This window comes from Hordeum vulgare, chromosome 3H, assembly GCF_904849725.1.
Source record: "Hordeum vulgare subsp. vulgare chromosome 3H, MorexV3_pseudomolecules_assembly, whole genome shotgun sequence".
Classification (NCBI taxonomy): Eukaryota; Viridiplantae; Streptophyta; class Magnoliopsida; order Poales; family Poaceae; genus Hordeum; species Hordeum vulgare.
Genome location: NC_058520.1, coordinates 610391404 through 610452351, shown reverse-complemented (window position 1 = coordinate 610452351; position 60948 = coordinate 610391404). Strand labels below are relative to the sequence as shown.

Below are 60948 nucleotides of genomic sequence, written 5' to 3'. Positions count from 1 at the left end.
GGACTGATCTGTGTGTATGCATGTATTAAAAAAAGCTACAAGCGGTGTGCAAAAAGCTTCAAACGGCATAAAAAAAAGCTTCAACCGTTGATAAAAGAAGTTACAACCACGTCCATGAGAGTTGCAACCAAACTTCGCCGGAGTTTTGTAGGCGGAGTTGCAACCATGATGAAAAAATGCTGCAACCATTATAGAAATTTGATACATCAGTCATTCTTTTTGTTGCAACCGTATTGTTTTTTTGCTACAACCGTTGACATGGGCGAGTTGCAACCATGATGAAAAATGCTGCAATCATTATACAAATTTGCTACATCAGTCATTTTTTGTTGTTGCAACCGTATTGTGTTTTTGCTACAACCGTTGACATGGGCGAGCTGCAACCATTATGCATTTTTGCTACATTTGTCATTCTGTTTTGTTGCAATTGTATTGTTGTTTACAAGGGGTTGCAACCATGAGCGCACGCTGCTACATCCATGGAGGTTAGAAACGCACAGAAAGGCGACATAGGCGAGGGTGGCGAGGGCGGCGACCGGCGGCGAGGGCGGCGACCGACGGTGGAGGGCGGCCAGCGGTGAGGAGGTGAGGCGAGGCGGTCGGCGCGTGCTGGGGCGTCGGCGCGGGCTAGGCGCGTGAGGGGACGGCGGCGCGTGCGAGGATGGCGGGGTAGTGGGGCGCGCGCGACCAGATCTGACGGCAGGGGGCCCTAATCTAACGGCTGATGTACGACCGGCGCGAGCCCTCGGGCCGGCGCGACGGCGCCTAGCACTGCCCTTTCCAATATTCTTAAAAAAAATACCCTTCAAATTGTGTGAATGAAAAAAGAAATTCGTTTCGACAAGCAAAAAGGAACCGACATTGGCGGTAAGCGTGTAATAATTAAATAAACCGACAGAAGGGCAGGGGGCTTCCCGCAAAACATAACCCCCGCTCCTCCTCCTCAGACAAGCCCTCCCCGTCTACGCCGCCGCCGCCGCCGCCCCCGCAGGTAACGGCGGCTCCCGGACCTTCACCCCCGCGCGCCACGAAAACATCGGTTAACTATCCCGCACCTTCCGATCTGTGACGGGCCGCCCCCGAGTAGCCGCTGAAATCTAGGGTTCCTCCTCCCCCTCCCCCTCCCCCGCGGGCAGTTTACCTGTTCTAGACGAGGGGGCTGCCACAGTTCGCCCGGTCACCCCGGGCTCTTGCTGTGCGGGTATCGCCAAGAGAGAGTTAGGGTTGCTGCTGATTTGGTTTGTTTCCCTTCCGCAGGTCACCGGCTTCGATTCGCGCCGATGGCGGAAGAAGCAGCTGCCAATGTAAGCATCTTGCAACAGAAATTTCATCTTACTTTTATCTCTGGGGGGCAGGCCTTCACGCCTCTGCTAGCTCTTGTGTACGGATGCCTAACTAGTGACTGACATGGTTCTGTTTGCGGCGGCAGGTGAAGAAGGAGGAGGAGGAGTTCAGCACCGGGCCCCTGTCCCTGCTCATGATGAGCGTCAAGAACAATACCCAGGTGGGTGGGCCTCCTACTTGTCTTCAAATTTGAGATACCATGGCCCGAATTCCCTTTTTAATGCCCTGTCTTTCTGTCTGTCTGCATCTCTGTTTGAAGTGAACACCCCCTTCTTTGAAAATTGAGATACCATGGGCTGGAATTTACCTTTTAACTATCTGTCTGTCTGTCTGTCTGCGTCTATGTTTGAATTGAACATCCGCAGGTATCATTCTTGTGTGGTGCGCTGGCTGAAAATCCGATTGACTTTGTTGCTCGTGATCAATCCTGCTACGCAAGTGAACAGTGTTTCCGTCACCTATGTTTGCAAATAGTGTAGTGATGTGGAAGTTAAATTGGTCTGGTTTGTAGTATGCGAGTAATCAGCATAGTTCATGCACATCGCTTGTCCTAGTGTTATTGTTGCATATGATAGGCTCTATATATTGACTGAAAAACCAATGTAACCCTGTAACCTGAAAGTTAACCCCATTCAGTTCGGGTGAACCATAGTTTCTGTAACCTGAAAGTTCATGGAGCTCTGTACATGTTGAAAATGAACTGTTGGTTCAGGAATTGCCTTTGGTAACAATGTGTGCTCTTTTCCCTGCAAAGGAATCAGCATGGTTTCCGTGCAGCGTCTGTCCTAGAGCTATTGATGCGTATATATGTTATGCCCTTTTTATCATGTGAAACAAATGCAACTAGTTAAACTGGAAGTGGTTCCGTCGATTGCTGCCCACTTAGTACTGTGAAGTTAAATTGGTTTGGTGTGTAATATGCGAGTAATCAACATAGTCCTGTGCAGCATTTGTCCGAGTGTTATTCTTGGATATGAGAGGGTTTTCTTATTGACTGACCAAAGGCTACTCTGTAACCTGACAGTTAGTTCCATTTAGTTTGGGTTAAGGGGTAGTTTCTATAACCTGGAAGTTAGCGCAACTGTGTACATATTTTTGCAACTGAATAGTAGTTTCTTGAATTGGCTTTGGTAGTAATGATATGTTCTATGTTGCAAAGTTAAATTCCCCAGCACGTAATATGTGAGTAATCAACATGGTTTCTGTCCTGCATTTCTCCTAGTGCTATTGATGCACATATAATATGGCCTTTTATGACGTGAAACAAATGCAGCTCTTTAAACTGAAAGTTTTCTTTGTCAAATCTGTTTATGTCTTTTGGCTGAAATTTTAAGGAGGTGATGCAGTGGTCTCACTGGATAGTATCACATCGCATTTTGACAAGTGCAAGTATGTACTAGTGATATGGTTGTATGTCTTCACTTGACTACCGCCGCGCTAATCATATGGTTCCTAAATTGAAATTTTCTGGAATTGTAAATTTTATTGTTGGCCTACCCCAACTTGTTTGGGACTGAAAGGCTTGGTTGTTGGTTGGTTGGTTGTAAATTTTATTGTTGGTTAGGTATGTAAATACTCCACGTCATTTTGTGTACCTGTTTAGTAACTATGGCTAATTTGGCTGCCAGATTAGTTACTGGCTATTTAATGAACCCTTGGGTGACCCCAATGCTCCGTCAGCCTTGATTAGTGTTTGACTATTTGTATGGACGGGGAAAACTGAGTATTTATTATAATCTATGTTTGCTTGATGTGCGCCTGTAGGCAGTTTGGATGTAAATTTTGCATGTGTGTAACCTTAAACCTTTGCTTTCCACAAATAAATGCATTAATATACTTGTACCTGGTATAATAGATAATGAAGCAGTAGATCTCGAGGTGACTGCTTGTCTGCACTTGCACTTGCTATTACAGATGATCTCCACTTTAGCCCTTGTTCTGATAATATATTCTCTCTTCTGCCTCAGGTACTTATCAACTGCCGGAACAACAAGAAGCTACTTGGTCGCATGAGAGCATTTGACCGTCATTGCAACATGGTTCTCGAGAACGTTAGGGAGATGTGGACTGAGGTATACGGCACATTACGCCAACTGCTGCACTGTTTCCTTTATCTTGTAGTTTACCGGTGTGACTGTTCACTAACATATACCCTTCTCTGGTTACAGGTTCCAAAGACTGGCAAAGGCAAGAAGAAGGCCCTTCCAGTGAACAAGGACAGGTTCATCAGCAAGATGTTCCTCCGCGGCGACTCGGTCATCATTGTTCTAAGGAACCCCAAATGATTTAGACGATGACGACACCTCGTATGCCCCAGAAGAGTCTCTTTGCTATGCAGTCGCTGTTAAGTTTGTAATACTGAATGCTCTAAAACAGTGAGTGTTTAACAGATGATATCAAGTCGAGATTTAGCAGTGTCGACTACTGGTCCAGTGTTGTAGTTTGGATGTTACGAGTTTTGCCTGTCCTGTATCTAACTTGCACTCATAGTTTCTATTCAGATCATCAATATGTCGGCAGAAGACGATTTAAGTTTGAGAAATGTTTGATTTGCCGTTGATTCCGGGTTCTGCAAATTTGTAGTTGCCCATCTGAACTTGCACCGGTGATTTCTATATGGATCATCTATACCCAAAAAGGAAATTGGTTCACAAAGCGAAAGTAGAGAGAAAAGGATTAGTAAATTGCTGGTTCTGATTATGCATCACAGGGGTCCATAGCTCAGTGGTAGAGCAATTGACTGCAGATCAATAGGTCACCGGTTCGAACCCGGTTGGGCCCTCGCTTGCTTGTTTCTTTTTTTATTTTTGCTTCAGCTATGTGCAATACATTCCTCCTTACTATTAGTTACTACCTCTTCAGTTTTTATCCCAGGGCTTTTAAAAATAATTAAAACTAAGACAATTTAGAGACAAGTGAATTCATAATAGTGAGCCAGGAGCGTGAGACTACCATAAGACAATTTAGGTAAAATCAACTGTTCTTCACGCTTTTATTTTGCAATTTAGGTGAAATCAATTTAGGAAAGATTTCACGAAATCGTTTAATTTTTTTTAATCAAGAATCAAAATGGTTGTTCCATTTTATTCCCTCTCTCCCAATTCCGGCCCGGAAAGGGCATTACCCTGGTTGTTAAAGTTGGTGGTATGATGCATCTAACACAACTCTAACAGAACTTGTACAAACTCTTATTCCACCAGTGCATTGAAATGCAAGGTATTTCCATTGTGTCAAAGAAAAATCTCTCGTAACAGGACCGAAATCATAGTGATAACAAAACTCACACATTGCACATGCTCTTACATCAGTTGATTCTATCTACTGCAGATTATTTAAAGCCAGTTCAAATTCCATCATTTTTAAGGAGAAAAATTCGAGTTTTCATCTGTTTGACTGATTCCTTTTTATGGGGACCCAATATTTTCCGTCCAGTAACATGGGGAGGCCCCCTCCCCCCTCACACTGTGCGATTCATTTGCCACGGGGGCAACTCCCAGCGGTCGTTTTCGATTTTTCGTTGGGTGGCACGCCAAGGCGACCCTGATCGACCTACAACGGCCAGCTAAGTTTTTTTAATATTAAAAATTGACATGAACCCCAAAACATTCTTTTATAAAAACATAGAGAAAATCTAAAAATTGAAATTGAATCTAATATTTTTTATGGAAAATGTTGTCCTCTAATATCTTAAATCAATCATGGATGTTAAAATATATATTTAAACTTGTCGTGGTCCTATAATTTGAGTTGCCATGTGAAATAAATAGAAAGCATCCATGATAAAAGATGGCATCTCTTAGAAAACAAAAAACACCATATAAAAACAACATTGCCATCTCCTAATACAGAAAATGTCATCTCTTAAGAATAAAAAATGACATCTCTAAATAACAAAATTGCCCTCTATTAATAATAAAAATGCCATCTGTTAAATAATAATATGTCATCTATTAAATAATAGAAATGCCAATTCTTAATAACAAAAATGACATGTAAAAATAAAAAAATGACATCATTTAATAGAAAAATGCCACGCACAAAAGCAAGCTTGACTTGTGAAAAGAAATAAAAAAAAGTAGACATAGTTCAAAAATTAATAAAAGTGCCATGTTTATTTTTTAGAGAAATTGCCATCAGTTGAATAAAATGGTAGACTAGTATTCAAACCCAAGTGTCCTAGGTGCAGGGTCACACTGCTAGCCAGCGCGGTGGCTGTAGTGTTTTGAAAATAGTTTGCTGGCTTTTTTCTTATAGCGAACTGGTTTAAAAATTCGTCCTGCGATAGGATTCGTGCAAACGAATCCGACAGGGCAGAGAGCGTTCGCTGGAACCACGCCCCCTGGCTGACGTTCTCCAAATAGCATCCATGAGGCGTTAGAATCGTCTGGGCCTGGAGCCCGGTAAGTATGCAGACATAGACCCCCCCCCCCCCCACCCCACCCCACACACACACCCCGTCTGGATTGGATGTAAGCATTCATAGTGCCAGCAGGCCAATTGGAAAGAAAAGAAAAACCAAGTGCAAATTCATTAGTTTGACTAGCAAAAGGGCCCGTGCGTTGCAACGGCAGAAAAAATACCACGCACTTTTAATCTTTTTCTAACCCTTTTGATTTATTAAAATAATAAGCTAACTAACTAATGTAGTCAGTCCTATCCTATTTTGTTAAAAAATCAATCCGTCCATTGTTAATTCCATCATGATGAGAAATTGAGCGGGACAAGCAAAGCAAAACAAAGAGGCTACGTGAATTGATCAATGGACTGTTATCTTATTTCAGGGGTAGAGAATGTGGGATCAGATGACAAACTGAAGGTGGTGTTCCATTCTCTCTCTCTACAACCATACAATCTTACATTCAATACATTCATTCATCAGCAAACAAATTCTCACAAAACAAAATTTCTTGTCGGTGCTTGGCACACGGTTGGAGGCATGGGGAGGGGATTTCACCAGATGATGAGTTCTTGCCGGAGGTGGGGATACGATGAGGGGGGCAAGGGTTAGGCGCCTCTATCTGGCCATAAGGAGTCGCCGTTGCCGCGCCATAACCTCGGAGTTCCCCATGTGAGCCATGGAGGCCCGCCTTCACCTGCAAGTACTTCGCTCCGCCGCGCCTTATCCGCGCGCCGCCGTCGTTCTGCATCGAGCAGACACATCATTCAAAGTCGTTGTAGCTGTTGCGTTCATTTGATCCAGAAGCTGTGCTCGAGCGCCGAAACAGGGGAAGCAAGCAGGCAGAGGTACGACCGCGGAGGCGGGTGGGTTGAGATCGCCAACAGTGGTGGCTGAGGTCGGCCTCGGCGGCGAGTGGTGTGGCAGCGGCCTAGGCACATGCCATGGTGGACCAGGGGTCGAAGCGATGCGCTCGAGCGCCGCAATGGGGCAGTGAGCGGGGAGAGGTACAGTCGCGGAGGCGGGTGGGTTGAGATCGGCAGCGGTAGCGGTTGAGGTCGGTCGCGGCGGCGAGTGGTGTGGCGGCGGCCTGGGCACAGGCCAGGGTGGCCCAGGGTCGACGGGAGGAGGCGATGCGTACGGGTATAATTTTTGCAGCGAATCGTTTTTTTCCTTTTGCGTTGCAGATAAATGATGGAGCGCGGGTTGAATAACAAAAATTACAAGGGCTTTTTTATAAAAATACCGTGGTGGGTTTTCCGACGAAAGCAATAGCCGTTTTATTATTAGGTATAGATTCGGCAGTCTTGTACTTCAAGCCGGGCCGGCTGTATTAATTATTTTGGCGTGGTATTTTTTCATACCAAATCCGAAACACAATTTCTGTTTATTAGCCTCGATGTCTGGGTTAATTTCAGAGTGCCATTTGTGCCTGCATGCTTTATCTCAAGATAATTGATGTCATGTCAATTCTAAATTTACTGCTGAGGTATTAGTTTTATGTGCCAGAGCCACACACCCACTATATAGTCTGATAGTGTGTACCGGATTGAACCATACAACAGATACTACTCAACTTCGGGAAATGTAAATCTGTATTGTCTGTATCAGTTCATCTATCTGATTTCCATGTTCGTTCGCCTGCGTTGGGAGTCCGATGAGCTTCAAGACAATGGGTACGCAATTGGAGATACAAGGCTTCCACTCATTAGGCTGCTCATAGTGGAGAGTAACATATAGTAGTATCATACATATGTTGCTATTGTATGATACTACCTTCATAGTACATAGTATCATAAACTAGTATCATAGATGATCTCATTTATTGACATGCATGACACATAGCATAACATTTAAAATGTTACGGTATCTACCTATGTTAGTTTAATCCCCTCTCTCTTCTTTAATTACTTGCCACATCACCATGTTTTCTAGTCCCAAGACTATGTTACTAGCTATGATACCCCCACTATGACCAGCCTTAGCATATTTCAACGCCTCCTGTATTTTTCCATATATGTTCCATGTATATTACATATATGTTCCATGTATATTAATTAACTACGTCCCTTTATTTTCCCACTGGACAGATGCATGATCGATTTTGCTGGCTTCAGACTTATAATTGTAATATGCCGCATATATACTAATACTACTACGAAACGAGCAAAACAATGGTGCGGCATGTCAAGGAGCAAGCAACATCTTACTGGGCAGATAAGCAACCCAACATTTGAGGTGAGATCGCCCAACAACAGCTGCACTACTACTCAACCAGTCCCCTATGTTGACAGATGTACATAAACATTACACAGTGTCGACCCCCCAGATGAACGTGGCGGTTCCCCCAGCTTCACAACAAGGTTTGTGGTTTTTGTTGCTCGAGTGTTCACCAAAGCTGGCTACCACCATTCTTTGCTGAGTGTTTGGGCATTGAAACCTTAGTTACGCAAGAATTCCGTGAGTTGAGAAAGATGCTCCAAGCCAGAAAACTGAAATGAAGATACACTGGGGCAGTTGACCTTGAACAGCTCAAGGTTTTTCATTGCTTTGCATCCAAAAGTCACTTGAAAGCTGCTGGAGCTGGAGCTGCAAGCAATCTCCAGGACCTTGACCTTTTCATAACAGTCATGTTCTTCTCCATTCACAAGGGCACGGAAATGGAGTTCGGGATCTTGAAGCTGCCTGATGCGAAGAATACATAGTTGTGGTAGCTTGCCAAGGAACTCTATGTCACTTTCCATTAAAGTGGCCATCTCTAAATCCAATTTTATGAGCTTGCTAAGTTGGTCACTTCCCCAGTCTGGCAATTTCTCATTAAGCCCGTGCAGTTTAAGGCTCCGCAGGTTCTTCAAAGGTAGGGGAATGCCATCCAAGCAACAACCTTGATTGTTGTTGTCCTTGTTGAGGCGCACAGACAAGGATTCAAAATGGCCATGATATGAGATTGCAGCGAAAAAGTGCTTGCTGTTATGCTTGTTGATGCCGGACACTCCAAGCTTGCGCAACTGGGTGAGCTTCTTGAGCTCTGGCAAGAAGGCCTTTGCCCCTGAAGCGGCGACGTTAATGACACCGAGCGTGTGCAATGCAGTCAGTTTCCCAATCTCTTCGGGCACCTGAACACCGACTAGGCGATGGCGTCTGCATACATCAGGCAACCAAGAGGAAACATGTGGTGGTGTTGATGCTTCTGAATCAACGGTGATGCCGGCACGAATATACTGCAACTTGTGTAGATTGATGATGCTTTCTGGCATGGTAACAATGGATGTTCCCCTGACGTCCAGAGTCTGCAGCTGCCTCAGCTTACCAACCGAATCGGGCAGGAATGTGATGTGGATGCACCTTCGTAGCGAGAGGAACTTAAGGCGAGGTGGTAGCTTCCCAATCTTGTATAGGTCATCATCTGTTAGATTTGTGGTGTCCTCAAGATCAAGCGCCCGCAGCAGTCTCATATTGCTGCCGGAAGAAGAGATTAAGAATGACCTCCACTCCCCAAACACTGTCAAAGACCGTAGCCGCGACAAGTCCATGCTCTTGAACACAGCCTCATCTCTGTCCCAGCTGTTGCCTATGGTGAGGTGTTGTCCAGTGCGATGCGAGTTGAGGCTGCAATGCCCTTCAAGTGCAAACACAAGGTTATCCTCCATTGGCCGTGAGATGATGTACTCGCGGAAGAAACCATTGACTTGGCGTGTGCTGATGAGCTTGGTGCTTATAATCGGTGACTCCTGCTGAATTACACTCAACTCCATGAGCTCTGAGAATAGCCTTTCCCCGTTCTCCTCTGCCGTAATATCTGCAGATGCGTCCCTAGAGTAACCTTCTGCGATCCACCGCCTGAGTAAACGCCTCTTCCTAACGTTGTAATCTGCAGGGAAGACCGCCAGATAGAAGATGCATGGCTTGACTGAATCTGAGCAATCATCAAAGTAGGAGTGCATCCAAGAAAATAGACCCTTCAAGGTATGAAATTCCGGGCTGGTCTCCAGAATGTGCATGAAGTCGTTGCTGAAACCCTCCAAATCACTGGTGGTGCTTTCACCTATAGCAGCTATTACTTTGGGAAGCCCACCGCACTTGGCAATGGTACGCTTCATCATCTCATCATCAAATTGCTGCATGCCATTGCTACCACCATGAGCGATCTGCACAAACAAATAATGGCCGAACAAATTAATTAATTAATTATGAGATATACACAAACAAAATGCTGCTAACTAGCTAGCTAGCTTGCCTGAACTGGATAGATCGATCATATCATATGCATGCATTTCATTTGAATGGCCGACTAATCAATAAATATGCATGGATTTGACAGCATTTAGTGTTTACCTTTGTGAATAGATGTTAGGCAGTGTCAGATTCCAGACCTTTGACGTTGAGCACTCGGTCATCTTTATTTTCTACACAATGTCTGGCGACACTTCCTTCAGTTGTAATGACAACGATACAGCCTGTAGTAGGCTTGGAAAACAATGCGGCTCTTATCAAATCCCAGTCATCCTTGGATCGCAAACTTACAACACTCTTCAATGAGCTCTACTTCTCCCATCACTGTAGCTGCATGGATTTCCTCAACTTGATTTTCAGAATAAAAACTGGTAAGTAAGCTTCTGGCGAAAACCAGCATATAGAATTGATTGGGTACATCAATCCAGATATGATGTCCGAATTCCACCTCCTTGAATTCTTTCGACTTGCTCCTTATTCCCTTGTACACTCTATCCATAAGAACTGATTTTCCTCTTCCTTCACCCCACACGGAGATCGTACCACGACATCTTAACTGCCAGTTCAGTTCGCCCATGCTGTTACGGCGCTCACAACCCTACAAATAAGAAGTATGATTAGAGGTGGGTCAACCAATATCTCCAGCGGATGGAGAAGATCGAGATGTAATGCCTTTTATGACCATTTCATCCTTGCATTGTTTCACTTCCCCTACTAGGATAGTACTTCCCCCGTTTCATTATGTAAGGTGTATTATTTTTGACACGGTGACCATGGCACATAATTATAGTCAATCTAGGACGAAATGGCCCTTGGCTAATTAGTTAATTATAGGCAATTAAATCATTTAGCCTAGAAAAGAAAGAGCTATATGCAATCGGGAGGAAGATACTTTCCTTTTTTTTTTCTCTACGAGGAGAAATATATGCACTCAGGGAGAGATACTTTCCTTTTTTCTGGAGGGTTATAAATGGAATTACGAGAAATCAAAAGAAATGCACCTTGCATTGTGAAATTTTATCAAAAAACAAATACACCTTATCTAAAGGAATGTAGGGAGTATCATTCATCTCTAGCATGAACAATACATAGTGGAGAGGTTATATACGGTGCATAAGATGGGAGCTTTTTTCATGTGAAAATGGCTATCGTTTGGAATATGAAAATGTTGTGGAAGGACCACAAACACAAGCTTTCTAATGGCTACCAGGGATACGGTGATGTATACCATGTCAAATTTAAGGTTGAAAGAATGGGCAACATCTGGGTTCATCGATCTTTTGTAACTTGGCAAAATTCGTCTTTTCAAGGTGTGAACAATCTCTGGATGAAATAATACATTGATCAAGACACGTATGCTAAGTTACAAGGACAATTCTCTTGTACATGTATCTTTTCATATATCGTTTTTTGAACTTATAAATACATCTTTTTGCCAAGTTACCAAATGTGGATTCACACATATAGCCAGGTTCTAGATATCCGCTCTAGCACATCTACCCGGATTTACGCTGGTTTTAAAAATCATGGTCAAATTATTCACATATGTATTCACAATTCCTGTCAAAAAAGATTTATAAACATGGTATGTAACTCGTTGGAAGCACCTTCTGGTTGCAAGTTTGAAGGACCATAGGAGGGATGAATGGGGAATTTTCAACTTCTAATCTTAAACTTGTTTAATTTGCTTGGCACTAGAGCAACCCTAAGCATGGAAGAACAACATGATGAATTTTTTGCAAGAGTATAGTACTGAAGGAAAACAACGAGTTCTGGAGACAACTTGAGGGTTATTCTCAAAGTTCTGATAGTTGGCATGATCCTACCCACCTGTCTGACTAGCAGATAGTATCGGTGGTTTTGGCTGACTGCTGCAGTGCACACCTTTGAGTGCAGCTTGTGTATGAGTTTAATTAATTATATAGAGGTTTTTAAATATAATTTTGGGACCAATTATATAAAATGTTTTTTTTGCAACTGCATGTCTCAAGAGTTTGCAACTTGATTGACTTAAATTGAGATAACAATTATTCAACTTAGAAATAACAAATCTAAAAATCAAATAGACTAGTACGAGCGCTCCCCTTTACCCCTATGAGGCTATGATTAGCTAGCTAGCAAACAGTTTTTCATGAAATATATGTGTGTAAATAGTAGTACTAGTTCATCCTGTTCCAACCGGACGTGCATTTGAAGAAGAGGGAGGGGGGGAGACCTTCTTGAAAATGGCACAAATATGTTGATCATCAGTGAAGCGTCTGAGATCCGATACTTTGTACGGCTCCCCTGTGCACAAAGTTGCAAGCCCTAGCTGCTTTGTAGAGATGACGATGCGGCTGCCGTTTTTGCAATCTGGCAGATACATTCTGATGGCATCCCACTCTACTGTAGTGGAAACTTGTTCCACAATGACGAGATACTTCTGCTTCTTCACTTGCTGGATGAGCTCGGCCTCCATGCCATGGTATTCTGTATGCACCGCTGCTTTCATCCCGTAGAACTGAAAGAGCAAGCTCCTGATGAAATCTTGGGGGTTGAAGAGACCATGGTTCAGCTTTACCCAGGCGTGGCTTTTGAATTCTTTGCAAATTTCTGGGTCACCGTATGCCTTCCTGATGATGCTTGTCGTCCCGTCACTGCTAGTGCTACCACTACCTCCTGACCATAGCGAGACGACTTGAAGGTCATTGCCTTCACTCGTGATGAGCTTTTGGAGGTCCGCGATGCCTCCGCATCTCCTCCCCGCCGCTTCCCACACCTCGTTTAGGATGTGGAATGCTGTTGACGATTCAGCGGCAGTGGTGGCTGGTTGCTGTTGCTCAGAGATCTTGGATGTGTTGTTGGTGATCAGGTTGTAGCGCAAGTTCCTCTGGCTGAGATCCTCGACCCTGGCCTTGAGCTGCTTTATCTCCGCGACCGCCTCGTCGAGAGGCAGGACCGGTGCCATGCAGGACGGCACCACACGCCACAGCAACGATGACTTGTTGATGTCGAGGTGGATGACAAACTCGACGCAGTCCTCCACGTCGAAGGCGAGGTCCCGGAGCTGCCTCACCCAGGTCCGCACCAGCTCGTTCTTCACACGCTCTGCCGCGTTGGTCACGTTGAGGAATGATTGCATCATCTCAAACTCGCATGTGATGAACACCAAGTCGTTCTGCACCCGCACCTTGAGCTTGGCCTCTTCCTCGATCGCCGTCTTCACCCGGATCAGCGTCCCCTCCACTGCTGTCTTGGTCAATCCAAGTGCGAACTCTGCCATTATTGGTGGCTGTATCTTGAGATCTCGCTCGCTCACAGTTGTGTGTCTCAGTATATATCTACTTAACTGGGAGTTGCTGATGGGATTAGAAGCTAGCTATCAATGCTTTGGCTGCTGCTCTTTATGCTTGGAATTCTATGTCCAGCAGATGGAGATGCGAATGTGAAACAGCTTGAAGGCATCACCTTGTTTCTATCAAGACAAACCATCTGGTTGGTGAAATGAGAAGTCCTGTAAGTCCTGATTTATTTATTTACTGACAATTTGCCATTTTTAATTTACTGAACGAGACTTGTAATTAATCGATTATGGTAGCTAATGAGTCTAATCACGTTACATCTTGTCACATGGGGAGTGGTTAGATTGGAATACGTGTCTAATATGTGTAGGCTATACTAGCAAAAGGGCCCGTGCGTTGCAACGAGAGAAAAATATAGCACACGCTTTCAATTTTTTTATAATCATTTTAATTTATTAAAATAATAAGCTAACTAACTAATGTAGTCAGTCCTATCCTATTTTGTTGAGAAATCAACCCGTCCATTGTTAATTCCACCATGATGAGAAATTGAGCGGGACAAGCAAATCAAAACAAAGAGGCTACGTGAATTGATCAATGGACTGTTATCTTATTTCACTCATGGGGTAGAGAATGTGGGATCAGATGAAAAACTGAAGGTGGTGTTCCATTCTCTCTCTCTACAACAATGCAATCTTACATTCAATACATTCATTCATCAGCAAACAAATTCCCACAAAACAAAATTTCTTGCCGGTGCTTGGCACACGCTTGGAGGCATGGGAAGGGGATCTCACCAGATGATGAGTTCATGCCGGAGGAGGGGATACGATGAGGGGAGCAAGGGTTAGGCGCCTCTATCTGGCCATAAGGAGTCGCCGTTGCCGCGTCATAACCTCGGAGTTCCCCGTGTGAGCCATGGAGGCCAGCCTCCACCTGCAAGTACTTCGCTCCGCCGCGCGCCGCGGCCGTTCTGCATCGAGCAGACGCATCATCCCAAGTCGCTAGTAAGAGATGGTACTACAACTCTTCTCACTTTGTTTCGAAAGTAAGCAAGTGGATTAATACGAAGAATGAGACGGCATACGGCATACAGCATCAACACGTACGTAGTCAAATCCGTATCCGATTGGTGTGAGAAGCAGCGTGCACGCATCGAATCGGCCATGCAAGGAAGGAAGGCGGTGGGTGTACATACCATGCACGGGGAAAGAGAGGCAGGTTGTAGCAACCAAGGAAACGGAACGTGGAGCGGTTGCGACTCGCTTTGTAAAGGCTCCTGGTTGGTTCGGCTCTTGCATGCACTTGCCCGCCTCCGTGTTGCAGATAAACGATGGAGGCGGGTTGAATAACAAAATTTACAGGAGCTTTTTTACAAAAATGTCGTGGTGGGTTTTCCGACGGAAGCAATAGCCGCTTTATTATTAGGTATAGATAGTTCGACTTAAGAAATGTAGGGGGTTTAGAGTCGGAATCAAACATATGCAACCTGGCATGCAGGCTATAATTTACACTAGAAGGGTTGGGGACTTAAAATAATCACTCTGTTTTAAAATACAACATGTATTACTTCTTTGAAAAGTCAAACCTTTAAAGTTTGATCAATTTTACTTCTTTGAAATACATCACGATTCATAATATCAATTCGCTATGATTAGTTCATAATGAAATGAATTTTCGTACTCTTTTTGTTTAATATTGTGGATATCAATATTTTTGCTCTGAACTTGGTCAAAGTTAAAGAAATTTGTCTTCCAAATAACTAAAGCCCCTTATGTTTTGTAACTAATGTGTTATTTAGTTTGGCAGGTGGGGGTGTCTATATTGGTGCAACATTATCACATGGCGATGTTCCTTTTTTCTAGGTGATGAGAGGGTGCACGGGACTGATACATTTTTATACTGTCATTGCTGATTGATTTAAAAAACAGTTGACCCGGTTAAAATCATAAACCAAATTAAAAATTAAATAGCTGATTTGAATGAAAGAACTTCAAAATTAAGGAACTTAGTGAATTAAATGAGAGAAATTGAGAAATTGTTGACCCGCTCAAAATCGGATGATTCAATTTTAAATTGAATATCTTAAATAATTATGAGATCTTAAAACTTAAAAAGTATAGTGTATTGTACAAAAGAAAATGAGAGAACTTTGAGGAATTGTGGACCTGATCAAAATTAGGCGATCCAATTGAATGTGTGATCAAAATTAGCGTTATAAAGGATATCAAGATATCATGGAGCCGCTAAATTAGGCTGGACGCAAGATTATAGGGACGACGGTCCAGACGCCTAGCCGTAGAGCGAAGGTCTGAGTTGTTAGTCTGATGGCTTCGACCGGTAGGCTGCCGTCGACGTATTGTGCTGTATTGATTTAATACAGTATAAGAGAAGGAGCATCTATAGTCTTGCTCCGTGATGTAGGGCTTACATGGTAAATTGTGTTAACAAGTATGGTTTCGCTGTCTATCATTTCTGCATTGATCTATAATAGTCGTAATGGATCTAACACGACTCGCATTTCTGTCAACAGAGTAGCCTAACACGCCCGCCTCAGCAATTTGGACACATTAATTTCATAAGCTTGTAGGTTTAGTTAAATTACTCACGTATTAGAACGATCCAAAGTCAGACGTTGTCGTCCAATTACACATCTCCCCACGAGATCACTCCATCCTTCAAGTTAGTAAAAAAAGGCTGAGGTCCGACTTTATAAATAAAGCCAACATGCAAGGTTCAGAAGCAAACACCAGCATACACTGGTGGAAAAACAGGCTTCCGTCCAGCCCCATAAGTCGCGAAGCTGTAGGAACCGCGACTAATGGGACCTTTAGTCGCGGTTCTGGAGGTGAACCGCGACCAAAGGCCTGGGCCCAGGGCGCTCGGTGGCCAGCTGGTGCACGTGAGGGGCTTTAGTCGCGGTTGGCCAGGACAATGACAACCGCGACTAAAGGCCTTCGGGCACCTTTAGTCACGGTTTGCCAGGCCAACCGCAACTAAAGCCCCTCCCCTATATATACCCATCCAGCAGCCAACACTTAGCCATTTGGAGCCATTCTCTTCACAAGTGGGTGTAGGTTTGCTTTTGGTTCCTCTTATGCACATAAGGTGTTTGATGAAATGCCCCAAGAGCATGAAACAAACATGACATGAAGTGTTGGAGCCACACTCCTCGATCGCGGTTAGCAACTTGATGAACCTTTGATGTGTCATTGATAAAATATGCATGCATGTAGTTCATTGTTTAATTTATATTGTTTGTAGCTAGTTAGTTTAACAAATGCATGATGGTTAATTATATATTTTATATTATAATAATGCAGATGAATCGGCAATGGATGTACGTTAACCGACTCTCCGGCGAGTTCACTACGGGTTTGAAAGATTTCCTCGTAGTGGCTAATGCGAACAAGCGGGGGGGTTTTGTTATCTGTCCATGTGTTAACTGTAAGAATCAGAAGGGTTACTCTTCCTCAAGAGATGTTCACATGCATCTGCTTCGGCACGGTTTCATGCCAAGCTATAATTGTTGGACCAAGCATGGAGAAAGAGGGGTTATAATGGAAGAAGATGAAGAAGGGGATGATTTCATCGATGAAAGCTATCTTGCTCATTTCGGTGATACTTTCATGGAGGATGCTGAAGGTGAAGGGGAAGGTGAAGAAGAGGCACGTGATGATCCCGTTGATGATCTTGGTCGGACCATTGCTGATGCACGGAGACGCTGCGAAACTGAAAAGGAGAGGGAGAATTTGGATCGCATGTTAGAGGATCACAGAAAGGCGCTGTACCCCGGATGCGATGATGGTCTGAAAAAGCTGGGCTGCACACTGGATTTGCTGAAATGGAAGGCAGAGGCAGGTGTAGCTGACTCGGCATTTGAAAACTTGCTGAAAATGTTGAAGAATATGTTTCCAAAGGATAACGAGTTGCCCACCAGTACGTACGAAGCAAAGAAGGTTGTCTGCCCTCTAGGTTTAGAGGTTCTGAAGATACATGCATGCATCAACGACTGCATCCTCTACCGCGGTGAATACGAGAATTTGAATGAATGCCCGGTATGCACTGCATTGCGTTATAAGATCAGAGGCGATGACCCTGGTGACGATGTTGAGGGCCAGAAACCCAGGAAGAGGGTTCCCGCCAAGGTGATGTGGTATGCTCCTATAATACCACGGTTGAAACGTCTGTTCAGGAACAAAGAGCATGCCAAGTTGTTGCGATGGCACAAAGAGGACCGTAAGTCGGACGGGGAGTTGAGACACACCGCAGATGGAACGCAATGGAGAAAGATCGACAGATGGTTCAAAGATTTTGCAGCTGACGCAAGGAACATAAGATTTGCTCTAAGTACGGATGACATGAATCCTTTTGGCGAGCAGAGCTCCAGCCATAGCACCTGGCCCGTGACTCTATGCATCTACAACCTTCCTCCTTGGTTGTGCATGAAGCGGAAGTTCATTATGATGCCAGTGCTCATCCAAGGTCCGAAGCAACCCGGCAACGACATCGATGTGTACCTAAGGCCATTAGTTGATGAACTTTTACAGCTGTGGGGTGGTGTCCGTGTGTGGGATGAGCACAAACAAGAGGAATTTGACCTACGAGCGTTGCTTTTCGTAACCATCAACGATTGGCCTGCTCTTAGTAACCTTTCGGGACTGTCAAATAAGGGATACAATGCATGCACGCACTGCTTACATGAGACTGAAAGTGTACATTTGCCAAATTGTAAGAAGAACGTGTACCTTGGGCATCGTCGATTTCTTTCGAAAATTCATCCAGTAAGAAAGAAAGGCAAGCATTACAACGGCAAGGCAGATCACCGGCCGAAGCCTGCGGAACGCACTGGTGCTGAGGTATTTGATATGGTCAAGGATTTGAAAGTCATCTTTGGAAAGGGTCCTGGCGGACAATCAGTTCCGAAGGGAGCTGACGGGCACGCAGCCATGTGGAAGAAGAAATCTATATTCTGGGAGCTAGAATATTGGAAAGTCCTAGATGTCCGCTCTGCAATCGACGTGATGCACGTTACGAAGAATATTTGCGTGAACCTCCTAAGCTTCTTGGGCGTGTATGGGAAGACAAATGATACAAAGGAAGCACGGCAGGACCAGCAACGTTTGAAAGACCCTGATGACCGGCATCCGGAATGGTTTCAAGGTCGTGCCAGCTACGCTCTGACCAAAGAAGAGAAGGTCATCTTTTTTGAATGCCTGAGCAGTATGAAGGTCCCGTCTGGATTCTCGTCCAATATAAAGGGAATAATAAACATGGCGGAGAAAAAGTTCGAAAACCTGAAGTCTCACGACTGCCACGTGATTATGACGCAATTGCTTCCGATTGCTTTGAGGGGGCTCCTGCCGGAAAATGTTCGAGTAGCCATTGTGAAGCTATGTGCATTCCTCAATGCAATCTCTCAGAAGGTAATCAATCCAGAAGTTCTACCACGGTTACAGAACGATGTGATCCAATGTCTTGTCAGTTTCGAGTTGGTGTTCCCGCCATCCTTCTTCAATATTATGACGCACCTCCTGGTTCACCTAGTCGAAGAGATTTTCGTTCTCGGTCCTGTATTTCTACACAATATGTTCCCCTTCGAGAGGTTCATGGGAGTATTAAAGAAATATGTTCGTAACCGTGCTAGGCCAGAAGGAAGCATCGCCAAGGGCTATGGAAATGAGGAGGTAATTGAGTTTTGTGTTGACTTTGTTCCTGACCTTAAGCCGATTGGTCTTCCTCGATCGCGGCACGAGGGGAGACTAAGTGGAAAAGGCACGATCGGAAGGAAATCAACGATATGTATGGACGGCCATTCTCTGACTGAAGCACACCACACTGTACTGACCAATTCCAGCTTGGTGGCTCCGTACTTTGAGAAACACAAGAATATTTTACGCTCTGACAACCCGGGGAAGCCTGAATCCTGGATTAGGAAGGCCCACATGGAGACTTTCGGCAGTTGGTTGAGAAAACATTTAATGAATGACAATGATGTTGTAGATCAGCTGTACATGTTGGCCAAGACACCATCTTCGACTATAACGACTTTCCAAGGGTACGAGATAAATGGGAATACATTTTACACGATCGTCCAAGATAAAAAGAGCACCAACCAAAACAGTGGTGTCCGCTTTGATGCAGCAACCGAGAATGGGCAAGAGGTCACATATTATGGTTACATAGAGGAGATATGGGAACTTGACTATGGACCCTCCTTTAAGGTCCCTTTGTTCCGGTGCAAATGGTTCAAGCTAACAGGAGGTGGGGTAAAGGTGGACCAGCAATACGGAATGACAATGGTGGATTTCAACAATCTTGGTTACCTTGACGAACCATTCGTCCTAGCGAAAGATGTCGCTCAGGTTTTCTATGTGAAGGACATGAGTAGCAAACCGAGGAAACGGAAAGATAAGAAAACGATCAGTACATCATGCGATGATCCAAAGCGCCACATTGTTCTTTCAGGGAAAAGAAACATCGTGGGAGTGGAGGACAAGACAGACATGTCAGAAGATTATAATATGTTTGCTGAAATTCCGCCCTTCAAAGTGAACACCGACCCAAGCATTAAGTTAAATGATGAGGATGCTCCATGGATACGGCACAATCGTAAGCAAGCAGGGACACAAGGGAAGAAATGATGTGTAATAATTTATTGTACCAAACTTTGTTGAATGGATCATGTGAATTATATTACCCGTGATGTGTTTGGTGTCCATTTTCGAATGATTCGAGATACCACTGATGATACATGAAATTTGGAGTGATTTAGTCATACTCCTGCCTAGGCGTATAATATGCATACTCGTAGTCTTCATAGCCGCCGTCGTCGTTGTACTGGTAGTCGTCGCCTTCTAAGTTGCCGCCGTCGTCGTCGCTGCTGTGATGTAGTCCATGACGCTCTGCAGAGTCCGGCCGTACCACCATAGCCGACGGCCGGCCTCGTGGAAGTTCCCAAGAGGCAGACCGTCCTCCTCATACCTGGCGAGCGCCCTCTCACGCCGATTGATGAAGAAGGCGTCCCAAGTATGCTGGTTATCGGGATGCCAGCGGGGATTCATCCGCTGCTCCGGCGTGAGGTCGAGGTAGTAGTGGTTCGTGATGGCCGCCCGGCGCGCAGTACCCTGAGGGACGGGAGGGACCGGCACGCCGCCGGCGCTTAGGCTCCAGCCGGTGGGGACGCGGTAGCCCGGTGGACAAGGGTAGTTCGAGGCGCAAAGCTCCTCCACCTGCTGGTAGGTTAGAGTGGGTGCGGTGGAAGCCATGAGAGAGTGATGAGAGATTGTAGAGATGTGATAATGCTGGCCAAGCCGGGCTACATATATGTAGTGAGAAATGGCGGGAAAAATGGGAGCGGGAAGACAGGAGGCCGGAAGAAAGTGGCGGGAAGAAAGAGGCGGGAAGACAGGGAAGAAATGGCGGGAAGAAGAGGAATCCAGAGCTGGTCATCTAACCTTTAGTCCCGGCTGGTTGGTGCAACCGGGACTAAATGTGGTTTTTGTGTCATCTAAGAAAACTGTCGGTGGGATAAGGACGTTTGGGTAAGCTTTAGTCCCGGCTGGAGGGTGCAACCGTGATTAAAGCTGTCGGCAGGATAAGGACGCGTGGGAAAGGTAAACTCTATGATATCGTTGAGCATATATACAAGAATAAGGGTCGACACCTGTTCATTATAGGTTTTGCTTCACCACCGGTTTTGCTTTGGATTTGGTCGCAGGTTTTAGGTGGGTATTATTTGGTTCATCTCCTAAGTTTGTGATGGGCAGGACAATCTTATTTTCCAAGGGCAGGTGGTATTCCATAATTAACATAGTTTGGTTAGAGTCGATTTGAAAAGCTATAATAGATCGATATGTGAAACTCCTTCAAAATTAAAATAATGCAGTTTGTGTCTTAGCTATGAAAAATGTGCAATTGCGACTAGTGCCTTAAAAAACACGTGAAAAAATGCGACCTCTTTTGTGAGTATAGGAAAACAAATTGTAGTTGTGACACTTCCTTAGAAATTATAGTGTGTCCACCTTTGGAAAAATCAAGATAAAAAAGATGCTTTTTTGAACTTCACATGGATGAAAAAATTCAGAGTAAATAATTCTCATTTTAATCTAAAAAAGGAAAAAGTAGAAAAAAATTGAAAAAAAACATGCATCAAAAAGCTTCTGCTTAAGAAAAAAACTATTATTTTTAGCCCCTCAGAGACACGATTTAGAGGCAAAAGGCCACCCCCATCTTATTATAAACATTTATATCTGAATATAAACACTCACAAATACAAAAAATACAAATACAAATGAGCCTACAAAACTAAAAAATCCTGCGGCGGCCTTTAGTCGCGGTTGGTCTGGCCAACCGCGACTAAAGGTTACCCTTTAGTCGCGGGTCGCCTCCCCAACCGCGACTAAAGGGGGGGCGCGGGAACGCAAAAAACCCGCCAAAAACCCTTTAGTCGCGGTTGGGCAGGCGACCCGCGACTAAAGGTACCTTTAGTCGCGGGTCGCGTCCCCAGCCGCGACTAAAGGGGGGGGCTATAAATACAACCGCCGTCTTCTCCGATTCTCGTCTTCTCCGATTCCGATTCTCGCCTCTACCAGTTCTCTGCCTCGCCCTCGACGCCGCCCGCCGTCGCCCTCGCCCTCGACGCCGCCCGCCGTCGCCCTGGTGCAGATCCGGCTAGGAGGAGCTCCGGCGGTGAGCTCGTACTACACCGGTGAGGCGTCCATGGCAGCACTTGGTGCGGCGGAGCTTGCTGCAGAGAGAGAGACAGGGGGAGCTTAGAGAGAGATGGGGGAAAACGGGGAGAGGGGAAGAACGCAGGGGTGAGGGGCGAGCTGAGAGGCGTTGGCTGTTCTTAGACCTGGTGGCCGACGGCGTCGAACTCCGGCGGATCGACATTGGAGCTCCAGTGCTCCTGTTTATAACAGATGAACATGTTTCCTAACTACATGAGCATTTAGATTTGCGTGAATGTTCATATACTACGTAAAACCTTTCTGAAAATATGTGAACAGTTTGTAAAACTAAATTGATATTCCCTTCGTTCCTAAATATAAGTCTTTTTAGAGATTTTCATACAGAACAACATACGGATGTATATAGGCATATTTTAGAGTATAGATTCACTCATTTCACTCTGTATATAGTTCCTTATTGAAATCTCTAAAAAAAGACTTATATTTAGGATAGTGATTAATAAAAATATTTCTTGAAGAGGTGTAAGCAAATTTTAAAATTACAAGAATATTTCTAATTAAGTACATCTATATATTTTCAGTATTTCACTTTCATCAATATTTTCTGAAATACAAGAATTTTTGTGAAATGATTAAACAAATTCTGAAAGTATGTAAATGAAAGACTAGTTGAATGAGTTATTTAAAATTTACTAACAATGAGTACAACTTGTGAACATTTTTTAAAATTTTACTTGAACACATCTTGAAGAGGCATGAAAACTTCTACAAAATACATGAATATTATCAAATAAATATGTCAATAAATAGTAAAATCCAAATATGTCACTGCATGAACATCATTAAAATTATTTAAAAAAAATTATTTCATGAGGATTTAAGAAACATGTGGACATTTTATTAATTACCATGATTTTATTTCAGAAGACATGAATATTTTTTGACTCTGGTATAAGGCTCCGGTTTTCCGAAGTGGTCGGGCGTCTGGCCCTCGGACGTCCGGAGGGGGCCGGATGTCCGAGGCTTTGGTTCTGTTTTGGAAAGATCACAAAGGAGAAATGGAGATGTAATTTGAGCAATTTCATCGCAAAACTGGTGATCCCCTCTTAATAATGCGGGATCCCTATACTCAAGAATAGTAAATTAAAGGATAGGCTACATCATCTTGTTTTTCAATCCCGAGCCTTCTTGACATATAAGTCCGGATCTTCTCAAGCCACCTTGGCACATAATTCTCGATCTACTAAGAGTACTTTAAAAGCCATCCTGAGATACACTCAACCCTCGCTCCCTCGCCGCCTCCGCGATCTCGGCCTCCTCCCTCGCCGCCTCCGCCACCGCCCCCCTAGCTTCTTCACTTAATTAATTTGTTTTTACTACATGTTTTCAGGACTGACATAATGGCGGACGATAGAGCTGACCCGATTATGGACAACTATGATCCGGACGGTGAAGCACATATGTTCGGCATCATAAACGGCGATATTCTATATGTGCCGACCGGAGAAGAAGAAGATGATATCTCTTCTTATCTGAACCTTGACGGTGAAGATGAAGGGCGCCGTCAGCAAGATGATGCCGAACAAACGTCGATAAACGACGATCTTCAAATGGAAGTAGCAACCACCTCCGGCGCCGAGGTATATATATACATTGAGCCTCTGGTGATACAAACTAACTGATTTGAATAAATATGTGTGTACTAACGCGCGCGACTCTCTTTCTTATTTTAGCCCTCGGCCGGATCGTCGAAACAATCGAGTACGTCGTCAAAGCGTGGCGCAACCAAGACGATGAAACAAGGAGAAACATGCACCATCGAGGTTGTCGACAGTGCAACCGGCAGGCCGCTGGAGCCCCGCAAGAACGCCACCAAGTTTGTCAGCCAATGCGGAGCCGTTGTTAGAGACAACGTCTCGATCACCGTCCAGGAGTGGAATGAGCCAAAGAAGGCACGAATTGCTGCAGGTTTCACTTTTGTCGATAAGAGAACAAAAAAAGATTGCTTCAAGAAGCTTATGGAACATTTTGTTCTACCTCCGGAATACAACAAATTCGATGAGGAGGGTAACAAGATTGAGGAAAACAAGGAGAGGAGGAGGCTAGTCAAACAGTTCGCTCTTCATAAGATGGCCGACGCATTCCGGAAATTCAAGCAAAATCTAGCCCATGACTTTGTCAAGCAGAACAAGACTCCGGATTTCAAAGGACAATATGAGAAACTGAAACATGATTGGCCAGAATTTGTGAAGCAAAAGAAATCGGAGCAGTTCATTCAAATATCGAAAAAAAATAAGGAAAATGCGGCTAAGAAGGAGTACAATCATATTATGGGGCCAGGAGGGTATCGCATTTTGTTGCCTAGGTTGGAGAAGATGGAGAACGAGCTGAGGGCGCGAGGAATCCGTCCAGGTACGGAGGGATGGGACCCAAGGGCCAAAAGCTGGTGGTACGGGCATGGGGGAACGCTGAACCCGGAGACAGGGGAGTGTGTTTACCGGGGCAAATTAATTAAACCCACCCAAGCCCTTATTGACGCAATGAGGGATGCTCAAGAGGGGAAGATCAAGTTCAACAGAGAGAACGACGCGCTGACAAAAGCCCTCGGGAATCCTGAACACGGAGGACGTGTACGAGGCATGGGGCACATTCCGTGGAAAATAGGGTTCCCCCAGAACGATGACCCGTACGGTTACAGAAGCCGTAAGAGAAAGATGGATCGGGAAGCAGATGTTGTGGCGCGGTTGGCATCGGAAATGGATGTGATGAAGAAAACCATGAGTGTACTAGTAGCCGAAAGAGATGCAGCTCGGGTGCAGCATGAAGATCATCCAGCGGATCTCGGAAGCCAGCAGCGGAGAAGCAGCGTGGCTTCCACGGAGGCCCCACCGGCTGGTGCAGATGCACCGACGATCGAAATTAATGCACCGGAGCCTCTGGTGGTCGAAATTACTGCACCGGAGCCTCTGGTGGTCGAAATTACTGCACCGGAGCCTCCTCGCTACCCCGTGGACGATATAAAGGAGATGAAAGAATGTCATCTGTATTATCCTATCGGGAACATGTCCATGAAGGTAGCCATCGGCAGTGCTTTACCATGTTTACCTGGAGCACTCCACCACAACAACCCCATTCAAGATGGCTATGCTCGTGTCACGGTGGAGGACATAGTCCAAGGGTTTGAGGACCTGGAGATTGACATTGCTACACCTGAAGGGGAGAAAAGACTTGGAGATGTCAAGCGCCATTTCATTCTATGGCAAAAGAAGTTTATCAAGTTTCCAGGCGAGGCGCCAAGGACAACAAGTCCACCCCCCTACGGTGGTGGCGGTGGCGGTGGCGGTGGTGGTGGTGGTGGTGGTGGTGGCGGTTCACCTACACCTCCGTCACGTCAGCCGACGCCCCCCAGTCCACAACGTCCGGCGGGTGATCAGACGCCGCCCCCCAGTCCTCGTCCGGCGGGTGATCAGACGCCGCCCCCCAATCCACCTCCGGCAAAGAAGCAGAAGCAGAAGCAGTCCTGGATTATTAACCCGGACCCTTATGTACCTAAGACCACAAAGGTACCGGAGCCATCACTGAAGCCTCTCCCCACAAGGCCTTGGGAACGTAGTGCCGAGGAAGTCGACGCGGCCGCGGCTGCTGATTTGGAGAAATGGAAGGCGGACTGCAAGAAGAAAAGAGAGCCCGAGCCCAAGCCAGTATTTTCTGATGAGCAAAAGAAGTGGGCTAAGTCATTTTTGAGCACACCGTCCCAAGCCGCGAAGATTCTGCCTGACGACTATGCACGTGAACTTCGCAGGCAGGCACTCATGTTCAAGGAGAACAAAGAGCGGGAGAAGGCCGAAAGTAAAAAAAGCGGGAAACAAGTTGCCCAGCTCGGGGAACAAAGTAAACAATCGATTGCCCCGCTTATAGTGGAAGCCGCCGGTCCGGATGCCCCCGAGATCATACAAGCTGCGGCAGCACAGGGATTGACTGCAACGAGTGCCAGAGAACAAGCGGCCAACTTAGGTATTACTCTTCGTGAACTGTTAGGCCTTGATGAGGCGCCAGTGAAGGAGGTAGTAATTACGTATGTCAAGAATGGGCCTCTCGTCGAGCCTGCGCAGGAAAAGGATCTACCTCCACAAATGAAAGGTCTGCTGAAATGGTACAAGGGTTACATAAAAAATAAAAGCGCCAAAGATTATATTTATGCGGAAGTTAGACATGAGCATCACTTCAAACATTACTATGTACAAATTGAACTGAGTGAATTGTTCCAGCTTTTCAATCTGCGCGATCTCGACAAATCTATCATCAGTTGCTACGTTCTGTAAGTGATTTATTTCTACCCCATCTCGTTCATATTGCCTGCACTATATATATGTCCTAACTATATTGTTGTGTCCGCTATTATACATGCAGAATGAAGATTAAGGAACATCCATGATGTTGGGTTCATTGACCCACACATCGTTAATGGACATGTGTTGGAGCATCACCCCGCCGACATGGAGGCAGACCTGTGGCAGTTTCTTACAAAGCAGGAACTCAAAAGTGATATTCTATTTCCTTACCATTTTGGGTGAGTGTTTCTGTCTTGAGCACATTCTCTTTTGTTTACTCCATGCATGGTATGTGGCCGGCTAATCGATGAGTTATGCATGACGTACTGTGCATGTATCGTGTCCGCAGGTTCCACTGGATTCTGCTAGTAATTAAAGTTAACACCTCAGAATGTCTCGTCCACGACTCTCTGAATATGGATCCAAAGCTTTGGGGCGGCATGAGAAGAATGCTGCAGAAGTAATTATTTTCATTCATTTGCGCTCTATATCGATCGGCCTATTTCGTTCATTTCCTAATATCAAGTAACTAATAACTCTCTTGTTCATTTAATTTTCTTTGCCTCGTAGGGTTTGGAGACGGTTCGTAGATACAAAGGTCGGTGAATTCAAAAAAGAGCTAGAATTCAAAAGGTCAAAGCCTAAGAATGCTGGGGATATTCAGCCAGCGGGGACCAATCTATGTGGATACTATGTCTGTGAGATGATCCGGAGATACACCTCTGAGCGGGTTCCGAGTGATACCAATGCTCAGAGGAATAACCTCCGGATGATGCTTAGTCCAGAAGCTCGCTTCCGACCACTTCAAGAGGAACTAGCTGGATGGTTCAGCAGGAAAGTCCTCCATCCTAAAGGAGAACACCATTACGAGGACGTAGAACTTTATATGCATTAAATTATGTATGGAAACTTGTTCAAAATTGTATATGGTCATCCGATGATATTGAATATATATTGTATATTCCTCTTGAATTATTTTTGGTTCTAATTTCAAATTTGTTTGAAATTGTACATTCATATGCATGTATGTAGTACCGTAGAATATATGAAATTCCTTCAAAATTAAAATAAAGCACAAAAGAAATAAAACAATACAAATTAAACAGAAAACAGGTTTAGGGGGGGGGGGGGGGCGCGCGCTAAAACCCTAAACCTGTGGCGGCCTTTAGTCGCGGTTGGCCAGAAGAACCGCGACTAAAGGTCCTCCGCCCCGACGGCCGCCTGGCGCCCACGTGGACGGGCCTTTAGTCGCGGTTCTTAAGAAACCGCGACTAAAGGTGGGGGGCTTTGGTCGCGCTTAGTTGGTCGCGGTTGCGCAACCGCGACTAATGGCAGTTGCGAACCGCGACCAAAGGCCTTTTTTCCACCAGTGATACCACCAAAGGCCGAAATAATACTCCCTCCGTCTTAAAGTAAGTATCGCAAATCTTATACTAAACTAATACAAATTTTATACTAGATCTTCGACACTTATTTTGGGACGGAGGGAGTAAGAAGTATGGTTAGAAGGCATCACAGCCTAGAACGGCACGCATGCTATCTACCTACGCCCCGAGGACAACACTACCAAAAGAGGCTAACTCAGCCGACAGCGGCAGGGGTGGATCGAAGCAAGGAAGACGTCGTTGAGTGCACCCTAGCGATCAAGTCTTCAGTTGCTCGGAGGTCCTGCTCCTTAACCAATGATTTCTACTCCTTCGTCGGATCGATCCATGGTGGGAGTAGTGGTCTCGGAGATCAAGACGCTGATGGCGAGCTTTGCATCGGCTACCTTCAAACACGTTCGACGATCCCTAAACGAGGCGGCCCACATTCTGGCCCGCTCCTGTGATGTTTCTACCTTAGGTTTTACTTCTATTTCTGCTCCGTGTCAATCCGGAAGACTCTTTGTATCGATGTTCAGTGATCAATAAAGTGCGTGTTAATTTCAAAAAAAAAATCAATGATTTTTACTCCTGTAGAAAAAAAGGATCAATTTGAACATGCAGTCAACGGGTTTGGCCGGAAAAACATTTTCCTCATAGTCCAGAGGACCCAGGACATGGCCGAAAAGCCGAACTAGAATGGCCGTCTGGTTTGACCTGAGAGCGAACTAGAGGAGGAACGAAAATCAGAGAAGGGGGAGGGAGCCCAGGTCACTCCCATCCATTCTCGCACACCGCACCAAAACAATTTAGCAAGATAGCAGATGAAAAGCACAGGGTCGATATCCTTTCTAGCTCCGCAAAGCTTACAGAACGTAGTCCCGGGTCCGTTGCCTCTGTGGATTTGGTCAGCCACAGGGATCCTACCGCGGTTCGCTTGCCACATGAAATTTTTGATCTCGAGAAACATTTTACAACTACAGACATTTTAAAATTCAAGCTCGGGGACCCTACAATCAATCTAGAGTACAGAGACTTAAGCTCATTCTTTTGTGAACCTTAAGTTCATTCTTTTGTAGGGTCCCAAGATAAGTGTCTTGAAGCCATGTTAAGTTTCTGTACTCTAGATTGATTGTAGAGTCCCCGAGCTTGCCGTCTGCTGAACTTAAGGCGTATTGCAGGTGTGACACGCCTTCCGGAGTCAGACTAGAGATTACAGGTGTGATGTGATCAGTCGCCGCTGCCTTGCTACGAATGCAGGAAATGGCGTCCAGCGCAAAGTTAAAGAGCAGATGGGAAATTGGGCCACCTTGACGCAGGCCACGATCATTACAAAAGTAGGGGCCTACTAACCCGTTCACATTCACCGTAGTGTGCCCACCACACACAAATTGCATAAACATATGCACATACGCACCGTCAAAACCATTTGCTATTACTCCCTCCATTTCTAAATATAAGTCTTTTAAGAGTTTTTACTAAAAAACTATATACGAATGTATATAGACATACATTAGAGTGTAGATTCATTCATTTTGCTCCATATGTAGTCCCATAGTGAAATATCTAAAAAGATTTATATTTAGGAACGGAGGGAGTAGAACCGAAAGCAAAAAGGTCCTAGTTAATTAAAGCATAAGATTTTTCAAAACGCCTTATTGCCTTCAAATTAATATAATGCAAGATTTCATGAAGACTAAGAATACCATTGAGGATGAAACGTCCTTTGATGAAAGAAGACCGGGATTGACTAATAACCTTGTTAGCCACCGGGGCAAGTTTGATCCCGAAAGCTTTGGCAATGAATTTAGCGAGATTATTGATAAGTGCAATGGATCTGAACTGGCAAATCGAGTCCGCACCTTTCACTTTGGGAATGAAGGAAAGAACATTATAATTCAATCTAGAAATATCCATCGTGCACAAGCAGAAACCTTGAATGATCGCGTATACCAACACCTTAAGGACAAACCAAAACTTCTTGAAGAACGAAATCGAGAACCCGTCCGGGCCTAGAGCCGAGTTGGAGTTGGACGAGAACACAACAACATCAATTTCCTCCTCAGAGAGGGGGATCATTAGCATTACGTTATCGTCAGCGGATACCTTTTGGGAGCTATCCCACAGGGGAGAAGTTAGACCGAAGCCGTACATTGGGGGCGGGCTGAGAACAAATCATGGAAACAATCATGGACATGACTCATAATCGCATTGTAGTACGAGATAACATCACCATCTATAATGAGGCTAAAAATGGTACACCTCCGTCTACGGCCATTAGCAAGCGCAAAAAAAAATACGCAGTAAGGGCATCTCCTTTCAAGATCCAGTTAATCCGTCCCCGTTCTTGGCAGTACATCTCTTCTTGTCGATGAAGAGCAACAAGAGCCACATCTAACATCAATCGATGCTCCCAACCCGCCGAGTCGAGGCCCACAGAGTTAGACAGAGTATCAAGGGCCTCGATCTGGCCCAATAGATCAGATTTCTCACGAGGTGTGTGGGTAGGAACTGAAGCAGGCGCATGTGAGTTGTATGTACTATCACGTATCAGCCTTCCAACAAACTCACTTCGTTCTATAATAAATGTCTTAATTTTAGTATAATCTTATATTAAAATTAATATAAAATTAAGATACTTACTTTGGGATCGAGGAGTATATTTTATTAAGTGTAGATGTGATCAAGAGAATATTATAATAAAATTACGCTTTTGTAGCCTAATCAACTATAGATTTGAAATTTCATTTCACATGCCACATTCAATCAAGTTGGCTATTCCTGTAATAGCTAGTGTGTGTAGTTAATATTTGGTGCATAGAGGGTGCTTGTATGAGAGCCTGAAATTTCAAAGAGTATAGATGTGACCTACCCGTGTGGTTCACAGTTTGGCTGAAATATATACCAACCAACAGTAAGTAACTGGTAGAAATAAATGATCCTTGATAACTTGCTACTAATATACCAACCAACAGTAGTAAATTATCCACTTTGTTTAAGCAGTATTATCTCCGTCACGGTTTAGAAGACACGGTGAAATTTACGTGCATTTTCATAATAGACAAGGTTTAAGGCGCATTGCATTTACTTCAAACATTTAATTAGTACTTCATTGTACTACTTCTATATACATGCGTAGCGTGAATGTTATTTTTAAACTCATTTCACAGTCAATCAATAACCACCGAGGTTCTAGTGAATTTCCATGCACGCCTTCTAAACCATGACGGAGTGAGTATATGACAGGGCGTTCAGTATTCATATTAACATTTGTTTGTCTTGTCCCCATCTTCCAACCACCATGGTGACGACAACTAGCTACCAATCAGTTCATCTGTTCTCTTATGGAGTACTGAAAGTATGTAATTGTCGTAGGTGCTGATCCATTGGCCTGATCCGTTTGTTATGCTCCTTCGGGCCTGACTAATAAACCAGCATGTACATCCAACTTCCAATACGTTTCAGCGTACAAGGCTAACCCAAAGATCGTATGAATCTAAAGCGACTCTAAATGACATGTGTAGCCGGTTGTTGAGTTAATTAGGCTAACTAATCACATGCTTCTATGAGCTGGCTTTGTCTTAGGATGTAAGAGAGCATCTATAGCCGGACATAGCAAGTTCAGACCCTCAAATGTCCGTGGACGCGCCCGCTGGCACTGACTGGACACATCTTATTTGCTGGCTTTCACACTTGCATCTCTCATATCTCAATCCTTAAAACCATAGAAATACATGCAACGCTACGTAAAACTAGACCAACACACAACTCATCGGATCACATTGCATCGTCAGACAAAAGGGGCATAGTTCGTCAGAGTTCATCGACAAGTCCATACTACGAACTACTTAAATATAAACAAAACGGGGAAGGGCGGAGGAAATCAGCATTTCCTCGCCGGCCCCTTCCCCTCCCGGTTGTCGACGCGGCTAGTCCTGGGTGCTAGTGTTCATGGATCTTTTTTTTTTCTTTTTGGACATTTAGTTTTCCACCATTGGGTCTCTTTTTAGGCTGGTCGTAATGGGAGAACCATAGCACATGCATGCCAACTAAGCAGTTTTGATGAGGTGACATAGAATTAAATGAAGAAAGAGAGGATTGAGTATCATATCATATGATACCGTATCATATTAAATGTTATGCTACTATGTGTAATGCATGGCAATAAGTGACATATCCTATGATACTAGTATATGATACTACTCATTACAACCAGCCTTATAATCTTCTTTTCCCGGGCTCTCAAACAAATCTCACCAGCGACGAGCGTCGCTGATCCCGTGCCAACCTGACGGCCTCCATCTGCACGTCCTCCCCCGGAAATGGGCGCACTTCGGGAGGCACCCACCACTACGTGCGGTGAGAGGGGATAACATGGCTAGTGACAAAGACGAGTTGCGCTGCTAGGGGACCGGACATGGCCGGCACCACCCACGAGGTGCGATTCTGGGGAACCGGATGAGGGATTTGCTTTGTTGCATCATTTTTTGCAGGAACAACTTCAAATTTTGCTGGAACCTTCTTTTGATTTTGCTGCAATTGAAAGGTTGGTGGTGCCGTTGCCGCCATGACTTTTTTACTTACATCAAATTTTTTTTGCTAGAACCACAATGGGTTTTTCCTCGAACCAGCTCTTGACTTTGCTGCAGTGGCAAAGATGGTGGTGGGCTGCGACGGCGGTGTCTGCCATGTGTTTTTTTTTTTTTTGCTGGAAGCACTTCAATTTTTTGTTGGAACCCGGCCCCTTTTCTATGTTGCTACAAACCGAGAAGATGTTGCCGTCGTCGTCATAACTTTGATACAATTTTGTTTTTTGAATGGAACCATATTTGATTTTTGCTGGAACCAACATTTGATTTTGCTACAGTATGTGAAGATAATGCCCGGGCAGCGACAAACGGTGGCGACCTGTTTTATTTTTTGCTGGAAGCGCATCAGATATTTGCTGGAACCCCTTACGATTTTTGCTGGAACCCTTTTTCTATTTTGCTACAAATGTAGAAGATGTTGTTGTCACTGTCATGTGTTTTGCTACACATTTTTTTTTTACAGAAACCATGTTTGATTTTTCCTAAAACTGACAATTGTCTTTGCTACAACCAGCCAAAGTAGGGCTGGAACCGTCACGGCGGGCCTACGCCCAGACACGACGGCGTCGAAGGCGGGAGTGCCCACATGCAGTGGCGAATCTAGAAAAAAATGGAAATGAGACTGGCTGCCTGGGTCATGCAAACTTGTCACGGGCTCGGCTCACAGGTGGCTAGGTTAGGCCACAAAACTACTAGTATAAACAATTTTTAGTGTTGGAGGGGGATCGAGTCTGTTAAAGCTCCCATAGTAGATTCACCCTTGCCCACTCATGTTGCAAGCAGGCGGGGGCGAGAGGGACGGAGGCGGAGGCGAAGATATAGACGGGATGGCTCACGAGGAGGCGGAGGCGGAGCCAGGACATAGTAAATCCCGTAAGAGTATCTATAGTCGGACGTCTGAAACGACTCCTCATATGTCCGCAAACGCGTCCGGTCAGTGATCGGACATGAGAAAGAAGGTAAAAAGTGACCCGACCGAACCCTTCATATCATCTCTATACGTCCGGGCTGTCCGCGAACTCTTATATCCATCTTAAATGTAGGGAGGATATGAGGATTCGTGGACGCGCCCGGTAACTCCGCCACGTAGGACGTGGTCCCACCTCAGACCACATTTTCATTTTCTTTATTCATTCTTTTTTTTGCGGATGGTCATTCTTTTCTTTCTATTTCTTCCCCTCCATCAATCACGTGCAACTGACGAAATATATGAGAAAGAAAATAAAATATGTAGTTGTGCGGACAGATAAATAAATGACAAGTGACCGGATGCTCCATGAACATTTAGAAGGTCATATTTATTATGTCCCGGTGTAGATGCTCTGATTGCTTAAATCAGGCGGCTTGGCGTCGACCAACACCTAGTAGATTCGTTGAACCAGTTTTACTTTTTTTGTTTTCTTTTTTCCTTATTCTTTTTTGTTTCTGTTTCAAAAATGTTCTGTGGCAGGGGGTCGCTCCCACGCATAGGGGGGCGCCTGACTGGGCCTGCCCAACTTCTTTTTTGTCTAAAAAAGTTGGATAATTGTTTTTCTTTTTTCCTTTTCAGCTTGTTTCTTATTTTCCTTTTTTGGCTCGTTTTTCTTCCCATTTTGCCTTTTCCTTTTTATCGAAATAAACAAACATTGAATTTCTCAATCATTTTTTTAAAAACATGAATATTTTTTAAATCAAAGAACAAATTTGAAAGAACAAAAATATTTTAAAGCACAAATAGTTTTTGAATCTTGAGAAACAATTTCAAAATCAAGAATTTTTCTGAAAAATCCCGAACAAATTTGGGACCGTGAACAATTTTTTAAGGCATGAATTTTTTTAGAATCTTGAGAACAAAATTTTGAAATGGAGAACAATTTTGAAAACCCCAAACAAATTTGGAAGCATAAACTTTTTTTTGAAGAAGAAAAATTTCCGAATTTGAAGATCATTGTTTGAAAATCTAGAACGTTATCTGAAAATCCATAACATTTTTCTTAAAAAGTAGAAATATTTTCCATGTTTTCTGAAAAATCTTGAACAAATTTGGAAGCGGGAGCAACTTTTAAAAGGACGAGAATCTTGAGAACAAAATTTTGAAATAGAGGACAATTTGGAAAATCACGAACGAAATTGAAAGAACAAATAAATTTTTAAATCACAAAGAGTTTTTGAATTTTGAGAACAAATTTTGAAACTGAGAACAATTTTCAAAAATCTTGAAGAAATTTGGAAGGGCAAACAATGTTTTAAAGCGCGAACATTTTTTGAATCTTGGGAACAAAATTTTAAAAAAACCCGAAGAAATTTGAAAGCATGAACAATTTTTTAAAGCACGAAAGTTGTTTGAATTTTTAGAAAAGTATTGAAACTGAGAACAATTTTGAAAAATCCTGAACAAATTTGGAAGCATGAACAATTTTTTAAAGCCCAGACATATTTTGAATCTTGAGAACAAAATTTTGAAACGGAGATTTTTTTTCAAAAACCCCGAATAAATTTGGAAGCGCAAACAATTTTGAACATTTTTTAAAACGGAGAACGAATTTTAAAGCATAAACAATTATTTAAAGCATGAACATTTTTTGAATCTTGAGAACAAAGTTTTGAATCACGAAATTTTTCGAAGGGATAAATGTTTTTAAAAAAGGGCAACTATTTCAAATTTAAAACATTTTACTAAAAATCAAAAACTTTTTTCCAATTTGAAGAACAATTTTTGGAAATCCCGAATATTTTTTGTAAATCCAGAATTTTTTTGAAAACCGAGAACATTTTCGGAAAAATCAATAACCTTTTTCGAAATTGAAGAACAATGTTTGGAAATTCCGAACATTTTATGAAAATCCCGAATAGTTTTTGAAAATACATAACTTCTTTTGAAAATCGAGAACATTTGTTTGAAAAGCCAAAAAAAACGTATTTGAAGAACATTGTTTGGAAATGTAGAACATTTTTTGAAACAGAAATAGAAAAGAAAAAAAATAAGATAAAAAATCCGGCTCAGGGAACCTTCTAGAAGTTTCCCAAAACCCGAAAAAACCGGCTGGGACTGGGCCGACCGGGACGATCTGCTGGAACTGGGCCGACCCATCTTGTTGGAAGCATCGTTGCCCCCTGTGCGAAGCTCCGACGATTCGCCGCAATGAACGGTGAATAGGGTTTTCCAGTTATGTCTCCCTTTGGTCCATTTGGAGCGTGAGAAGAAAGTCGATACATGAGAAAGATATATCAAAGTACTTTATAAACACACCGTTTAATACCTTTCTTTCTATCAGCATTGAAGTGTTTGGAATACACACAACCCCTCCAGCCAGGAGCTGGTTCGTGCTTCCTGATGTTCTAGCGAAAACAAATGTTGATGAAGCCATAGAAAGAAAATATGGGTTTGGAGCTTTGGGTGCCTTGTGTGGTGATCACAAGGGCGTTTGCCTTGGTTCTTCGACGGTTGTATTCAGTGAGTTGGTGGACCCGGTGACGCTTGAGGTTGTGGCAGTTAGGGAAGCAATGGCACTCACTGATAATCTATATGTATTTCGGATATCCATTGCGCCAGAATGCAAAATGGTGATTGATGATATCAAGCATGGAAGCTTAGCCAGTCATGGAGACATTATACACAGAATCATAGCTAGGTCATCGGGGTTTATCATATGTAACGTATTTCACGAGTTTAGAAGTTCAAATTCAAAGCTCACAACCTCGCAAAGTATGCACTTTCATTGGAGGTTTGTCGCCATGCTTGGTTAGGCCAGCCCTATGATCCTCCTTCCGTTCATGAAAACATGCATTGTGATGAGTTAATAAAAGCTAGCTTATGAGATTTCCTAAAAAAGCAATGTTCCTGTATAATGTGAAAGTTTTCATTTTTTCTCCTTAGAGCTTGTCGGTACCATGACAGATAGGTTCACCAACCCAACTACGCATGGGACACAGTTGGTTCCTGGCCAAGACTCAAGACGACGGATGAACTGCTCGACAACGGTTATCTTCCTCCTAATCCATGGTCGTATGCGGATCTTCGTAAAAAACATTCTCAACATATTTGTCAAGGAAGAACCCATGCTCTATGGTGGCATGCATATCTTCATCCAAATATCTCCATTGCCATCATCCGAGCCTGCTCAAGTCAAGCAGGGATCGTCCGACAATGACCTCGGACGACCAAGACCCGACATTGGCCACTCCTCGCAACGATTATCCCCAACTGGCCCACACACAACAAGTTATTGCCCCCACCTGTGGCACGATTGTTCTGTTCAACGCAGAGCTTTATCGCCACGTGTTCGCTTGAAAGTCGTGTCAAAAAATGGACAAGACGCAAGGGATGAATCACTAGCTTACCCCACCGCATGCTACACACCTGTCTACACGCGTGTCGCGCCTAGGGCAGGTGGCATCATGGTCGGTGGAGACAAGATGGGCGTTCGTTTCCAGAATCCAGAAGACGCAGACATGTCACCAAGCCCTCATTGCATTCACCTACCTGCTCAAAACCTAGGCCCCCACTCAAAATTTGAAACTGGAGCAATATTTTTTTGTGGTTTTTGAAAAATATGCTTAAATTATATGACTTTTAAAGAACATGTCCCCACTAAAACAGTTTGCCCCCACTCAAAATACTCTCTAGGTTCGTGAGTGGCGGACCTACGTTGAGGTGAGTGGGGCCTAAGCGCCCACTCAAAATTTGGAACTTTCGCAATATTTGCTTGTGGTTTTGAAAATATGCTTAAATTCTTTGACTTTTAAAAAACATGCCCCCACTCAAATAGTTTCCCCACTCAAAATACTCTCTAGGTCCGCTAGTGGAACTAGGTAAACTTCCTTAGTGTCTAACCTTTTGTGGTACTACTTGAGCCATAAAAGGAGTACCTAGCGACTAGGAAGGAGGAAGGCCACTTTTCCAGACTTGGGGAAACGGGAAGAACAAGTAAAAGATTGGGCACTTGGTAAAACACCAGTAGGAGCACACAATGCTTCCCATTACCGGGAAGGACTTATAGCCACCTGTCCACCAACAGATTACCACACACACAAGTAGGAGGAGGGCATTGCGCAATCATGCAGCCCAAATCTGGGTAAACCATTGTGTTGTGTCAACTCCATGCATTTCGATAGTGTAGGCTTCTTCCACCTCCGTGTCCCAACCTCGAATAAACAAAGGATGTTCTTTGTCCATGCCGTCATGTGTGTTCTGCTCACCCACCCCGATAGAGATGGACAACAACATTGGATGGATAGTTAAGCCAAGGAAGTATTCTTGTGATATGTCCATATGAATGATTTATTTCTCAATACCAGAGCTAAATAATTTGGCATCATAATTCAAAGCGGGGTTGCCTTTACTTCATTCTGAACCATTGACGGAAGACCCATACATACGAATATTCCCCTCCCCATTTTCTGAAAGCACTTCCTATAGCGAACCAGGCAAGGAACATATAGATTTTATAGTACATGCAAAAGGAAACCATACAATAACAGAACTAGAACAGTTCGCACGACCGGTGGCGGTTGCAGGGCTCTGACGGTGGTGTTGGACGAACCCTAGATCTGATTTGGGTGAATCTCCCATGTCGCCTACCCGTTCTTCTTCATTGCGTGGTAGGGTCAATTTCGGTGGAGGGTTGCCCCTGCGATGTTGCCGCCTATTGGGTTCGATACAATAGATCATGTAGGGTGCCGGCCGGTGTCTTGGGGGTTGCGGGCTCGGTCTGATTTAGCGGCCCTAGTGTTCCTCAAGTGACAAGACGAAGATCAGCCTGACACATGTGCTCGTTGATCTGGACGGAGTGTCAGGTTCTGGGAGGTTTCGCCGACATACTCTCATGGGCGTGTTATGCCTGGAGATTGCTGGACCGGTTGAGATTCCATCGTGCCCATTGGTTCTATTTTAAGGAGGGAGAGGTGGGAAGCTCTACTATCTGTTGCCATCATGGGACATGTTTAGTTTCATGGTGAAGTCAGAGACGAAGAATGTTATGGACGCCGAGATCGGAGGATTAATAATGGTGATTGGAGCCTCTGTGGCGACAAGGAACTTGCTTGGAGTTTCGGATTTCGTAGCAGCGGTATGTAAGTGGGACGACATCACATGTGAAGTTCAAAATCTTACCTCTCAAGGTGAAAATCCAGGGTCTTATCTTAATTGGTTGTGTCTGACAATGACCTTGTTGAAGGCATTCTTTTGAGAGTGGAGACTTTCTTGAGGGTGAAAACCCAAAATCTACGATTGGACAACGACGAGTTTGTGTACCGTTTTCTTCTTTGACGTGTCGCTTCAGTTGTTGTTTTGGTGATGGTTGTACTGCTGCTGCAAGGAGTGGAACTTTGTAGGAGGATTCTTTTTTTAGTTTTTTTACTGTGTAAATCTGTAATGATATTAGGGTGTTACGTTATTGCAGAGGCTGGATGTAGTTGATATCCTTGCAATATTAATATATTTCAAAAGAAAACTATACTATAGGCGGTAAAAGTAATACATTTTATGTGAAAAAGTTGGATCGATTAGTTCCAAAAAAGCGATATTCATGTATTTATTTCGGGACAAGGCCAATTCTTACGACACCAAATATATTGCGGTGCTCGTGATTTTATCGACAATTGCTCTATTCCACAAGAAGCCTGCTGCTAATTAATGCTGAATAGTCTGGACCAGAAATGCGACGGATCGAGATCGATGCACGCCAAATTTCCACCGCAAAATCTTCAAGCAGGGATGGCACCCTTACATCCTGGCCATCTATCACGCCAAGATTTTCCAGGTCGTGCCTTGGAATTCCAACAACATTAAGCAGTAGCATCCAGAAGAAATTCGGCTGGATTTTGCATTGGATAGAGACGGGCCGGAAACCTTGACCCTTCCCGTATGCATCCAGAAGAAGATGACAGGTCTAGCGAGATCAGTCTCTCCAAAGCGACGTCTTGGTGCAGTCCCCCAACCCCAGGCCGGCTACCCGGGATTCCACGATTCAGGTTTACTTTGTTAGAGCATCAACGATTGGACCTTCCAATTTTCTTTAAACGTTTGGGTAGATCGTTCAATCATTGACCGGTCCCGAAAAAGCGATCTACACGGACCTCTCAAACCGGCCTCAAATGTTCGGACTGACCGGCACCCCTCATATTCAATCTAAATATGTGACGGATATGGGAAAGACCGGGTGCGTCCGAGCATGCCGGTCACGTAGGCCTGATGGCTTTGCCTCACACGAACTCACTGTGAAACCCGACGGTCAGACGGGCACCTCGACCGTCGACGCGGTGTGAACGTCGCGTGGCGTCGCTCCGGCTCCCCGCCCGACACCGGGGCCGACTATTTAAGCCAACCAGCGCTCCCAGCCCTAGCTCATCCGCCTCCTCCCTCTCTCTGCCGTCACCCAGGCTACTGCGCATCTCTTACTTCCCTCTCCGTCAGGATGGTCTGGTGGCTCATCATCACCTACGCGCAGCTCACTCCGGAGCGACGTCTGCAAATCTAGGAGGAGACCCAGGCTCGCTGGGTCATCCGCATTGCTGCAGGTCTCCCTTCGAACTCGCCGGAGACGGAGGACGAGGAGGAGGAGCGGGAGGAAGAGAAGGAGGAGCAACAAGAGGATGAGCAGCCGGACGAGGAGCAGCCGGAAGCCATGGAGGAGGAGGGCCCGAAAGAGGAGGCTCCCGGCTTAAGCATGACGGAGGCACAGGCGGAGTTCGCCGTTGCCCAATCGAAGGAAATGGCGGAGCAGCAAGCCATCCTGGATTTCATCCCGGATGAGGCCAAGGTGCAGGACAATCGCCGACTCGTCCGGCAGAGGCATGCGGAGGCCGACGCCCTCTTGAACGAGCTGGAGGTGGAGATCGAGGCGGAGGAGGTTGCACCGGAGCAGCCGGAGGGGCCGGGGCTATGACAGGCGGCCATTTATCCATAGAAGGGCATGGAGATCGTCGACATCTCTAACAAGGAGTACGTAGGTTTGATATCTTACATGCTTTTGTATGGATTTTAGATCTAATATAAAATGTCTGATTATAGAATTAATTGTTTAAGATGTGATTGGTCAATGATCGATCAGTGTTCACGGGCATTTGAGGGGCAGGATTCGCAAAGTCCAATTGTAAATACTCTTATGAAAGGAATCAACGGTCCTTGTGAAATGACTGACGTGTGGTACAGCTTCCAAACATGACTAGAACAGTAGTACTGTTTCCTTTTACTTATTTAGGTGGGTAGATCTGTTTCCGTTATTACTATTTGACGTGCTTGAATTCTGCGTGAACTTTTGAGATGTTGTGTCGGTTGTTTTATAATATAAGGCCGGAAACCCTTTTTCGTCAGTGGTTCAATCAGTATACCAACACTATGTAATATGTAGAGTGAAGTACATCTTGGTTCCTCAAACTATTTCAGAGATAGCTTGTAGGTCCTCGAACTATTAAAACTGTCATCCAGGTCCTCGAAATTTCCTAAAACGCAATAAATGTGTACACATGACACCTTGAAATAATTAGAGGATGTACGTGACACCTCTGATTCTCTGAAATTGTGCAAGGGCCTGAATGGCACATATTCCCTTCGTTTCTAAATGTAAGCTTTTTTTAAATTAAAGGTTTCACTAGTGAAGTACATAAGGATATAAATAGACATACTTTAGAGTATAGATTAACTAATTTTGCTTTGTATGCAGTCACTAAGTGAAATCTCTTAAAAAATTTATATTTAGGAAAGGAGGGAGTATATTGCACTCTGAAGACATGGATTATGATTTTCATAGTTCAAAAACCTACATGACACTTTTAAAATAGTTTGAGGATCTAGGAGGCACTTCACTCTAATTATAACGTGCTACTAGCTACTTTTACCCGCCCGGCTACCTTTGTTTCGTAGGTGTGCAGAGAAAGACGAAAATATTAAGGTTGTTGCTAGCTCTCATTCGGATGAGAATTAACTAAGCCTCATCCAACCTCTACGCAAAATTTTTTACATGAAGATTCATGTGGATTTTATCTTTTTTTTATTAGTCAAATAGCATAGCAGTTAAATGAGACTTGGTTAGTTTCTGTTGAAATGAAAATTAGCAAATCCAAAATAGCTTATGTATCCGTAAATAATCACTGTATAGCAAAAGTAGGGGCAAAAAATGTTCATATAAACGCACATCTTTTTACGGGATTTCGTTAATTTGCTCAAAATTCTCTTCCATTTATAGGAAGACGAGGTTTCCCATAAAAGTGATGTAGCTAACCACCACCGGAGGCCACGGCACTGCTGCTGGCGCCTGGCACCGCCACTGAGCCCACCCACACGCTCGCCACCATCGAGCTCCGCTGTCCACTATCAGCTGTCGTCGGAGTTCTCCTCCGCCATCGCACTATCACGAAAACCCTTTTCAAGGGAAATTTTACGGGAACTAAGAAAATACCTCATCTCAGTCAACTTTCATTAAATCTTACATATATCCGTAAAAGTTGCCTTACAGGAAGTTATTTACGGGAGCTATTGGAGATGCTTTCGATACAAAAATACTAAACGTATAAAGAGTTACACAAGGTTACATGCTGACTAGGATTCTTTCTTTCTAACTAACCTCTCTCTCTTAATTTTTAAGGGGATGAGGTCCTCATCCCTCTTAATTTCCAATCAAAATTCATCTGTTTGTAAAATTCATGTAAAATTATGTATGTGCAGCATTGCTGCTTCCTATAATACTACACACACGGAAGAAAACAACGTACCCGTGCGTGCCCTCCACTAATTGGCCCTCCCTGATTTTTACTGATGGGCCGCCTCATTAAACCCAATCACTGCTAACCACTCCGTTAAGCCCCGTAAACAGCCCGTGAGTCTAGCATCTCTCGAGATGCTTCAGTAAACATAGATGAACATGTAAACCCATTTGATCTGTTCCACTTTATTTCGTTTCATGTACGTAGTGTATACACGTATACAATGCAGCATCACGTGCTAGCTTTTATTTAACACCATGCATGGATCAGTCCGAGCTGCTCACTCATAGCTTAGCTAGCCTTTTATTCTTAGCAATTATCATAGCTAGCTAGCCAGCCTTGGATCCACAGACAATCTAGTCGCGGCAGTCGACGAACTGGTAGTTGACGTTGAGGTGGCCCTGCTGGTACCCAATCCCGTTGGTGTCGATCTTGGTGAAGACGGTGTCCCAGTCGAGGTCCAGCCCGCCGTTGGCGCACTGGTCCACGATCCTCGCCGTGATCTGCGCCCCCGTCGCCGGGTTGGTCACCCGGAGGCACTTGCCGCAGGCCGCCTGCCCGCGGGGGCCGGCGGGGCCGCAGAACGCCGTCCAGCCGTACTTGCTCCGCCACGACAGCGGCTTGCTGGCGTCCCAGGTCGCGCAGTAGGCGCTCACGGCGGGCGCGCCCAGGTCCCAGTTGTTCTGCGCCGGCCGGTAGTAGTGGTACGTCGCCCGGACGTTGTTCGCCTGCTGCGCCGTGGCCATGGCCGCCGCCGCGCACAGGAGCGCCGCCACCAGCATCAGGCGTGCCGCCATCGTCGTCGACCGCAGTGATCAGTGACAACCTGCAAGCAAGCTAGATTGTGTGTGTGTGTGTGTGTGTTGGACGTGTTGGTGGCTGAAACTGGATGGGATGGGATGGGATGGGATGGGATGGGAATGCTCTTTGGGGGATGATGAGTTTATATAGCGGTGGGACGGAGACGGACGCGGCGTCTCACATCACATGTTATGTTGGCATGCATGACTGTTCTTCTCTTCCTTGGTGGAAATCTACAAGCTTCTATGCATTTTTCCACAAACCGGAAGTCAGTTCCACGCACTACTCACAACCACGTGGGTACTACTAGTAGTTCTGCCGCCTAGCTTGCCAGCTATCGGAAGCGTCACTTTCCACAAATCTGTGCGGTTGCAGTTGCAAGTCACATGAATGGTACTCCCTCCGTTTCTAAATATAAATATTTTAAGATATTTTACTAGGAGTCTACATACAAAGCAAAATGAATGAATCTACACTTTAAAGTATATCTATATACATCCGCATGTAGTCCACTAATAAAACCTCTTTAAAGACTTATATTTAGGAACGGAGGGAGTAGAAGAGAAATATCTCCTGCGTGGAACAACTTTTCATTTTTCGGGAATGAAAAGGATCAGTTGAAGTACAAAACATTTCAAATATAACAACATTCACATCGAGATTCTGAGATCACCAAACGACCAATACTGCCTCCAAAGCGAGCAGGCGAAGCGCTGCCACTGGTGGAAAAACAGGCTTCCGTCCAGCCCCATAAGTCGCGAAGCTGTAGGAACCGCGACTAATGGGACCTTTAGTCGCGGTTCTGGAGGTGAACCGCGACCAAAGGCCTGGGCCCAGGGCGCTCGGTGGCCAGCTGGTGCACATGAGGGGCTTTAGTCGCGGTTGGCCAGGACAACCGCGACTAAAGGCCTTCGGGCACCTTTAGTCACGGTTTGCCAGGCCAACCGCAACTAAAGCCCCTCCCCTATATATACCCATCCAGCAGCCAACACTTAGCCATTTAGAGCCATTCTCTTCACACTTAGGGTTTAGGTTTGCTTTTGGTTCCTCTTATGCACATAAGGTGTTTGATGAAATGCCCCAAGAGCATGAAACAAACATGACATGAAGTGTTGGAGCCACACTCCTCGATCGCGGTTAGCAACTTGATGAACCTTTGATGTGTCATTGATAAAATATGCATGTGTGTAGTTCATTGTTTAATTTATATTGTTTGTAGCTAGTTAGTTTAACAAATGCATGATGGTTAATTATATATTTTATATTATAATAATGCAGATGAATCGGCAATGGATGTACGTTAACCGACTCTCCGGCGAGTTCACTACGGGTTTGAAAGATTTCCTCGTAGTGGCTAATGCGAACAAGCGGGGGGGTTTTGTTATCTGTCCATGTGTTAACTGTAAGAATCAGAAGGGTTACTCTTCCTCAAGAGATGTTCACATGCATCTGCTTCGGCATGGTTTCATGCCAAGCTATAATTGTTGGACCAAGCATGGAGAAAGAGGGGTTATAATGGAAGAAGATGAAGAAGGGGATGATTTCATCGATGAAAGCTATCTTGCTCATTTCGGTGATACTTTCATGGAGGATGCTGAAGGTGAAGGGGAAGGTGAAGAAGAGGCACGTGATGATCCCGTTGATGATCTTGGTCGGACCATTGCTGATGCACGGAGACGCTGCGAAACTGAAAAGGAGAGGGAGAATTTGGATCGCATGTTAGAGGATCACAGAAAGGCGCTGTACCCCGGATGCGATGATGGTCTGAAAAAGCTGGGCTGCACACTGGATTTGCTGAAATGGAAGGCAGAGGCAGGTGTAGCTGACTCGGCATTTGAAAACTTGCTGAAAATGTTGAAGAATATGTTTCCAAAGGATAACGAGTTGCCCACCAGTACGTACGAAGCAAAGAAGGTTGTCTGCCCTCTAGGTTTAGAGGTTCTGAAGATACATGCATGCATCAACGACTGCATCCTCTACCGCGGTGAATACGAGAATTTGAATGAATGCCCGGTATGCACTGCATTGCGTTATAAGATCAGAGGCGATGACCCTGGTGACGATGTTGAGGGCCAGAAACCCAGGAAGAGGGTTCCCGCCAAGGTGATGTGGTATGCTCCTATAATACCACGGTTGAAACGTCTGTTCAGGAACAAAGAGCATGCCAAGTTGTTGCGATGGCACAAAGAGGACCGTAAGTCGGACGGGGAGTTGAGACACACCGCAGATGGAACGCAATGGAGAAAGATCGACAGATGGTTCAAAGATTTTGCAGCTGACGCAAGGAACATAAGATTTGCTCTAAGTACGGATGGCATGAATCCTTTTGGCGAGCAGAGCTCCAGCCATAGCACCTGGCCCGTGACTCTATGCATCTACAACCTTCCTCCTTGGTTGTGCATGAAGCGGAAGTTCATTATGATGCCAGTGCTCATCCAAGGTCCGAAGCAACCCGGCAACGACATCGATGTGTACCTAAGGCCATTAGTTGATGAACTTTTACAGCTGTGGGGTGGTGTCCGTGTGTGGGATGAGCACAAACAAGAGGAATTTGACCTACGAGCGTTGCTTTTCGTAACCATCAACGATTGGCCTGCTCTTAGTAACCTTTCGGGACTGTCAAATAAGGGATACAATGCATGCACGCACTGCTTACATGAGACTGAAAGTGTACATTTGCCAAATTGTAAGAAGAACGTGTACCTTGGGCATCGTCGATTTCTTTCGAAAATTCATCCAGTAAGAAAGAAAGGCAAGCATTACAACGGCAAGGCAGATCACCGGCCGAAGCCTGCGGAACGCACTGGTGCTGAGGTATTTGATATGGTCAAGGATTTGAAAGTCATCTTTGGAAAGGGTCCTGGCGGACAATCAGTTCCGAAGGGAGCTGACGGGCACGCAGCCATGTGGAAGAAGAAATCTATATTCTGGGAGCTAGAATATTGGAAAGTCCTAGATGTCCGCTCTGCAATCGACGTGATGCACGTTACGAAGAATATTTGCGTGAACCTCCTAAGCTTCTTGGGCGTGTATGGGAAGACAAATGATACAAAGGAAGCACGGCAGGACCAGCAACGTTTGAAAGACCCTGATGACCGGCATCCGGAATGGTTTCAAGGTCGTGCCAGCTACGCTCTGACCAAAGAAGAGAAGGTCATCTTTTTTGAATGCCTGAGCAGTATGAAGGTCCCGTCTGGATTCTCGTCCAATATAAAGGGAATAATAAACATGGCGGAGAAAAAGTTCGAAAACCTGAAGTCTCACGACTGCCACGTGATTATGACGCAATTGCTTCCGATTGCTTTGAGGGGGCTCCTGCCGGAAAATGTTCGAGTAGCCATTGTGAAGCTATGTGCATTCCTCAATGCAATCTCTCAGAAGGTAATCAATCCAGAAGTTCTACCACGGTTACAGAACGATGTGATCCAATGTCTTGTCAGTTTCGAGTTGGTGTTCCCGCCATCCTTCTTCAATATTATGACGCACCTCCTGGTTCACCTAGTCGAAGAGATTTTCGTTCTCGGTCCTGTATTTCTACACAATATGTTCCCCTTCGAGAGGTTCATGGGAGTATTAAAGAAATATGTTCGTAACCGTGCTAGGCCAGAAGGAAGCATCGCCAAGGGCTATGGAAATGAGGAGGTAATTGAGTTTTGTGTTGACTTTGTTCCTGACCTTAAGCCGATTGGTCTTCCTCGATCGCGGCACGAGGGGAGACTAAGTGGAAAAGGCACGATCGGAAGGAAATCAACGATATGTATGGACGACCATTCTCTGACTGAAGCACACCACACTGTACTGACCAATTCCAGCTTGGTGGCTCCGTACTTTGAGAAACACAAGAATATTTTACGCTCTGACAACCCGGGGAAGCCTGAATCCTGGATTAGGAAGGCCCACATGGAGACTTTCGGCAGTTGGTTGAGAAAACATTTAATGAATGACAATGATGTTGTAGATCAGCTGTACATGTTGGCCAAGACACCATCTTCGACTATAACGACTTTCCAAGGGTACGAGATAAATGGGAATACATTTTACACGATCGCCCAAGATAAAAAGAGCACCAACCAAAACAGTGGTGTCCGCTTTGATGCAGCAACCGAGAATGGGCAAGAGGTCACATATTATGGTTACATAGAGGAGATATGGGAACTTGACTATGGACCCTCCTTTAAGGTCCCTTTGTTCCGGTGCAAATGGTTCAAGCTAACAGGAGGTGGGGTAAAGGTGGACCAGCAATACGGAATGACAATGGTGGATTTCAACAATCTTGGTTACCTTGACGAACCATTCGTCCTAGCGAAAGATGTCGCTCAGGTTTTCTATGTGAAGGACATGAGTAGCAAACCGAGGAAACGGAAAGATAAGAAAACGATCAGTACATCATGCGATGATCCAAAGCGCCACATTGTTCTTTCAGGGAAAAGAAACATCGTGGGAGTGGAGGACAAGACAGACATGTCAGAAGATTATAATATGTTTGCTGAAATTCCGCCCTTCAAAGTGAACACCGACCCAAGCATTAAGTTAAATGATGAGGATGCTCCATGGATACGGCACAATCGTAAGCAAGCAGGGACACAAGGGAAGAAATGATGTGTAATAATTTATTGTACCAAACTTTGTTGAATGGATCATGTGAATTATATTACCCGTGATGTGTTTGGTGTCCATTTTCGAATGATTCGAGATACCACTGATGATACATGAAATTTGGAGTGATTTAGTCATACTCCTGCCTAGGCGTATAATATGCATACTCGTAGTCTTCATAGCCGCCGTCGTCGTTGTACTGGTAGTCGTCGCCTTCTAAGTTGCCGCCGTCGTCGTCGCTGCTGTCGTCGCTGTCGTCGGGCGGCGCTCGTGGCTCGAACTGAGGGTAGCGCAGGCGGGGGATATCGCCGGCCGTGATGTAGTCCATGACGCTCTGCAGAGTCCGGCCGTACCACCATAGCCGACGGCCGGCCTCGTGGAAGTTCCCAGGAGGCAGACCGTCCTCCTCATACCTGGCGAGCGCCCTCTCACGCCGATTGATGAAGAAGGCGTCCCAAGTATGCTGGTTATCGGGATGCCAGCGGGGATTCATCCGCTGCTCCGGCGTGAGGTCGAGGTAGTAGTGGTTCGTGATGGCCGCCCGGCGCGCAGTACCCTGAGGGACGGGAGGGACCGGCACGCCGCCGGCGCTTAGGCTCCAGCCGGTGGGGACGCGGTAGCCCGGTGGACAAGGGTAGTTCGAGGCGCAAAGCTCCTCCACCTGCTGGTAGGTTAGAGTGGGTGCGGTGGAAGCCATGAGAGAGTGATGAGAGATTGTAGAGATGTGATAATGCTGGCCAAGCCGGGCTACATATATGTAGTAAGAAATGGCGGGAAAAATGGGAGCGGGAAGACAGGAGGCGGGAAGACAGGAGGCGGGAAGAAAGTGGCGGGAAGAAAGAGGCGGGAAGACAGGGAAGAAATGGCGGGAAGAAGAGGAATCCAGAGCTGGTCATCTAACCTTTAGTCCCGGCTGGTTGGTGCAACCGGGACTAAAGGCCAGACCAACCGCGACTAAAGGTCGTTGCGCGCGGGGAACGCAAAAACGACCTCTCAGCGGGCGGATAGGAGAAGAAAGGGGCGGCGCGCTCACGGCTCGGGCGAGAGGCCTCTCAGCGGGGCATCACAGCCACCGCACCAGGCAGGCGTGAGCAAGATGGGTCGAGGCCTCCCCATGCTTAGAAAACAGAAAATAAAATGTTTGAAGTTTCTATAAAAGCAATGATGATTTTTCTGAAAAGAAAAAGATAAAAGGTTCTGAAAATAAAAGAAGATTTGGGGGGGGCCTTTAGTCGCGGTTGGTCTGGCCAACCGCGACTAAAGGTTACCCTTTAGTCGCGGGTCGCCTCCCCAACCGCGACTAAAGGGGGGGGGGGCGCGGGAAGGCAAAAAACCCGCCAAAAACCCTTTAGTCGCGGTTGGGGAGGCGACCCGCGACTAAAGGGTACCTTTAGTCGCGGGTCTCGTCCCCAACCGCGACTAAAGGGGGGGGCTATAAATACAGTGCGGGTCGCCTCCCCTGCCGCCGTCTTCTCCATCTCTCTCGTCTTCTCCGATTCCAACCGTCGCGCGCGCGCCGAAGGCCTGCCGCCGCCGTCGCCCTCGCCCTCGTCGACGCCGCCCGCCGTCGCCCTCGCCGTCGTCGTTGCCCTCGCCGTCGTCGCCGCCGTTGCCGCCCTCGCCGTCGCGGTTGGTTCCTTTCATCTTTCCCGCGCCGCGCGCGCCTTCCTCTCGCTTCCTTGGAAGAACGTCTTGGAAAAACGAACGTCGATCTTGGAAAAAGAACGTCTTGGAAGAACGTTTTGGAAGAACGAACGTCTTGGAAGAACGTCTTGGAAGAAAAAGAACGTCTTGGAAGAACGTCTTGGAAGAACGTCTTGGAAGAAAAAGAACGTCTTGGAAGAACGTCTTGGAAGAACGTCTTGGAAGAAAAAGAACGTCTTGGAAGAACGTCTTGGAAGAACGTCTTGGAAGAAAAAGAACGTCTTGGAAGAACGTCTTGGAAGAAAAAGAACGTCTTGGAAGAACGTCTTGGAAGAAATAGAACGTCTTGGAAGAACGTCTTGGAAGAAAAAGAACGTCTTGGAAGAACGTCTTGGAAGAAAAAGAACGTCTTGGAAGAACGTCTTGGAAGAACGTCTTGGAAGAAAAAGAACGTCTTGGAAGAACGTCTTGGAAGAAAAAGAACGTCTTGGAAGAACGTCTTGGAAGAAAAAGAACGTCTTGGAAGAACGTCTTGGAAGAAAAAGAACGTCTTGGAAGAACGTCTTGGAAGAAAAAGAACGTCTTGGAAGAACGTCTTGGAAGAAAAAGAACGTCTTGGAAGAACGTCTTGGAAGAACGTCTTGGAAGAAAAAGAACGTCTTGGAAGAACGTCTTGGAAGAAAAAGAACGTCTTGGAAGAACGTCTTGGAAGAAAAAGAACGTCTTGGAAGAACGTCTTGGAAGAAAAAGAACGTCTTGGAAGAACGTCTTGGAAGAAAAAGAACAGAGACTATCTATTTAAAAGTTTCATCGAATATAAAAAGTTTCATCGAATATGAAAAAGAACAGAGACTATCAAATATGAAAAAGTTTCATCGAATATAAAAAAGATCATCGAGTTAAAAAATCATCAATTTAAATAATTAATCAATCTAAATTGAAAAAAACTAGCAAATGAACCAGCGAATCGGCGGTCGGCCAGTGCAAAGCTGAAGCAGCAGGTTCACGGTCAAAAACTCTAGTTAAAACTCTCCGTGACGCCGTCGTCTGCCGCCCCGTCTCGCGCTCTACCGCGACACCCTCTCCCACCCCTTCCTCGTCCCCTCCTTTTGCCACCGCCCTTTCGCCACCGCCACCGCCACCGCCCCCCTTCTTCACTTAATTAATTTGTTTTTACTACATGTTTTCAGGACTGACATAATGGCGGACGATAGAGCTGACCCGATTATGGACAACTATGATCCGGACGGTGAAGCACATATGTTCGGCATCATAAACGGCGATATTCTATATGTGCCGACCGGAGAAGAAGAAGATGATATCTCTTCTTATCTGAACCTTGCCGGTGAAGATGAAGGGCGCCGTCAGCAAGATGATGCCGAACAAACGTCGATAAACGACGATCTTCAAATGGAAGTAGCAACCACCTCCGGCGCCGAGGTATATATATACATTGAGCCTCTGGTGATACAAACTAACTGATTTGAATAAATATGTGTGTACTAACGCGCACGACTCTCTTTCTTATTTTAGCCCTCGGCCGGATCGTCGAAACAATCGAGTACGTCGTCAAAGCGTGGCGCAACCAAGACGATGAAACAAGGAGAAACATGCACCATCGAGGTTGTCGACAATGCAACCGGCAGGCCGCTGGAGCCCCGCAAGAACGCCACCAAGTTTGTCAGCCAATGCGGAGCCGTTGTTAGAGACAACGTCTCGATCACCGTCCAGGAGTGGAATGAGCCAAAGAAGGCACGAATTGCTGCAGGTTTCACTTTTGTCGATAAGAGAACAAAAAAAGATTGCTTCAAGAAGCTTATGGAACATTTCGTTCTACCTCCGGAATACAACAAATTCGATGAGGAGGGTAACAAGATTGAGGAAAACAAGGAGAGGAGGAGGCTAGTCAAACAGTTCGCTCTTCATAAGATGGCCGACGCATTCCGGAAATTCAAGCAAAATCTAGCCCATGACTTTGTCAAGCAGAACAAGACTCCGGATTTCAAAGGACAATATGAGAAACTGAAACATGATTGGCCAGAATTTGTGAAGCAAAAGAAATCGGAGCAGTTCATTCAAATATCGAAAAAAAATAAGGAAAATGCGGCTAAGAAGGAGTACAATCATATTATGGGGCCAGGAGGGTATCGCATTTTGTTGCCTAGGTTGGAGAAGATGGAGAACGAGCTGAGGGCGCGAGGAATCCGTCCAGGTACGGAGGGATGGGACCCAAGGGCCAAAAGCTGGTGGTACGGGCATGGGGGAACGCTGAACCCGGAGACAGGGGAGTGTGTTTACCGGGGCAAATTAATTAAACCCACCCAAGCCCTTATTGACGCAATGAGGGATGCTCAAGAGGGGAAGATCAAGTTCAACAGAGAGAACGACGCGCTGACAAAAGCCCTCGGGAATCCTGAACACGGAGGACGTGTACGAGGCATGGGGCACATTCCGTGGAAAATAGGGTTCCCCCAGAACGATGACCCGTACGGTTACAGAAGCCGTAAGAGAAAGATGGATCGGGAAGCAGATGTTGTGGCGCGGTTGGCATCGGAAATGGATGTGATGAAGAAAACCATGAGTGTACTAGTAGCCGAAAGAGATGCAGCTCGGGTGCAGCATGAAGATCATCCAGCGGATCTCGGAAGCCAGCAGCGGAGAAGCAGCGTGGCTTCCACGGAGGCCCCACCGGCTGGTGCAGATGCACCGACGATCGAAATTAATGCACCGGAGCCTCTGGTGGTCGAAATTACTGCACCGGAGCCTCCTCGCTACCCCGTGGACGATATAAAGGAGATGAAAGAATGTCATCTGTATTATCCTATCGGGAACATGTCCATGAAGGTAGCCATCGGCAGTGCTTTACCATGTTTACCTGGAGCACTCCACCACAACAACCCCATTCAAGATGGCTATGCTCGTGTCACGGTGGAGGACATAGTCCAAGGGTTTGAGGACCTGGAGATTGACATTGCTACACCTGAAGGGGAGAAAAGACTTGGAGATGTCAAGCGCCATTTCATTCTATGGCAAAAGAAGTTTATCAAGTTTCCAGGCGAGGCGCCAAGGACAACAAGTCCACCCCCCTACGGTGGTGGTGGTGGCGGTGGCGGTGGTGGTGGTGGTGGTGGTGGTGGCGGTTCACCTACACCTCCGTCACGTCAGCCGACGCCCCCAGTCCACAACGTCCGGCGGGTGATCAGACGCCGCCCCCCAGTCCTCGTCCGGCGGGTGATCAGACGCCGCCCCCCAATCCACCTCCGGCAAAGAAGCAGAAGCAGAAGCAGTCCTGGATTATTAACCTGGACCCTTATGTACCTAAGACCACAAAGGTACCGGAGCCATCACTGAAGCCTCTCCCCACAAGGCCTTGGGAACGTAGTGCCGAGGAAGTCGACACGGCCGCGGCTGCTGATTTGGAGAAATGGAAGGCGGACTGCAAGAAGAAAAGAGAGCCCGAGCCCAAGCCAGTATTTTCTGATGAGCAAAAGAAGTGGGCTAAGTCATTTTTGAGCACACCGTCCCAAGCCGCGAAGAATCTGCCTGACGACTATGCACGTGAACTTCGCAGGCAGGCACTCATGTTCAAGGAGAACAAAGAGCGGGAGAAGGCCGAAAGTAAAAAAAGCGGGAAACAAGTTGCCCAGCTCGGGGAACAAAGTAAACAATCGATTGCCCCGCTTATAGTGGAAGCCGCCGGTCCGGATGCCCCCGAGATCATACAAGCTGCGGCAGCACAGGGATTGACTGCAACGAGTGCCAGAGAACAAGCGGCCAACTTAGGTATTACTCTTCGTGAACTGTTAGGCCTTGATGAGGCGCCAGTGAAGGAGGTAGTAATTACGTATGTCAAGAATGGGCCTCTCGTCGAGCCTGCGCAGGAAAAGGATCTACCTCCACAAATGAAAGGTCTGCTGAAATGGTACAAGGGTTACATAAAAAATAAAAGCGCCAAAGATTATATTTATGCGGAAGTTAGACATGAGCATCACTTCAAACATTACTATGTACAAATTGAACTGAGTGAATTGTTCCAGCTTTTCAATCTGCGCGATCTCGACAAATCTATCATCAGTTGCTACGTTCTGTAAGTGATTTATTTCTACCCCATCTCGTTCATATTGCCTGCACTATATATATGTCCTAACTATATTGTTGTGTCCGCTATTATACATGCAGAATGAAGATTAAGGAATGCAGAGTAAGGAACATCCATGATGTTGGGTTCATTGACCCACACATCGTTAATGGACATGTGTTGGAGCATCACCCCGCCGACATGGAGGCAGACCTGTGGCAGTTTCTTACAAAGCAGGAACTCAAAAGTGATATTCTATTTCCTTACCATTTTGGGTGAGTGTTTCTGTCTTGAGCACATTCTCTTTTGTTTACTCCATGCATGGTATGTGGCCGGCTAATCGATGAGTTATGCATGACGTACTGTGCATGTATCGTGTCCGCAGGTTCCACTGGATTCTGCTAGTAATTAAAGTTAACACCTCAGAATGTCTCGTCCACGACTCTCTGAATATGGATCCAAAGCTTTGGGGCGGCATGAGAAGAATGCTGCAGAAGTAATTATTTTCATTCATTTGCGCTCTATATCGATCGGCCTATTTCGTTCATTTCCTAATATCAAGTAACTAATAACTCTCTTGTTCATTTAATTTTCTTTGCCTCGTAGGGTTTGGAGACGGTTCGTAGATACAAAGGTCGGTGAATTCAAAAAAGAGCTAGAATTCAAAAGGTCAAAGCCGAAGAATGCTGGGGATATTCAGCCAGCGGGGACCAATCTATGTGGATACTATGTCTGTGAGATGATCCGGAGATACACCTCTGAGCGGGTTCCGAGTGATACCAATGCTAAGAGGAATAACCTCCGGATGATGCTTAGTCCAGAAGCTCGCTTCCGACCACTTCAAGAGGAACTAGCTGGATGGTTCAGCAGGGAAGTCCTCCATCCTAAAGGAGAACACCATTACGAGGACGTAGAACTTTATATGCATTAAATTATGTATGGAAACTTGTTCAAAATTGTATATGGTCATCCGATGATATTGAATATATATTGTATATTCCTCTTGAATTCTTTTTGGTTCTAATTTCAAATTTGTTTGAAATTGTACATTCATATGCATGTATGTAGTACCCTAGAATATATGAAATTCCTTCAAAATTAAAATAAAGCACAAAAGAAATAAAACAATACAAATTAAACAGAAAACAGGTTTAGGGGGGGGGGGGGCGCGGGCCTTTAGTCGCGGTTGGCCAGAAGAACCGCGACTAAAGGTCCTCCGCCCCGACGGCCGCCTGGCGCCCACGTGGACGGGCCTTTAGTCGCGGTTCTTCAGAAACCGCGACTAAAGGTGGGGGGCTTTAGTCGCGCTTAGTTGGTCGCGGTTGCGCAACCGCGACTAATGGCAGTTGCGAACCGCGACCAAAGGCCTTTTTTCCACCAGTGTGCTGTTTGCCGCTCCACTACCAGAGCTGTTTGTTCCCGTGATGATAGTCGAAAAGTTTTCATGCACGTGACCCTAAGGACCAAGTGTCGGTGCTAAAACCGACAGATCTCGGGTAGGGGTCCTTAGTTGGTAATCATAGAATGATGATGAACAGGAAGTAGAAAAACACGGTTTTACCTTCGGACCCTTTCGTAGAGGTAAAATCCTATGCCCTGCTTGTATTGTATTGTATTGATTATGGATGAGGTATAAAATACATGATGATCTACCTTCAGATCGTGTGATTCTGTTCTAAGCTCTAACCTTGTATGCATGTGTCTAAAGACTAAATCTCTTCAAATTATGTAGCCATCGGGGATATCTAGGGTTCACATATATCGCTTTACAAGCTAGGAATCAACATGTCAACTATTCAAATACACCATGGAGTGTGCACCAAGTCTTCAAAGGTTTTCATCTCTTGAATACACCGAAGGCCATAGATTTGGAGTCCTTCCTCCAACGGTCGATGGGCTTATCAGCTCGGCCCATGGATGGCAGGCCGGCGTGGTGAGCACCCCCTAATTCAGGACACCGTCAATAGACCCTGAACTAGTTTTCAAAGCTAAGGACATTGGCGCCCTCCTTGGAATAGCTTCTCCTTCTCATAGTTTTCGGCTTGGCAGACGAGTTCTCTTTTCGTTAGCTTGTATTCGGACCCGAGATCCCTCTTTATGTTTTGATCATCAGCCCTCCTTTGAATTCGATCAAGCAACCATATATTCGAAGTCCGAACTCGAGAAGTAGAAAAGAAAGGGGAGGGTATTTTGACAAACCCTTATTTAATACTCCTTCCGTCCGAAATTACTTGTTGCACAGATAAATAAAATCGGATATATCTAGAACTAAAATACATCTAGATACATCCATTTATATGACAAGTATTTTCGGACGAAGGAAGTAATAAATCTCCTGTGTTTGAAGACTCTGTTAGCTTAGCCCCAAAGGCTTGGCACACAGGCATGACCGGTGTGTGGGTTAAACCCTAACAACTTTATCAAACCATCATCACCTATCGTGGAGTCAAATCATCTATAACAGAGCATGTCGTGGTCGGAGGCTGTTTTCATTGCCATGTCTCATCAACAAAGAAACCGTGCTCTGGATTTTAAGCGATATAGTTAATGCAATGAATTATCCCTTGTGCGCAAAATGGAACGATGTGTTGGGAATCGGAGATTTACACGATGCGGTGTGGGGACTCTTCGTGTCTTATTAGTCTGTAAAAAAGGAGGTGTTTTATTAGCATCTCCAAGAACATACTCATATTTTGGGTAGTCAAAATCATTATAAGTAAAGAAGAGAGAAGGTTTGGGTATCCAAATTTTTTTCTGCTTTTCAAGCTTACCCATATTTGGATACCCAAAAACTGGTTTCATTGTTTTGATCATTTCCTTCTCTCTACTTCTCTCCAACATTTATCATACACCAACACAATATGATCCGGATTTAATAGAAATCATACACAAGATAATTCATCATAGAAGTTCATCACTATCCATAAAACCGGTAGCTAAATGCATCACCAATCACAAAGTGCATCATCATCATAAGATAAAAGTTCATCGGTGCATAGAACAACACCACAAATAGATAGTTATCGATGCATCATCAACACAAAATAAGAGTTCGTCGGTGCATAGAACAACACCACAACTCTCATACGGCATCATTGCCACCACCATAGCCGCCGCCACCTCCACCACCACCATAGCCGCCACCACCTCCACCACCATACCCTCTTGACATCAAGATTTGGTCACGACAAAGGACCCTTCTCATCTAAACCACTTGCATCCATGAACATGATCTTTTGTTCTTGTTCAATCCTCTTGAGCATCTCCTCATTGGACACCTTCCTCTCTTCGATTTCTGCAAGCTTCTCCTCGGCTGCCGCCCTCCTCTCCTCGGCCGCCGCCCTCCTCTCCTCGGCGGCCACCTTCCTCTCCTCGGCTTGCCTCCTCTCTTCAATCTCCTTGTTCTTTGCCTCCCTTCTTTCAGAGGCGAGCTCCCTTCTCACCGCCATCATGTTCTCCAAGGACTCCTTGTACAAGTTCTCACCTCCCTTTGCCCGGTTGTCTTTGGCTTTCTTTCTTCCATTGGGCCTCTTTCTATTGACCGAAGAAAGAGGAGTGGGGCTACTTGAGCCTTCATCATCGGTGTCAACCACCAAACCCTCTCCAACCGAGGTAGAAGGGTCTTTCCTCTTGTTTGGGATCTCATTGGAGGCACAGTTCTTCCACTTCTCATCGTTCTCAAGAATTCTCCAACAATGGTGTAAAGTGAAAGATTTCCCGGGCTTGCCACCTTTCTTCTTTGGTTTTCCCATGAACAAATTTTGAGCAATGTTGGTCTACACAAAAAAGAATCAAGTTAGCAAAAAAGAAACCAATATGAGAACAAAAGAAACCAAGTTGAGGACATGCATACCTTGTCTATTGCACTAGTCCCACTTGGGTTGAGACGATCCACTTGAGCTAAGCAACCCGACCACTTGGAGCAATCGGTGTTGATGGTTTGAAAACGATGTTGGAGTGAATTTTGGCTTCTTATAAACTTGGAATGTTTTTCAAAATGATCATGGATACGCTCCCAATAGGTGTTGGTTAATTGTTCATTCCCGGTGATGGGATCAATGCCAACCGACCTCCATGCATGGCACAAAGCCTCATCTTCCTTTTGTGTGAAATTTGCTCCTCGCACCGCCCTACGTGGAGTTGGTTCATCCACAAAACCTTCACCATCGTTTGTAGGTTCATCCACAAAACCTTCTCCACCATCTTGAGATGCAACATCATCATGGGAAAATTCTTGTGATGGCATGTCTCCACAAGTAAACATGAGAAAATCCTCATCGTCCATGCTATATACAATAAACCATACTACAAGAATTACCACTAATTCATGTGCATACAAGAATTAAACCGAATTTGTACTACAAATGAATTGCATTTGACTACAAATCAAACATACAACAAACAGGAATTTAAAAACAAAAAAAACAATGCAATTACCTTGCGGGCATTTGGTCGAGCACCATGAGGGCAGTACCCGTGGTGGCCGTCGGCGACGCCGGCACGGGCACAATCGGCGGTGATTGAGCTGCCTGAGGTGCGGGAGGGCATGGCGGGGGGACCTGCATGGTCGCAGATGGCGGCAGAGGCGCTGCCACGGCCTTCTTGGCCGCCTTCTTCTTCGCCACGAGCGCCGGGTCCCGAGGAGGCCGCTTTGCCGTGCCCTTCTTCTTCGACGGGGCGGCGGTCGGAGCAGGCTCGGCGGCGCTCTCCAGGGGGTGGCGGCGACCGCCCGCGGCGGCTTCGCCAACCCTAGGCATCGGGCAGCCTTCGGCTTGGCCGCGGGGGCAGAAGGCAGGGCGGCGGGAGGGGGTGCGGGAGGGGCAACAGAGGTGGTGGGTTCAACGGGCCCCTCATCCATGGCGCGGCGGCGGCCGGCGCGACGGCAGCGCGCGGTGGCGGGGTCGGGCGGGGAGGCGAGGAGGCGACGAGGAAACTTCCGCGCGAGCGGTTTCCAGTTTCCGCGCGAGATTTGGGTCGGATGGGTATTTGCCCCACAGTACCCATATATGCCAATTCTGGGCTAGATTATGGGTAGCCACCTAATTTTTTTGGTGGGTACCATTTATGGGTATGCTCTTGGAGCTAGTTTTTTGCCCCCAATACCCAAAAAAGCAGTTTTTGGGTATTGAGAGCAAATATGGGTATGCTCTTGGAGATGCTCTAAATCATTTTTACTCATGCTTCCATTCTCTGTCCATCACCAAGAGCTTCCTCAAAGCTTGAGTGCTTTCCAGATATGCTTCTAGCCCCCGTCGTCCCCCCCCCCCACACACACACGCACACACACACACACGCACACACACTCACATTCCTCTCCTCTCTGTTAGACTTAGAGATATAATAGACCTAGAGATATGTTGTTGTTGGGGAACGTCGCATGGGAAACAAAAATTTTCCTACGCGCACGAAGACCTATCATGGTGATGTCCATCTACGAGAGGGGATGAGTGATCCACGTACCCTTGTAGATCGTACAGCAGAAGCGTTTAGAGAACGCGGTTGATGTAGTGGAACGTCCTCACGTCCCTCGATCCGCCCCGCGAACAATCCCGCGATCAGTCCCACGATATAGTACCGAACGGACGGCACCTCTGCGTTCAACACACGTACAGCTCGACGATGATCTCGGCCTTCTTGATCCAGCAAGAGAGACGGAGAGGTAGAAGAGTTCTCCGGCAGCGTGACGGCGCTCCGGAGGTTGGTGATGATCTCGTCTCAGCAGGGCTCCGCCCGAGCTCCGCAGAAACGCGATCTAGAGGAAAAACTATGGAGATATGTGGTCGGGCAGCCGTGAGAAAGTCGTCTCAAATCTGCCCTAAAAGCCCCATATATATAGGAGGAGGGAGGGGGACCTTGCCTTGGGGTCCAAGGGATCCCCAAGGGGTCGGCCGAGCCAGGGGGGAGGACTCTCCCCCCCCAAACCGAGTCCTACTTGGTTTGGTGGGAGGGAGTCCTTCCCCCTTCCCACTTCTTTTTTTTTTCTTTCCTTTGATTTTTTCTCTCTTGGCGCATAGGGGATTGGTGGGCTGTCCCACCAGCCCAATAAGGGCTGGTGTGACCCCCCAAATGCCTATGGGCTTCCCCAGAGTGGGTTGCCCCCCTCCGGTGAACTCCCGGAACCCATTCGTCATTCCCGGTACATTCCCGGTAACTCCGAAAACCTTCCGGTAATCAAATGAGGTCATCCTATATATCAATCTTCGTTTCCGGACCATTCCGGAAACCCTCGTGATGTCCGTGATCTCATCCGGAACTCCGAACAATATTCGGTAACCAACCATATAACTCAAATACGCATAAAACAACGTCGAACCTTAAGTGTGCAGACCCTGCGGGTTCGAGAACTATGTAGACATGACCCGAGAGACTTCTCGGTCAATATCCAATAGCGGGACCTGGATGCCCATATTGGATCCTACATATTCTACGAAGATCTTATCGTTTGAACCTCAGTGCCAAGGATTCGTATAATCCCGTATGTCATTCCCTTTGTCCTTCGGTATGTTACTTGCCCGAGATTCGATCGTCAGTATCCGCATACCTATTTCAATCTCGTTTACCGGCAAGTCTCTTTACTCGTTCCGTAATACAAGATCCCGCAACTTACACTAAGTTACATTGCTTGCAAGGCTTGTGTGTGATGTTGTATTACCGAGTGGGCCCCGAGATACCTCTCCGTCACACGGAGTGACAAATCCCAGTCTTGATCCATACTAACTCAACTAGTACCTTCGGAGATACCTGTAGAGCATCTTTATAGTCACCCAGTTACGTTGCGACGTTTGATACACACAAAGCATTCCTCCGGTGTCAGTGAGTTATATGATCTCATGGTCATAGGAATAAATACTTGACACGCAGAAAACAGTAGCAACAAAATGACACGATCAACATGCTACGTCTATTAGTTTGGGTCTAGTCCATCACGTGATTCTCCCAATGACGTGATCCAGTTATCAAGCAACAACACTTTGTTCATAATCAGAAGACACTGACTATCATTGATCAACTGGCTAGCCAACTAGAGGCATGCTAGGGACGGTGTTTCGTCTATGTATCCACACATGTAAATGAGTCTTCATTCAATACAATTATAGCATGGATAATAAACTATTATCTTGATACAATAATTATAATAATAACTATATTTATTATTGCCTCTAGGGCATAATTCCAACAGTCTCCCACTTGCACTAGAGTCAATAATCCAGCCCTCACATCACCATGTGAATTACATTGTAATAAATCTAACACCCATACAGTTCTGGTGTCGATCATGTTTTGGCCGTGGAAGAGGTTTAGTCAGCGGGTCTGCTACATTCAGATCCGTGTGCACTTTGCATATATTTACGTCCTCCTCCTCGACGTAGTCGCGGATGAGGTTGAAGCGTCGTTTGATGTGTCTGGTCTTCTTGTGAAACCTAGGTTCCTTTGCTAAGGCAATGGCACCAGTGTTGTCACAGAACAAGGTTATTGGATCCAGTGCACTTGGCACCACTCCAAGATCCGTCATGAACTGCTTCATCCAGACACCCTCCTTAGCCGCCTCCGAGGCAGCCATGTACTCCGCTTCACATGTAGAATCTGCTACGACGCTTTGCTTGGAACTGCACCAGCTTACTGCACCCCCATTAAGAATAAATACGTATCCGGTTTGCGACTTAGAGTCGTCCGGATCTGTGTCAAAGCTTGCATCGACGTAACCTTTTACGGCGAGCTCTTCGTCACCTCCATACACGAGAAACATCTCCTTAGTCCTTTTCAGGTACTTCAGGATATTCTTGACCGCCGTCCAGTGATCCACTCCTGGATTACTCTGGAACCTACCTGCCATACTTATGGCCAGGCTAACATCCGGTCTAGTGCACAGCATTGCATACATGATAGAGCCTATGGCTGAAGCATAGGGGACGGAGC

At 45.6% G+C, this 60948-nt stretch overlaps 3 protein-coding genes and 1 non-coding gene across 5 annotated transcripts; 2 read left to right on the top strand and 2 right to left on the bottom strand.

The window, feature by feature from the left end:
* Positions 1-905: 905 nt before the first annotated feature.
* On the top strand, positions 906-3904 carry LOC123441091 (small nuclear ribonucleoprotein Sm D2-like). 2 transcript variants are annotated; one of them, XM_045117613.1, is made up of 5 exons: positions 906-991; positions 1258-1304; positions 1430-1504; positions 3312-3416; positions 3513-3904. In XM_045117613.1, the coding sequence occupies exons 2-5, from the start codon at positions 1281-1283 to the stop codon at positions 3627-3629; spliced, it is 321 nt and encodes a 106-aa protein (XP_044973548.1). In that variant the 5' UTR covers positions 906-991; positions 1258-1280; the 3' UTR covers positions 3630-3904. The 2 variants fall into 2 exon arrangements, with proteins under 2 accessions (XP_044973548.1, XP_044973549.1); XM_045117614.1 differs by lacking the exon at positions 906-991 and adding an exon at positions 1022-1039.
* Positions 3905-4054: 150 nt separating this feature from the next.
* On the top strand, positions 4055-4126 carry TRNAC-GCA. Its single transcript has one exon. It is a non-coding gene; the product is annotated as a tRNA-Cys (tRNA).
* Positions 4127-8181: 4055 nt separating this feature from the next.
* Positions 8182-13235, bottom strand: LOC123442266 (disease resistance protein PIK6-NP-like). Its single transcript, XM_045118297.1, has 3 exons — positions 12189-13235; positions 10422-10571; positions 8182-9888 (listed from the first exon to the last, which is right to left on the bottom strand). Exons 1-3 carry the CDS (start codon positions 13233-13235, stop codon positions 8182-8184), a joined length of 2904 nt encoding a protein of 967 aa, XP_044974232.1.
* Positions 13236-42073: 28838 nt separating this feature from the next.
* On the bottom strand, positions 42074-42817 carry LOC123441090 (barwin). Its single transcript, XM_045117612.1, has one exon. The coding sequence runs from the start codon at positions 42707-42709 to the stop codon at positions 42269-42271; it is 441 nt and encodes a 146-aa protein (XP_044973547.1). The 5' UTR covers positions 42710-42817; the 3' UTR covers positions 42074-42268.
* Positions 42818-60948: the final 18131 nt, after the last annotated feature.

Coding starts and splice junctions, on each gene's coding strand:
- LOC123441091 (XM_045117613.1), top strand. CDS start 1,281: ATGGCGGAAGAAGCAGCTGCCAAT. Junction 1,305..1,429: donor CGGAAGAAGCAGCTGCCAAT/GTAAGCATCTTG, acceptor TTGCGGCGGCAG/GTGAAGAAGGAGGAGGAGGA. Junction 1,505..3,311: donor GCGTCAAGAACAATACCCAG/GTGGGTGGGCCT, acceptor CTTCTGCCTCAG/GTACTTATCAACTGCCGGAA.
- LOC123442266 (XM_045118297.1), bottom strand. CDS start 13,235: ATGGCAGAGTTCGCACTTGGATTGACCAAGACAGCAGTGGAGGGGACG. Junction 10,572..12,188: donor TTTGTGCCATTTTCAAGAAG/GTCTCCCCCCCT, acceptor TCTTATTTGTAG/GGTTGTGAGCGCCGTAACAG. Junction 9,889..10,421: donor AGTCGAAAGAATTCAAGGAG/GTGGAATTCGGA, acceptor TTGTTTGTGCAG/ATCGCTCATGGTGGTAGCAA.
- LOC123441090 (XM_045117612.1), bottom strand. CDS start 42,709: ATGGCGGCACGCCTGATGCTGGTGGCGGCGCTCCTGTGCGCGGCGGCG.